Source organism: Procambarus clarkii, chromosome 58 (assembly GCF_040958095.1).
Source record: "Procambarus clarkii isolate CNS0578487 chromosome 58, FALCON_Pclarkii_2.0, whole genome shotgun sequence".
Lineage (NCBI taxonomy): Eukaryota > Metazoa > Arthropoda > Malacostraca > Decapoda > Cambaridae > Procambarus > Procambarus clarkii.
The window spans coordinates 10,955,268-11,027,356 of NC_091207.1; the positions used below are offsets into that span (position 1 = coordinate 10,955,268).

General features: G+C 43.7%; 4 protein-coding genes across 10 annotated transcripts in view; 3 read left to right on the plus strand and 1 right to left on the minus strand.

Annotated features, from left to right (window-relative positions):
- LOC123767972 (transmembrane protein 254) overlaps nt 1-2,415 on the plus strand; it is a 14,855-nt gene extending 12,440 nt beyond the window's left edge. For both annotated transcript variants that reach the window (XM_045758196.2, XM_069306559.1), the window contains exons 3-4: nt 568-671; nt 2,097-2,415. In XM_045758196.2, coding sequence (XP_045614152.1) covers nt 568-671; nt 2,097-2,319 — 327 coding nt within the window. In that variant the 3' untranslated portion in view covers nt 2,320-2,415. The remainder of the gene's footprint in view (nt 1-567; nt 672-2,096) is intronic.
- A 5,431-nt stretch (nt 2,416-7,846) lies between these two features.
- Nucleotides 7,847-42,035, plus strand: LOC123767973 (transmembrane protein 254). Of its 2 annotated transcripts, none has more exons than XM_045758198.2 (4): nt 7,847-8,007; nt 32,416-32,521; nt 37,063-37,166; nt 41,757-42,035. In XM_045758198.2, the coding sequence occupies exons 2-4, from the start codon at nt 32,429-32,431 to the stop codon at nt 41,968-41,970; spliced, it is 411 nt and encodes a 136-aa protein (XP_045614154.1). In that variant the 5' UTR covers nt 7,847-8,007; nt 32,416-32,428; the 3' UTR covers nt 41,971-42,035. The 2 variants fall into 2 exon arrangements, with proteins under 2 accessions (XP_045614154.1, XP_045614153.1); XM_045758197.2 differs by lacking the exon at nt 7,847-8,007 and adding an exon at nt 16,897-17,554.
- Nucleotides 42,036-55,939: 13,904 nt separating this feature from the next.
- On the minus strand, nt 55,940-64,930 carry LOC123767974 (acyl-coenzyme A thioesterase 13). Of its 5 annotated transcripts, none has more exons than XM_069306555.1 (4): nt 64,779-64,930; nt 62,101-62,362; nt 58,442-58,626; nt 55,940-56,291 (listed from the first exon to the last, which is right to left on the minus strand). In XM_069306555.1, exons 2-4 carry the CDS (start codon nt 62,188-62,190, stop codon nt 56,138-56,140), a joined length of 429 nt encoding a protein of 142 aa, XP_069162656.1. In that variant the 5' UTR covers nt 62,191-62,362; nt 64,779-64,930; the 3' UTR covers nt 55,940-56,137. The 5 variants fall into 5 exon arrangements, with proteins under 5 accessions (XP_069162656.1, XP_069162658.1, XP_069162659.1 ...); XM_069306557.1 differs by having other exon boundaries at nt 62,101-62,300; nt 64,779-64,913; XM_069306558.1 differs by lacking the exon at nt 64,779-64,930 and adding an exon at nt 63,758-63,885 and having other exon boundaries at nt 62,101-62,300.
- A 5,774-nt stretch (nt 64,931-70,704) lies between these two features.
- On the plus strand, nt 70,705-71,304 carry LOC138353518 (collagen alpha-1(VII) chain-like). The gene has a single exon (XM_069306503.1). It carries the CDS (start codon nt 70,705-70,707, stop codon nt 71,302-71,304), a length of 600 nt encoding a protein of 199 aa, XP_069162604.1.
- Nucleotides 71,305-72,089: the final 785 nt, after the last annotated feature.

Consider the following 72,089-nt stretch of genomic DNA (forward strand, 5'->3'; position numbering starts at 1 on the left):
AGGAGTTGTGGGGGAGATTTTGGGCCGGGCAGTCATGTTGTGGGTCTGCTGCTGCTACCTGTTGGTGGTCAGTGGAGGTACTTGGGTGACCCAACGGATAGTTAGCGAAAGCATCCATTGACAGTCATTTGGGACGCTGTGGACAATTTGGAAGGGCTTAGAGTTCATATAAATAGATCTTATGGTGGTCATTGTAGGCTGGAATGTTCTCTAGATTTTCCTAGCATTAGTGTGACCTGACATTAATGTGACATTAATGGTATCCTGCAGGATACCTGAAAAGTTGTTGATGCTAGGTCCAGAATGTTGACCTGCTTCACTATTCATGCCCGTGCTCTATGGACTCGCTGGTTGCTTGCTTACGGACAACCAAGTGATCTAAAAATAACTTTTCATATTTTCTCATTCTTAATTGTGCTCTCTGCTGAATGTGAAGGATCTGTTCCACCAGGTATAAAGGAAATTTGCCACTTGTTCTTTAAAGAACCATTCAGGTTAATTTTAACAATATAACTACTAGTCAGTTAAAAATGTGTTCTAACAGTAAACTTTTCATGTTTTTAACAGATAACATATTTCAAGCCAGAGTTTTTTGCCACAAATGACTTCGGACCCCTCTCCGAGTATGCCCACTTAGTTGGCACACAGTACAAGTTTTATCTAAAGTTGGGGTAAGTGTAAATAATGTTGAAATGTTGTTACACATTTTCTTTACCACTGCCACAACCACACGAGCCACCACCACCATGAATCATCACTATAACCACCACATGAACCACTACCACAACCACCACATGAACCACCACCATAACCATGGTGGTGGTTATGGTAATGATACTATGGTAATAATACATATTGATACTCTTAAAGATGCTAGTGCTCTCTAGAGTGGAATACTGTTGCACAATGACAGCCCCTTTCAAAGCTGGAAAAATTGCTGACCTGGAGAGCGTGCAGGGATCCTTTACTGCTAGAATCCACTCAGTAAAACATCTAAACTATTGGGACCGACTAAAGAGCCTGAATCTGTATTCTCTAGAGCGCAAGCGGGAGAGATACATAATAATTTACACGTGGAAAATAGTAGAGGGGCTGGTCCGAAACCTGTACACAGAAATAACATCACACGAGACCAGGAGGCATGGCAGGATGTACAGAATACCCCATTGAAAAGCAGAGGTGCAACAGGTACTCCGAGAGAGAACTCTATCAACATCAGAGGCCCGAGACTGTTCAACACGCTTCCACTACACATAAGGGGCATAACTGGCCCACCCTTCAGTGTTCAAGAGAGAACTATCAACATCAGAGGCCCAAGACTGTTCAACACGCTTCCACTACACATAAGGGGCATAACTGGCCGACCCTTCAGTGTTCAAGAGAGATTTTGATAAACACCTCCAAGGATACCTGATCAACCAGGCTGTGATTCATACATCGGGCTGCGAGCAGCCATGTCCAACAGTCTGGTTGACCAGTCCAAGAGGCCTAGTCAGGGACTGGGCCATGGAGATGTTGAGCCTTGATATCAATGAAAGGTTACCATAACCACCACTATACAGTACATCTGTACTTTATTCAGAGTAGACAAAATCCAAAATGGCTGCTGGCAAGAGGGGAAAAAAATAACATGGTGGATTTTGGTGGCCTTAATGAGGACAGTACAGTATTAGTACGAGTGGTTTGTATAACAAGAAGGCAAACTTGGTGTGCAAATACCGAAACCATGCCAGGGTTAGTCCCGACTTGGTTTCAGTGGAAGCATTGGGACACCTAGAGGATTCAGCTGAATCCCTGGTTGGATTACTTTTAGTATTTCATGACCTAGTAATTATCAAAGTGTAATTACAGGATACGAGAGCTATACTCTTGGTGTCCTGTCTTGCCAGCACTTTGTCATATAAAACACATGAGACAAACAGACCACAGATAACCTTGTCTTATATTTATTCCATTCCTGTATGCTAGAAGTCTTTAAATCCGCTTCCATATCTTCAGTTCACTGTATAGTTCTTTGTCATATTTTCCAATTGTAATGCCTTAATTATTAATACAATTAATGTAAGGATTTTATTAAATTATTATTATTTCATCAGATTATTGGTTGTTTTGGCTGTGCACATCCTTGAGACACTGTGTGCAGTGTACAAGTGCCAGAAGCTGAGGCTCACAATAAGTGTTACCATTGCCTGGGCTCTGCAAACCCTTTGCTTGGGAATATGTTCGCTGCGGTATCTCCTCTGGCTGCAGAGACCGAGTCCAGCTCCAACACCCAAAACGCCTAAACAAACAAAAGCGAAGGCAAAGAAGCAGAAGTAATTTATAATTTTTTAGAAGTTGACAACTTTTTTTACTGCCTCTTTGTACTCATCTTAAACATTTTGTCAAATAAAAATAAAACTTGACCAAAGTGAATTAGTGATTTTTGTATCCTGTTTTTATTTTGGTAGTGACTTGAACCTTTAATATGACACTATGGTGTCAGGTTTTAGTATTCACAATAATATTAACCCTGTGCTATCCTTTAATATCATAAAATGTAAATTCGTATGCAGGCGATGAGTCACAATAACGTGGTTAAAGTAAGTTGACCAGACACACACTAGGAGGTGAAGGGACGACGACGTAACGTCGTCATCCCTTCACCTAGTGTGTGGTCTGGTCAAAATGTAAATTATTCTTTGAGCTGATCTGGCAAATGGCACAGGGGCTTACCTACAATTTAATTCCAAATAAAAATTGTTGCACCCAAAAGCTTGTACAGTACGTGTATTAGCTGCCATAAACTGTAAATAACATTGGCAAGTGGTATTTTGGCAATGGTAATTATACATAGTAGACAACCCACACATCTGAAAATAAAAACTATATTTTGGTCTGTCCTGGAACATTATAAAGTCATGTAATGTATCACATGACTTGATAAGGATCCAGGATTAACCAAAACGTTTCTTCATTTTCAGATGTGTGGGTTGGGTATCAGTTCTTTAGCCACATTGACTCGCTGCCTGCATACATTAATTATATCAAAATTTGATAGAAAATACCATTTATTCTTGTATCCAGTAGAATGCTATACTGTCAAACATTTTTTACTGGATTTGAAATCGGGCATAGCCAGATTTTAGACAAGTCATTTACATAGAGGTTGTTTGATAATTGTATGATTATTATTCCAGCAAAAACATTATGGGTTTGTATTTACAGACATCACACTGGCTGTCACTTGGAAATCTTTTGAAACCTTTGTGTGTAACAATTTGAATACAAGGGGTCAGATTTAAGATAAGCTGAAAAAAAGCAAATGCTTTATATCTACAAATCAGTACTTAGTAGTACAGTTGGGGTTTGTGTTCTGGTAGTACATTTGGGGTTGCTCTGGATCCCGGTAGTACCATTGAGTTCATTCTCGACTTGCAGTCAGGAACCCTGAGCGGTATCGAAATGGCTGAGCACATTTTCCATCGCCTAATGCCTTTGTTCACCTAGCAGTAAATAAGTACCCAGTAGTTTGGTTGTTCTGGTGTATCCTGGAAAGTCAATACTGCAGTTAAACTTTGAGGGGGATCTAGATACAAGTATGATGTATATAGTCTGACAATGAATTATTATTAATTATAATCCTTTTTTGTTTTGGGTAACTTTTTTTGTGTTAATTATGAGTTCCATTACCTTAATAGGGCAGTGTGAGGATAACTCATGATTGATGGACTGCGTTCATTAATTGAAGGTATGTATTATTTCATATGATTTATGGAAAAAGTCTATCCATATTATGAATATGGGTATTGAAGCATAAATCTTTGAATATACCAGTATTTTAAAACGTATTGAATGAGGATTTAGATCACTGCTGCAGGGTAGAAACCCTAACAAAAATGATCTTGACTGCCACCAAATGGCAGCCCAGATCACAAGGGGTCTTGGCCACCCAGTCAATTCACTTTGGGGCTGGTCATGCCGTATATCCAGTTCCACAAAAAAGAAATGGGTTGGGTGGGAGGAGCTACAGGGGTAGACCAGAAAAATCTGTTCATTGCATCAATTAGAGATTGCTGCCTGAGCTGGCCACCTGGCTAGCTTAGTTCCATTACCCTATCAAATCTTTGTGGCTCGTAAGTGCCGAACAGAGACCAGAAGCAGAATCGGGTACACTCATTTATAATGATGATCAAGTATTTGCTATCCGAAGCCAATGTTGGTACACTCATTAGAGGCAAAGGGAGTCTGGGGATACATCAATTTATTCCAAGTGTGAAAAAAAACTTAAAGGGTGCATAGCAAAACAAGACATTGAAACAATATTACTCCACTGCATGGAGTAATATTTGCAACCTTGTTAATTATATGTGCCCTCATTAGCCTGCAGTTACCCATATTAGTTACTGCCCTCATCAGGGGTCAGCCGAGGGCTCCAACTAGTCAACCACCTCAGCCGTGTCTGGTATAACTTAACCACCAGTCCCATATGGTGACAGATTTCCAAAATTATCCAGCACCGTTTGAACTTTAGAAATATCTTTGCCCTGAAACAAAATATATGATCGGAGTCATCCCATTCGAGTATCTCTCAGATGCTATCTTATTCATTAGTATATTAAACAGGGTGGGACTCAACACTCCTCCCTGAGGTGTGCCGAGTTCAAAAGATCTCACACCTGCTACCACACCTGAGCCTTCCTTTCGTTTAGTTAGTTTAGTTCATTTATTATGCACCCCATACCCATCTTGTGGGCGGTAGTGGAAAGGGTTACAGAGGCACATAATGGGCTCAGGGGCCTTCCTTTCGTGGAGATAATTCCCTATCCAGCGTAATAATCTTCCTTTAACACCAAGACCAGCGAGTTCATATAAGATAACCTCTTTGTTGGCTTTATCAAAAGCTCCTTGTAAATCAATAAAAATTCTTTAGTAATCATTATCATTAGCTAGACATGGAATAATACAGTCAGAGGTACTTTTCCCTCTGAGGGACCCGAACAAATTACTAGACAGCTGATCACCTATTATATATAAAAGACTTTAAAATTACCCTCTCCATCACTTTACCATCACTCTGCCCGAAACGCTTTGCGTAATAGTGGCTTTAGGCATTGTATGTACTAGCTCTATCTATAAAGCCAACAAACTTTGTAAATCTCTTTATGTATGTACCTTACCTAAATAAAGATTATTATTATTATTATTATTTACAAAATCACGAGGTTAGGGACACAGGGTTGTGCTCTCCATTGGCTTTAGAGATAATCATAGATATTTTCCATTTACTAGGAATACGCCCTGTTTATAACTAATATTAAAATGGTCTAACATTGAACATTTCTTCATAATGGCAAGTTCATTAAGTATTTCATAAGTTGCTCCATCCTCCCCAGGGGCGGTAGATTTCCCAATTTTAATCGCCGTTATTAGTTCATCTCTGGTAATACCTGTGCAAGTGACATCACCATTGTTACCTGCTGTAACTATAAAGTACTTTCTTAGATCTTTCCAAGAATCTAATGACACTCGTTATAGCTGGCAATGAATTAAGTTTGGCAGCTTTCACCCATTTATCTACGAGACCGTTGACCCAGCGGGTCAGAATGTGCAACAAAATTATGCATTTTATCCCCTTACTTTATTTACGTCTTGCCAGATTTCCTTCAAGTTTCTGTTACTCCCAACTTTCTCTGCAAACTCCTGCAAATACTTGCTCCTAATTTCCTTTCTCTTAAATAAATAAATAAATAAATAAATGTTTATTGAGGTAAGGTACATACATACAAGATATTTTTACAAAGATTGGTGGACTTATAGATAGAGCTAGTACATACAATGCCTAAAGCCACTATTACGCAAAGCGTTTCGGGCATGAAAAACTTAAATGACTAAAGCTTAATACTAATTGAGCATAAAGAGTAAAATGAAAACAAGAAATGAAAACATAGCTGAAAAAGCAGCACAAATACAATTCTGTCCCACACAGCCTAGCAACTGGCAGTAGAGCATTCTTCCCTTCCTCAGTCCTGCCATTCCTATTCCAGTCCAGGCGAGCTCTCCTCATTGTTTAGGTTCACCCCCTTAGCATCTTGTCCTTGAGGTTATCTTGAGGTGATTTCGGGGCCTGCGTCCCCGCGGCCCGGTCCTCGACCAGGCCTCGTTTTATTTTGTTACACATCCCCAGGAAGCAGCCCGTAACAGCTGTCTAACTTCCATGTACCTATTTACTGCTAGGTGAACAGGGCCATCAGAGTTTTAGAAACTCTGCCCATTTGTTTCCCGCCTTCGCCGGGATAGAACCCGGAACCTTAGGACTATGAATCCCAAACACTGTCCACTCAGCCGCCAGGCCCCTACCTGTTTATAATTTTTTTCTGGGTGGATGTTTTTTTATAGTGGATGTTGTTCTGTTCAACATAGCATTAAATACATCTACTGCCTTAATTAGGTCTACATAAAATTATTCTGCCGAAACTGGCCCATAAACCAAAACCAATTCTATTTGCTGACGACACAACCTTCATTTACTCCAGTCCTGACCCCCTTGCTCTAAATGTCACAGTGAATACTGAACTAAATAAAGTCCATCTTTGGCTAACTGCCAACAAACTCACCCTCAATATTGACAAAACGTTCTATATTTTGTTTGGCAATAAATCCTCAAATCAAATAAATCTCAGGATTAATAATACTCAAATTTGTAACAAAGTAGATGGCAAATTCCTTGGCGTTCTCATTGACCACAAGCTGAATTTCCAGGGACACATTCTAAATATATCAAAAAAAGTCTCAAAAACTGTTGGCATTCTTTCTAAGATCAGATATTATGTACCTCGCCTTGCCTTGGTGCACTTACTCTCTCATCTATCCATATCTCAACTATGGTATTTGTGCTTGGGGTTCTACTACCCAAAATCATTTACGTCCTCTAATTACTCAACACAAAGCTGCTATTAGGACAATATCTAACTCTAGCCCCCAGACATCACTCGGTACCCTTACTCAAATCTCTGAATATGTTAGATATTAAGTCACTGCATATTCTCTCATGTGCATTTTATATATATAAAACGCTGAACTGTAATGCCAATCCTGACCTTAAAAGCTTCCTAGAAGGTTGTAACAGAACCCATGGGCACCACACCAGAAACAAATACCTATTTGATATTCCAAGAGTACGACTTAATCAAACTAGAAATGCTCTACAAATCAAGGAACCCAGAATGTGGAATGGCCTTCCCAATTATGTTAAAGGCTGCACCTCTCTCAACCAGTTTAAGATAAAAACGAAGTACCACCTAATTAACTCAATGTAACCTACCTTACCCCTAAATGTCAACCCATGTCTACTATTTTAAACAATGCTGTTTGTTGACCATATTGTATTTTTGTTTTTTTTCTGCCATGTTCCCCCTTCCCCCTTTTTCATTTCTTTCTTATTTTTTCTCAACACAATTTATTCATTAATCTCAATTAGTATTAAGTTTTAGTCTTAGTGTTTTTCCTGCCCGAAACGCTTTGCGTAATAGTGGCTTTAGGTATTGTATGTACTAGCTCTATCTATAAATCCATCAACTTTTGTATTTCACCTTGTATGTATGTACATTACCTGAATAAATAGTTGTATTTGTATTTGTATTTGTAAGTATGATCCCAAGACTTTATATGACCAACAAGACCCCTTAATTCTCCCTCACTAAACTCTAACTTTTTCCTCTGAAGGCAGGCATTCTTTTTATCTAGTTTAAGCTGTATTCGTAATGTAAAATGATCACTTAGTACTTCATCCACAGTAAGACAATTCCCCTTTATGTCCCCCTAATATTTATCAAAGAAGCATAATCTAATCTCCCTCCTCGCAGATAAGTAGGAGAGGGTTCACCCAGCAGTTGAGCATCTTCATGCTCCTGTAAAAACTGGTACCTCTGCAACCATTACTATTTGCTTTACCCCTTGATCCTAAAGCTGGATGTCTGGCATTAAAATCCCCTACCACAAGTCTATCTTCAGATAAGAAGGAATCAGGCAAGTATCTTAAATCAAAAGAGTTATCAGAGATGTATAGATTAATGAAATTTAACTCTGTCTTGTAATTTTACCCGCAAACTAATAATTTCAATACCTCTATTTCTCTGAGGGATTCCAGTTATCGCATCAGGTATGGCACTTTTGACATATCATGAGACTCCTCTAATTCCTCCACCAGCATATAAGTGAAAACCTTTATAGTCATTTAAAATTCAATTTTGCCCCGAGGGGCGAGTTTATCGGGCAGCGCCACTCATCCTGTGAGTGGACATACCGCCATAGCAGCATGTACAACACTCCCCAATAGGAAGAAAACCCGCTGGGTAGTTCACCCTGTTTAGCCTCAGAATGCTACCATCCCTATCCCAAGTTCTGGAGTGCTACTATGTCAATATTCTCTCTACGAGTATAATAATAGTGTACATCCACCGAACGTTAATGGGTTAAATTTTAACCCATTAACGTTCCAAGATAGTATCCTCACTCTACTTTCTTTCACGATGACTATAATAAAATTACCTTTGCCCTGTCCGTCACATTCTATGAGATACAAGATCAGCTTAGACACTTTCTCCAAACACTAACACTTTTGCTTTCTCCTCACTTGCACAACTACTAACATCAAAGGTGATATTATTCATATCTATTTTTTGTATATGTGTATCCCGTTTTACTTTAACTTTTGTTTCAACAATTGTCACTACATTAGGTTGAACACTGCCAACACTACGAGTAAGTTCATTTTCCTGACTATCTTATCATCTGTCGCTCTTCCTGACTTTCTTCTACGCCCGTTTCACTCCTCATTTCACGTCCTGTTTCACCACCATCTTCACCCCGTCTACCCTCTACTCTCCATTGCTAATTGTTCTAATGCTTCAATCCTCTTGTCTAGCTTTTTGAGCTATTCCAAGATTTGAGTACCAACCTCCGAGTTCACTATATTGTCCTGAACCTTATTCCGACAACGGTTCATTTTTTCAGTTGCATTGCCTACTGTCACTAGGCTCGCCTTAATTGTCGCCGTTCCTGTTCCCCAAACGTTGGTCATGGGGGCTGTCGTTGGCTTTCCTTTGTTTCCTCCTTGTTCCTGCTGCACAACCTTGCCTTCCTTCGAAGCTACATCTATCCTGCTTGTAGGACCCGGCCTGGAGTCTCTCATATGAGGCTTCATGGGACATAAAGAGGAATCAGCATTGTGGCTGCCTCGACAATTACAACAAGATGGTAACAATTTTTCACCTTTTTCAATTTTGACTACACTGTCGCTTCTTACCACAGTACCGACATCCAGGGTTCAACTAACATTTCCAACAGATGTTGGACATTATCCAACATTTCCAACATTTCCACACAGGTGGAAACTTAGTACCCACATGAGCCACAGAAACGTTAGAAAGAATTTTTTCAGTGTCAGAGTAGTTAATAAATGGAATGCATTAGGCAGTGATGTTATGGAGGCTGGCTCCATACACAGTTTCAAATGTAGATATGATAGAGCCCAGCAGGCTCAGGAATCTGTACACCAGTTAATTGACGGCCGAGAGGCGGGACCAAAGAGCCAGAGCTCAAGCCCCGCAAGCACAATTACGTGAGTACACACACACACACACACACACACACACACACACACACACACACACACACACACACACAGTCCCCTCACCCCCAGGACTTCTTCCTGCCCCAAGCAGGCCTGAGGAAGACCTAAGCCCTCCGTCCCCCACTCCACCTCCCCCTGAACCCCTGGAAACTACCTCAAAGGAGGATGAGCCTACCCAAGTAACAATGACCATAGAACAACCTCCTACACTTGTGGGGAGTGAGGGTGAAATTGGAAATAAGAAAGTGAGTTTCAAGGTAATGTACTCAAACATTGATGGGATTACCAATAAAGCAAGTGAACTGGCAGAAAGTGCACAAGAAGAAAACCCTGATGTAATAGGACTCACAGAAACAAAATTGTCATGAGTCATAACAGATGCTGTGTTTCCAAAGGACTACTATATAGTAAGGAAAGAGAGGGAAGGGAGAGGAGGTTAGGAGTGGCCCTGCTGATAAGGAAGGACTGGAGTTTTGATGAGATGAAAATTCCGGACTGTGACGAGTTCAGAGATTACATAACAGGAACTATACCAATGGGTGAACCTAAGATAATAGTGGCACTCATTTACAACCCTCCCCTAAATGACAGAAGACCTAGACAGGAGTTTGATAGGAACAACATGGCAACCATTAATATAATAGAGAGAGCAGCTTCAGTTGCCTGCAGGAATGGCTCCAGACTCTTAATTAATCATGGGCGAATTCAACCATGGAAAGATAGACTGGGAGAATGGGGACCCACATGGAGGTGCAGATACGTGGAGAGCTAAACTCTTGGAAGTGGCAACAAGGAACTTTCTGAGCCAGCATGTCAAGAAACCCACAAGAGTGAGAGGCAATGATGAACCAGCTAGACTCGACTTGATATTCACCCTGAATGACTCAGAAATAAGGGAAGCCCCCATAGGAATGAGTGACCACAGTGTACTGACCTTTGAGTACTTGGTGGAGGTAGGGATACCCTATCCAAGGATGGGATCGAAGGGAAAAAGACTAAATTACCGAAGAGGAAAATATGACAAGATGAGAAACTTCCTCAGGGGAATACCATGGGAAACAGAACGCGGAGACAAGAATGTGCAGGTCATGATGGATATTGTCACCCAGAAGTGCCAGGAAGCTGCAGACAGGTTTATCCCCGTCCAAAAGGAGAAAAACGAAAAACAACAGAAAAACCCATGGTTCAACCAGGAATGTAAGGTAGCGAAGCAACTGAGTAAAAGAACATGGAGAAACTACAGAACTAACAGAACACCGGAGAGCAGGGAGAGATACCAGAGGGCCAGAAATGAGTACCTCAGAGTGAGTAGGGAAGCAGAGAGACAGTTTGAAAATAACATCGCGAGTAAAGCCAAGACCCAACCAAAGCTGCTCCACAGCCACATCAGGAGGAAAACAGCAGTGAAGGAACAAGTGATGAAGCTGCGAAAAGGAGAGAACAGATGCAGAACAGAATTTTATTTTTTGCTGTTTTTCTGCCATGTTCCCCCCTTTTTTATATATATATTTTCTCAACACATTTTATACTTTAATCTCAATTAGTATTAAGTTTTAGTCTTTAGTTTTTTCCTGCCTGAAACGCTTTGCGTAATAGTGGCTTTAGGCCTTGTATGTACTAACTCTATCTATAAATTCACCAATATTTGTATCACACCTTTTATGTATACACTTTACCTGAATAAACATTTGAATTTGAATTTGAATTTGAATACACAGAGAATGACAAGGAGGTATGTGAAGAACTCAACAAGAGATTCCAGGAGGTCTTCACAATAGAACAAGGAGAAGCCCCTGCACTAAATGAGGAGGAGGCAAACCAAGCAACCTTGGAGGAATTTGACCTCACCAGTGATGAGGTCAAAAGGTGTCTGCTGGAGCTGGATGTGACAAAGGCTGTTGGGCCTGACAGAATCTCACCATGCATACTAAAGGAAGGTGCAAAAACACTAAGTGTGCCACTCTCTATGGTGTATAACAGGTCACTGGAAACAGAAGACTTACCAGAAAGTTGGAAGACAGCTAACGTAGTCCCAATATACAAGAAGGGTGACAAGCAAGAGGCACTGAACTACAGGCCAGTTTCCCTAACTTGTATACCATGCAAGGTGGTGGAGAAGATCGTGAGGAAAAGGCTCGTAGAGCATCTGGAGGGAAATAGCTTTGTAACGCACCACCAACATGGGTTCAGGGATGGTAAATCGTGCCTCACAGGTTTAATAGAATTCTATGACCCGGCAACAAAAATTAGGCAGGAAAGAGAAGGGTGGGCCGACTGCATTTTCCTGGACTGCCAAAAAGCCTTTGACACAGTACCCCATAAAAGGTTGTTAAAAAAGTTGGAGCAACAGGCAGGAATAAAAGGGAAGGTGCTCCAGTGGATAAGGGAGTACCTAAGCAACAGGAAATAGCGATTAACGGTGAGGGGGAGACATCAGAGTGGCGAGATGTCACCAGCGGAGTCCCACAGGGCTCAGTACCTGGACCCATCCTGTTTCTAGTATATGTAAACGATCTTCCGGAGGGTATAGACTCGTTCCTCTCAATGTTTGCTGATGATGCAAAAATTATAAGAAGAATCAAGACGGATGAAGATAGACAGAGACATGATGACCTGGATAAACTGGAGGAATGGTCTAAAAAATGGCTGCTAAAGTTCAACTCAGGAAAGTGTAAGGTAATGAAATTAGGCGAAGGGAGCAGGAGGCTGAACACAAGGTACCATCTGGTAGGTGAAATCCTGCAAGAGTCAAATAGAGAGAAAGATCTGGGGGTTGATATCACACCGAACCTGTCCTCAGAGGCCCACATCAAAAGGATATCATCAGCGGCATATGCTAGACTGACCAACATAAGAACTGCCTTTAGAAACTTGTGTAAGGAATCTTTCAGAACCCTGTATACCACTTATGTCAGACCAATCCTGGAGTATGCAGCTCCAGCCTGGAGTCCATACCTAGTTAAACACAAGACAAAGTTAGATAAGATTCAGCGGTATGCCACCAGGCTCGTGCCGGAACTGAGAGGATTGAGCTACGAGGAAAGGTTAAAGGAGCTGAACCTCACATCCCTAGAAAACAGAAGACTAAGGGGAGTTAGTTAGTTTAGTTCATTTATTATGCACCCCATACCCATCTTGTGGGCGGTAGTGGAAAGGGTTACAGAGGCACATAATGGGCTCAGGGACTGAACCCCACAATTCATTTAGCTTAGCAAGTTACAATCATGATGAGCTAGTTACAAAATTCAATATAAGTCGTCACATCAACAATGGGTTCGAGATGGACCACAAGTATAATTTCTAAATTAAGCAACTGACATATGTGGAGAGCTAGTGTAAGGGGAGACATGATAACCACCTTCAACTCTTCAGCACGGGTGGGACACGAACAAGGGAACACAGGTGGAAACTTAGTACCCACATGAGCCACAGAGACGTTAGAAAGAATTTTTCAGTGTCAGAGTAGTTAATAAATGGAATGCATTAGGAAGTGATGTGGTGGAGGCTGACTCCATACACAGTTTCAAGTGTAGATATGATAGAGCCCAGTAGGCTCAGGAACCTGTACACCAGTTGATTGACAGTTGAGAGGCGGGACCAATGAGACAAAGCTCAACCCCCACAAGCACAATTAGGTGAGTACACACACACACACACACACACACACACACACACACACACACACACACACACACACACACACACACACATACAGGGGCCTCGTAGCCTGGTGGATAGCGCGCAGGACTCGTAATTCTGTGGCGCGGGTTCGATTCCCGCACGAGGCAGAAACAAATGGGCAAAGTTTCTTTCACCCTAAGTGCCCCTGTTACCTAGCAGTAAATAGGTACCTGGGAGTTAGTCAGCTGTCACGGGCTGCTTCCTGGGGGGGTGTGTGTGTGAGTGGTGTGGGGGAAAAAAAAAAGTAGTTAGTAAACAGTTGATTGACAGTTGAGAGGCGGGCCGAAAGAGCAAAGCTCAACCCCCGCAAAAACACAACTAGTAAACACACACACACACACACACACACACACACACACACACACACACACACACACACACACACACACACACACACACACACACACACACACACACACATACACACACACACATACACACATACACACATACACACACATACACATACACACACACACACAGTACCACATAAGAGGCTGGTACATAAGCTGGAGAGACAGGCAGGTGTAGCTGGTAAGGTGCTCCAGTGGATAAGGGAGTATCTAAGCAATAGGAAGCAGAGAGTTACGGTGAGGGGTGAGACCTCTGATTGGCGTGAAGTCACCAGTGGAGTCCCACAGGGCTCTGTACTCGGTCCTATCTTGTTTCTGATATATGTAAATGATCTCCCGGAGGGTATAGATTCATTTCTCTCAATGTTTGCGGACGATGCCAAAATTATGAGAAGGATTAAGGCAGAAGAGGACTGTTTGAGGCTTCAAGAAGACCTAGACAAGCTGAAGGAATGGTCGAACAAATGGTTGTTAGAGTTCAACCCAACCAAATGTAATGTAATGAAGATAGGTGTAGGGAGCAGGAGGCCAGATACAAGGTATCATCTGGTAGAGGAAATTCTTCAGGAGTCAGAGAAAGAAAAAGACTTGGGAGTTGATATCACGCCAGACCTGTCTCCTGCAGCACATATCAAGAGGATAACATCAGCGGCATATGCCAGGCTGGCCAACATACGAACGTCATTCAGAAACGTGTGTAAAAAATCATTCAGAACTTTGTATACGACATATGTCAGGCCAATCCTGAAGTTTGCAGCCCCAGCATGGAGTCCATATCTAGTCAAGGATAAGACTAAATTGGAAAAGGTTCAAAGGTTTGCCACCAGACTAGTACCCGAGCTGAGATGTATGAGCTACGAGGAGAGACTAAGGGAATTAAACCTCACTTCGCTGGAAGACAGAAGAGTTAGGGGGGGACATGATCACCACATTCAAGATTCTGAAGGGAATTGATAGGGTAGATAAAGACAGGCTATTTAACACAAGGGGCACACGTACAAGGGGACACAGGTGGAAACTGAGCGCCCAAATGAGCCACAGAGATATTAGAAAGAGCTTTTTTAGTGTCAGAGTGGTTGACAAATGGAATGCATTAGGAAGTGATGTGGTGGAGGCTGACTGCATACACAGTTTCAAGTGTAGGTATGATAGAGCCCAATAGGCTCAGGAATCTGTACACCTGTTGATTGACGGTTGAGAGGCGGGATCAAAGAGCCAGAGCTCAACCCCCGCAAACACAACTAGGTGAGTACACACACACTGGCTGGCTTAATAGAATTCTACGACCAGGTGACAAAGATTAAGCAAGAATGAGAAGGATGGGCGGACTGCATTTTTTTGGACTGTCGGAAAGCCTTTGACACAGTACCCCATAAAAGGTTGATGCATAAGCTGGAGAAACAGGCAGGAGTAACTGGTAGGGCGCTCCAGTGGATAAGGGAGTATCTAAGCAATAGGAAGCAGAGAGTTACAGTGAGGGGTGAGACCTCAGAATGGCGTGAAGTCACCAGTCGAGTCCCACAGGGCTCTGTGCTTGGACCTATCCTGTTTCTGATATACGTAAATGATCTCCCAGAGGGTATAGACTCATTCCTCTCAATGTTTGCTGACGACGCCAAAAATATGAGAAGGATTAAGACAGAGGAGGACAGCTTGAGGCTTCAAGAAGACCTGGACAAGCTGCAGGAATGGTCGAACAAATGGCTGTTAGAGTTTAACCCAAGCAAATGTAATGTAATGAAGATAGGGGTAGTAAGCAGGAGACCAGATACAAGGTATCATTTGGGAGATGAAATACTTCAAGGGTCAGAGAGAGAGAAAGACATGGGGGTTTATATCACGCCAGACCTATCCCCTGAAGCTCATATCAAGAGGATAACATCAGTAGCATATGCCAGGTTGGCTAACATAAGAACGGCCTTTAGAAACTTGTGTAAGGAATCTTTCAGAACATTATATACCACATATGTCAGACCAATCCTGGAGTATGCGGCTCCAGCATGGAGTCCATATCTAGTCAAGCATAAGACTAAACTGGAAAAGGTTCAAACGTTTGCCACCAGACTAGTACCCGAGTTGAGAGGTATGAGCTACGAGGAGAGACTACGGGAATTAAACCTCACTTCGTTGGAAGACAGAAGAGTTAGGGGGGACATGATCACCACATTCAAGATTCTCAAGGGAATCGACAGGGTTGATAAAGACAGGCTATTTAACACAAGGGGCACACGCACTAGTGGACACAGGTGGAAACTGAGTGCCCAAATGAGCCACAGAGATATTAGAAAGAACTTTTTTAGTGTCAGAGTTGTTGACAAATGGAATGCATTAGGAAGTAATGTGGTGGAGGCTGACTCCATACACAGTTTCAAGTGTAGATATGATAGAGCCCAATAGGCTCAGGAACCTGTACACCTGTTGATTGACGGTTGAGAGGCGGGACCAAAGAGCCAGAGCTCAACCCCCGCAAGCACAACTAGGTGAGTACATCTAGGTGAGTACACATACACACACACACACACACACACACACACACACATATATATATATATATATATATATATATATATATATATATATATATATATATATATATATATATATATATATGTATATATATATATATATATATATATATATATATATATATATATATATATATATATATATTATATATACATATATAAATATTAAGTGAATGAATCTCAGAGGGGTAGGATCTGTCCAATTATTCAAAGCTTCTACGTAAATGAAGAAATATGATATATTTACTCACTATAATGTTGGTGCTGACTGTAGAACATCAAAAGCATATTTTTAATCTGAAATAATGTAATTTTATAACGAAACTAAGTAGCAGGTGACGCCATAGGAAGTCTACGATCCAAGCGACACTGTTGTGGAGCGACTTATCCAGAATATATTGTTGCCTGGAGAGTGTTTGGTGGCATAACAGCCTTCTGTACCTACCTAATCTAACTAACGTACTCAAACATAACGTAACTGAACCTATCCTATCCAAATCTAATTTAATATATAACCTCTAGGCAACAATATCTTGGATAAGTCGCTCCATAACATTGTCGCTTGGATCGTAGACTTCCTATGGCGTCACCTGCCACTTAGTTTCGTTATGTAATTATATTATTTCAGGAGTAAAAATATGTTTTTTTTCATGTTCTAAATTCAGCACCAACATTATAATGAGTAAATATACCGTAGTTCTTCATTACATATGTAATGTTGGGGTAACTTTGGGTTAGTAGAGGGAGCGGCCCGGCGGTGATCAGTCACGCTCCTTTTGGTCGACGCCGCTATCACTGTCTCACGCCACCTCCACACACACTGTACCTGGTGACACTACCCCAGGGACACACTCTGCCAGGAGGCTCACTACCCCAGGGAGACACACTCTACCAGGAGGCTCACTACCCCAGGGAGACACACTCTACCAGGAGAGACTCCTCCAGGAGGCTCACTACCCCAGGAGAGAGACTCCCCCAGCCAGGGAGAGACCCCCAGGAGAGAGACACTCCCCCAGCCAGGGAGAGACCCCCAGCCAGGGAGAGACCCCCAGGAGAGAGACACTCCCCCAGCCAGGGAGAGACCCCCAGGAGAGAGAGACTCCCCCAGCCAGGGAGACACCCCCAGGCGAGACACTTCCCCAGGAGAGAGACACTTCCCCAGGAGAGACACTTCCCCAGGAGAGAGACACTTCCCCAGGAGACACTCCCCCAGGAGACACTCCCCCAGGAGACACTCCCCCAGGGAGAGACCCCCAGAAGGCACACTTCCCCAGGAGAGGGACCCCAGTAGCACCAGGAGACGCCCCTAAGGGTGGACCGGGCCCCAGGACCTTGGCCCCACAAGAGTCTCGCCTCACCTGACCTCAGTATCGTGGTGTTATGTGAGTATTATCCACGGCTCATGGCCCTACACCTCACTATTCCTCTAGTGTAAAGGGAGGCGTTGTATCGAGGTCACCCCCCCCCCCCCCATGTTTCCCTCAGCTAAGCTTGGTTCTCTTGATCCCTGATCTGTTGGCTCGACAAGCCGCTGGCTTCCTGTTCTCGTCGAGGCCACTAGTGTTAGTGGCTCGCAGGTAAACTCGGGTAATTCATAGAGGCACTGTCCAGCAAACTTTTAATTTTTAAATAATGTATAATGTATAAATTTATACATGTATACTAATGTATAATTTATACATGTATACTAATGTATAATTTATACATGTATACTAATGTATAATTTATACATGTATACTAATGTATAATTTATACATGTATACTAATGTATAATTTATACATGTATACTAATGTATAATTTATACATGTATACTAATGTATAATTTATACATTTAATGTTTGAATTTATAATGTATAAATTTATATATATATATATTAAATAATTTTAAAATAATTTGAATTTGAATTTTATTTTTAATTCAGCAATTTATAAATAAAATGTAATAATTCATTGTGTTGGAGGACAGGCAGCCACTTTATACATAGAGAACGTGTTAATAATTATAATAAGTGTACCGAAGGTGTTTACATAGGCTACAGGAAGCTTCGTGCTCGAGACCAGTTACTAATGGCTTGTGTAACGATGGTAACGTGACCGAGTCTAAACAAAGTGACCCGTAACACAGTGGTCCGTGCTGGTGGTTCATTACCATGAGGTCCTTGGCTTGATTCCTGCAGCAGGTTGGAGACGATTGGGCTCGCTTCCTTTCACCTCATGCTGCTGTTCATCTAGCAGTAAATAGATACCAGTGAGTTAGGCAACTGTTGTGGGTTGGGAAAGGTTCATGGAGAACCTAGATAAGCCTAAATAACTTCCTGTGCCTGACAATTGGAAATACAGTACTGTACTGTTTTAACAATTAGAATGCAAGTTACTGTATGCAGTATCCGAAAATGTCCCCCAAAGAAACTTAATGGCATTACATCTCTTTCTCAGATTATATTAAAAACTATTTTTAAGGACCTGCCGGAAACACTATGAGTGCTAGTGGCTTTACAAGAATGTAAGAACTCTTGTGTATATATATATATATAAAAAACTAGGTTACCAATGTAAAATATTTCTTTGTATATTTTATGAATAAATGATTATTATTTTTTTTTTTTTTTGAGATATATACAAGAGTTGTTACATTCTTGTACAGCCACTAGTACGTGTAGCGTTTTGGGCAGGTCCCTTGAATACGATCCCCGCCGCGAAGAATCGTTTTTACAACCAAGTACACATTTTACTGTTGTGTTAAACAGAGGCTACAGTTAAGGATTTGCGCCCAGTAAATCCTCCCCGGTCAGTATTTAATTATTGAGTACAGGCATACCTCAGTTTAAGAGTTTAATTGGTTCCTGGAGACGCCTCGTATTCCGAAGCTAATTTCCCCATAAGAAATAAAGGGAAATGAATTAATCCGTTCCTGACTACCCCAAAAACCCCACATCAAACTAAATTTTTATACCTAATTCATCTAAATAAACCTACAAAACTATGTTCAAGTTATTACTTACCTTGCTGTTGAATGCTGTAGGTGTATGGAAGATGGTGAGGAGGGGGGAGGAGGAGAGGAGTTACTGTTTGGAAGGGGAGTCCCCTTCCATTATCACATGAGGCAGTGAGGACCTTTCTGGTGTGCTCTCCCTGGGACGTTTTATCTGAGTGCCACTAGGTCCTGGTTGAGGCTCACTGCTCGATTTCCTCACCACAAATCTGTCCATGGAAGCTTGCTTTTCCCTTCTTCGCAAGCTCTCTCTGTAGTAAGGCATCACATTGTCATTGAAAAGATTAAGGCAACGGCCTACTACAGCTTTCTCTGGGTGAGTGTTTTCAACAATTGTTTGAATCTCTTCCCACATCTGACACACCTTCTTAATTACTGCAGAAGGGACATTCGCTACTGCCTCCTCCACTTTAGAATCATCCGCTGCTGCGTTGTCTTGCTGTTCCTGTTGAAGGGCTAGGAGTTCTTCGGTGGTCAGTTCTTCGTTGTGTTCTTCCACCAACTCCTCCACATCATCACCATCCAATTCCAAGCCCATTTGCTGGCCTAGACTAACAATTTCCTCAACAATAGGCGCATCATTTAGAGGCTCAAACCCCTCAAAGTCTAGTTCTCTCACACATTCAGGCCACAATTTTCTCCAGCCAGAGATCAGGGTTCTTTGAGTCACTTCTTGCCAGGCTTTGTCAACGAGTTTTAAAGCACTACAAATGTTAAAATGCTGTTTCCAGAACTCTTTGAGGATGAGTTTTGTGGCTTCAGTCACTTCAAAACATTTCCGGAAAAGTGCCCTTTCATAAAGTTTCTTAAAATTCGCTATGATTTTCTGGTCCATAGGCTGAATTAGAGGAGTGGTGTTAGGAGGAAGGAATTTAACTGTGAGGAATTTATTGTATCTGGGCAACAAATCATCTTCCAAGCCTGGAGGATGAGCAGGAGCATTGTCGAGGAGAAGCACGGCTTTGAGTGGCAAATGTTTCTCCTGCAGATATTTTTCTATGGCAGGGCACACCACTTCATTCACCCACTCCGAAAAAATAAGCCTAGTCACTCATGCTTTTTTATTAGCCTTCCACATCACACACAAATGGGTTTTCTGCACTTTATATTGTTTGAAAACCCTTGGATTTTCAGAATGATACACTAGCAAGGGTTTAATTTTCAAATCGCCACTCGCATTTGAACACAGCACAAGCGTAAACCTATCTTTCATAGGCTTGTGTCCGGGCAAGGATTTTTCCTCCTTGGTAATGTATGTCCTCTTAGGCATTCTTTTCCAAAACAGTCCTGTTTCGTCACAATTAAACACTTGTTGCAGTAGGTATCCCTCAGCCTCTGCAAACTCTTTAAATTCCTCAATAAATCGTCCAGCGGCTGGTTTGTCTGAGCTGGCTGCCTCCCCATGCCTTGTAACACTATGGATACCACTTCTCCTTCTAAATTTTTCAAACCAGCCCCTGCTTGCCTTAAACTCTTTCGTATCTGCATCACTCGTTGCAGGGGGTATTCTTTAGGTCTTCGTGCAATACCCTGGCTTTCTCACAAATAATGGCCTCCGAAACACTATCACCCCTCAACTCCTTGTCGTGTATCCAAATTAATAACAACTTTTCCACTTCTTCAAGTATTTGTGGTCTTTGTTTCGTTATTGTTCTGACTCCTTTTGGCACTTTAGCACCCATAATCTCATTTTTCTTCTTAAGTATAGTGCATATTGTTGATGTGGCTTTGTTGTACTGTCTACAAAGTTCAACAACACGTGTACCGTTCTCATGCTTCCGAATGATCTCTTGTTTCTCCTCTACTGTCATCCTCACATGGGCTTTCTGGCCTTTATCCTTACCACTGGCTTTCTTGGGACCCATGGTGAGATATATAATAACAAATTGTACAGTCAAATCACCAAAAATCCAACAAAACACTGAAAATCCGCTAGAAGAATTGATGTGGGGTAGTCACTGGGCACGAGACAATGGTAAACTGAGGGGCGGAGGGGTGGAGGGGCGACGATCGCCGAACCACCACGCGCTGGGTCAGCCTGTACGCGTATCAACAAACTCGCGTCCCGAGGCAACCCTCGCGTTCCGAGACATATTTTACGAGGAAATCCTGCTCGTATTCCGAAAAACTCGCATACAGGGACACTCGCATTCCGAGGTACCACTGTATTGTTATAATTCTTATTATGTGCTTTGTAGCAGTTCCAGTACCACTCGCTGGATGGGTATAACGGGGTGCATAAATGAAACAGTCTTGCTAACTAGAGCACTAGAATCTAAAATCTGGACTGGGATAAAATTATGACATCACACGCCTTGTGCATTCCATATATATATTTTGCCCAAAACGCTGTGCGTATTAGTGGCTTTAGGTATTGTATGTACTAGCTCTATCTATAAATCCAAATCTATCTATAAATTTGTAACTCTGCATCTACGTATGTACTTTTATCTGAATAAACATTTTGAATTTTGAATATGAAGCACAATATTTTCTCTTTGGGTTGGGTTAGTCTAGGTTTACCATTTCTCATCCTACTTGTCATCATTAGGGCAAATGGGGGGACCTTTGACAAGCCACTGGCTTCCTGTCCTCATCGAAACCACTAGTATTTGTGGCCCTCAGGTAAATGTCAACCTGTGTTTTGTTGTTGCAATATTGTAAACATTACTTATTAGTTACAATACCTCAAATTTGCTGAGGTATATTTGAATTAATTTGTTACTAAATACAGTACTACTGTTCCTATATATCATAAAGAATTGTATGTTTTTTCTTACTCTCATCTACTTTAAAAAGTTGTAACTTTATATGTACAGTACTGTTAAAGCAGCAGCTGTTTTTCATAAATGTTCCTTGTTTGTCATATCTCAACTTAATTTTAAGCATTCCCTAATAACTTCTGTTCATTTTCATCTACTTCTTTTCATGTTATGCTCTCCCTAAAAGCTGTATGTCATTTGAAAATTGTCCTGAACAACTTTTATGTTAGCCTGTTTGTTGTTAGTATTGTCCACCTCATCAAACCTTTAAACAACCTAACTCTCTTTATCTTAAGTTATGCCCGAAATGCACACTGTGTATGTCACTTTCTGCAATGTCTTACATATGATATCTTTCCCTAAATAAAGTGTTAATTATTACTAATATTATTTTTATTAGAATAGTGATGATGATGATGTAGGGCATTGAAAGTATGCTTAGGTCTTAGACCCTACTCCAGTGGTGATCATTCAAAACCAATTTTTTTTTCCATTTTGGAGAGCTCTTGCATGCAAGTAGGTGTAGCTAAGTTAGGTTTTGTTTGGATGGAATAAATTGGGTAATGTTTAGTTAGGGAAGTTCTATATTTGATGATTGACTAGGTTTGATTCCTTGGAAATTGTTGCAGTACAACCACTTGTAATATCCTTGAAGGAATTTTCTTAATTTAGAAGCAAAATGTGGATACAGTGCAAGAGTTGAAGGGGGGACACTAAAGCCCCGAAATCATCTCAAGATAATCTCAAGATAACAGTATTGTCATTAACAATAAAGCAATGTTTGTCATTTCTTGCAATGAAATGACACTCGGTACCACTTTCTCCGATTCTCTTCAACAATATGAAGGTATTCCCCAAGGTAGTGTTCCGAGCACTAATAGTTTCCTGGTTGCCCTCAATGGTCTACCATTCTCTCTTGGCATTTTCTCGGCCCTATATGTTGACGATCTCACCCTCTGCTGTCAAGGGTGATGACTTCCCTTTCCTCCAACGATAGCTTTAACTTGTGATCGACGCCATGTCATCTTGGGCCGCCAATCATGGCTTCAAGTTCTCTACAACTAAGACTTGTGCTATGGCTTTTACTTGGAAGTAGGTCATTCTTTGTCCCTCTTTGTAGTGTAGTCCTGTAGTCCTCGTTGTATGGTAGTCCTCTTCTGTACAAATATTCTGCTAAACTTTTGGGGTTAATATTTGACAATTGTTTGTCTTGGTCAGCCCATATCTCTTTCCTCTGAGTTGAATGTTCTAACGCCCTTATCTGACTTAGTCTCCTGGGGAGCTGATAAGATGCACATTCCTCTATTTGCATTCCTCTCTTGTGCTGTCTAAACTCGATTAAGGCTGCCTTGCTCACTCGTCTACCTCTCCTTCGGCTCTTCGACTTAATCCTCTACAGTACACCATACTGAGTTCTGCCTTAAAATCGTTCCCCCCTGCCCAGAGCCTGTATGTTGAAACCGCCGTCCTGTCTTGATAGGATCGTTATGAATGTTACTACCTTTCCTGCCTTGCAAAATCCCTGCAACATCCTCACTCTTGCTTATGCTGTACTTTGACTGTGGGTCCTGTTCCCCTACTTTACCCTACATTTTCTGTAGGGATGTCTCGCTTGCACTTGCAAGTTTCCCTCTCAGTTCATGTTAGCAATATTACTCTTCATGTCATTCCATCCTTTTCGCTTGGAGGGTCCCACTTGCATAGTTTTGTAAGACTTTGACCCACATTGTAAATGCTTTTACCCATCCTATGGTTCTGAAATGACTTGATAATTACTCACAAGGTGATTTTAATATTAACCACTGCCAGCATGATAACCCTGGGGAGAGCCGGTCGGCCGAGCGAACAGCACACTGGACTTGTGATCCTGTGGTCCCGGGTTCAATCCTGGGCACCGGCGAGAAACAATGGGCAGAGTTTCTTTTACCCTATGCCCCTGTTACCTAGCAGTAAAATATGTACCTGGGTGTTAGCCAGCTGTCACGGGCTGCTTCCTGGGGGTGGAGGCCTGGTCGAGGACCGGGCCACGGGGACACTAAAGCCCCGAAATCATCTCAAGATAACCTCAAGATAACCCTCAAGTTGCTAGTTACCCAACTCTATGAACTCCTGCATGTTTATACCCATGATCACCAAACCACCCAGAATTATTGAAATGACTGCCCCCTACTCTTGACCACATCTGGACAAACATAACCTCTCCACTAACCTATCTTGAGGTTATCTTGAGATGATTTCGGGGCTTTAGTGTCCCCGCGGCCCGGTCCTCGACCAGGCCTCCACCCCCAGGAAGCAGCCCGTGACAGCTGGCTAACACCCAGGTACCTATTTTACTGCTAGGTAACAGGGGCATAGGGTGAAAGAAACTCTGCCCATTGTTTCTCGCCGGCGCCTGGGATCGAACCCAGGATCACAAGTCCAGTGTGCTGTCCGCTCGGCCGACCGGCTCCCCTAGGGAATAATCACTGATGGGACTACAGATCATTACCTGACATTTCTAACTGGCATTACTAGTCCATAAGCAACTTTGTTGTTTCTGCTGCTGCAGCTGCTGTGGCCGTGTTTAATATTCCTGGTCCACTCCTCTTTCTCGTTTGTATTAATGACCTTGAAAAATGCTACTCAGCACTTGCAGCCAATTCTATTTGCTGACAACATAGCCTTCATTTTCTCCAGTTCTGATTCTTATTCTAAATGAGAGTGAATACAGTGGAACCTCTATTAACGAGTTTAATCCGTTCTGGCACCGAGCTCGTATCCTGGAAAACTCGTCTTTGGAAACAAATTTCCCCATTTAAAATAAAGGAAATAAATTTAATCCGTTCCACTCCCAAAAACATCCATACTTGTATGACTTTTTTTATGTAAATATAATATTGCACATGTAAATATAAATGTTTTGTTGTAGTGTTTTAATATTTACTTTACCTTATGAAGAGTAGTTGCTGGCTTGAGGGAGACGATGGGGAGGTGGGAAGGATGAGAGGGGTTATGGTGTGGAAGGAGAATCCACCTCTGAGTCAGGCGGACTCTGTCTTCTTGGGAATTTCACCCAAATTTCATTTCAAATGTCACACAAGGATGCGTTAGACCAGCACCAAATAAAAAACTACGTTGATTACACTCGTTGTGTCAACAATATAATAGTCTTACCACGAAGATACAATACAATGCCGTTTTCTCAAATAGGCAATGTGGTTATTAAAGAAAACGGAAATTTCATGGCAAACATTTATACAATCCCCAAGTCGATCGGATAAGAATTGGATATTATAGAAATATTTGCTCAAATGACGCTTGAGCGCGGTGTTTGGGTGCATTCAAGAGAAAAAAAGTGTGTTACGTTCAAGCGACATATACCTGCGAAAGTGATAACACTTTCATAAAGTGTTATCACAAAGTGATAAATTAATTAAACATTTTCACACACCGGGTTGTCACTGCTTTATCAGGGCAGCTTTTCCAAGAATGCGTTCACCTTTTCAAACATTCCAAACACTTCCCTGATCTCAGTGGAAGAGGCAGCATCCTCCCTTACCTCCTCATTCCCTTACTAATGGTGTAAATTGTTGATGAGGACCTGCCATACTTCCTTGTGAGATCAATCACACAGACACCACACTCATGCTTTGCTACAATTTCCTTCTTTAAATCCACAGTAATTGTGTCTTTCTTCCTCTTGACAACACTATCTTTAGCAAGCAGCTTCTTTGGAGACATCGTGTGTTACAAATTGTAGTCGCAAAACCACTAAAAACCCAAAGAAAAGCTCAAATAAATCCATAGGGATGCTTGTCGTGTGAAATACAACAACAACACTGGCGTCAGAGGCGTCCGAGAATTTGCGAGAACCCGCGAGACGCTAGGAAGCGCCATGGGGTTTCACTCGTTAATAGAGGCGAGCTCGTCAATAGAGACAAATTTGCTGCGAGTAGCTTGCTCGTTACTGGAAAAACTCATTAATAGAGCCACTCGTTAATAGAGGTTCCACTGTACTGAACTAAAGTCCATTAGTGGCTAACTGCCAACAAACTTGCCTTAAAAATTGATAAAACATTTTATATATATTGTTTGGTAACAAGTCCACCAATCAAATTAACCTAAAAATTAACAATACCCAAATTATGAACAGAATAGATGTAAAATTCCTTGGTGTTTACATTGATAACAAGCTATATTTCCAGTGTCATATACTTAATATGACAGAAACAGTTTCTAACATCTTTGGCATTCTCTAAAATCAGATACAGAATATAGTATATACCTTGCTCTGCCCGGATAACACTCATTAGCTCATCTATCCATATCTCACCTATGGTATCTGTGGCTGGGGGTTCTACAACAACCCAAAATTATTCTCAACCTTTAATTACTAAAAATAAATTGGCAATTAAAACAATAACAAGTGGAAGTCCCAAACAGTACAAACAGGGTTCTGCTCCCTTACTGAAATCTTTGTCTATGTTAAATATTAATTCACTGCACATCCTCTTCAGTGTTTTCTGTATCAATAAAACTCTGAACGGCAGAGCTAATCCTGACCTTAAGCACTTTCTAGAGGGCTGTAATTGAACCCATGCTATTCTGGTAGCACTCTATACTAGAAACAAATATATTTCTGTAGGAAGCCCCTCCGGCTCCCTGGAGCTATCGGACTGATACATGCAATATTAGTCTGGGGCATCAGTCAATTGGAGTTCAGCCTACCGGAAACCACGAGCCAGAACCTGACCCCCTCCGAGAGGTACGAGGAGCAATGGCCTATAGAAGTGCACATATGATTTGGAGCATTCTATGTCTGCCATCGACTGGGACAGGCACCCAGAAAGGTAAGCGCCTCAAAACATACCCCTATCCTGGTTAAAACTACTACTGAAAAACAAACAAGTGGACAGAATTTCCTAAATGAAAAAAAAAGCAAACGAGCATGACGTCACAAATGCCACACCACTTGTCTGCGCAGCTCCCCGGAAGGAGGAGCCCCAGGCCCCAGTTCTCGGCTGATGTGTTTGAGGCTCGGTCATGTGGCTCCAGCTCCTGATTCTCTGTGTTGTGCTGCGCTTGAGTCCAGTACTGCTCTTACTGTGGCGTGCGAGCTGGGAGTAATATTCACAGGTACTCGGGCTGCATGTGCTTCTTTTTCCTGAGTACCCTATAAGTACCGCCCTTGGGGCTTGGGGTTATCTTCTACAAGTCACCTTGGGGTCTACCTCTGTTGATCTTTTGCTGCTTAGTAATTGACTGCCCTAGGAGTGTTGTGGGGGTTTCCTCCTCCCTTATTTACCTTGGGGTAAGTGGTAGTTTTGCACTGGTAGGGGCATCGGGTGCTACGCAGCTAGTTATCACCTACTTTAGTGGCCGGCTCTGTTCCTCCTGGGTACGTTGTCCTCTTGTGGGGGGTTTTCTTTTCATTTTTGTTTCTGCCTGGTGGGGGTCTGCTTTTGTTCCCCTGCCCTCCCCCTATTATTTTAGGGTCTTGACCTCCTATGTTTGCTGGTACCCCCTGCTTGGCCTTGTGAATGGACACGTCCCGGGGGTTCAATTTTTAACAGTTTGCTTGGTAGACTTGGGCGCTGGTTAGCAGTACCTGCGTGGGGTTATCCTTAGCGATAACAGTCTCAGGGCCCTAAGAAACCCCGAGGGGGGTCCAATGGATGCGACCCCCTGGGTCCCTTCTCACCTTGCGCGAGTTTGAGGGTTGCTCTGTTCTTTTGTCTCAGGGCGACGCTTATTGTTTTTGCCTCCATCATGCTGCCTTTTGGGTTGGTGACACCTTTGACCCGGAGTCCTGCGAACATTGTTGCTTGTTTTTGACCCAATTCATCCAATCAACTGATGACATTATCCGGGTGCAGGCAGCTCAGGCATTGCATGCTAGATTTAGGTTGCTGCAATGTGCTAGGTTGATTGCTACCCCCGGATGCCCCGAGGCTGCCCCGCTTTGCTTATAGGGACCTGGCTTGGGGGTGTTGGTCGCTTCAGCCTAGGTTCAGTCTGCACCCCGCCTTCTTCCCCTGCTGTGGTTCCTTCTGGTCTCCCGCCCCCCCCCCCCCTTGCTTCCAGCTCCGAAGCGTCTGAGGGCTTCGGGGTTTGGGCGGGGTTTAGAGGATTCTGTGACTCGGGCAGTTTTGGGGGTTGCCCCTTCCGGGGTGGCGATGGAGGCTTCCGTGTCGGTTCCTCCAACTGTGGCAACTGGGTCTGAATAGTGGGGCTCCTTTCCTTTTTGCTTTTTCGGCTGCCCTGTTTTTTTCTGGTGGGGCTGGGGCTTTGGAGGAGGACTCATCCCGGGGCCTGATGTGGAGGTTCCCAGGATTGAGGAGGGGCTGACTTGGGGCTTTGGGCCCCGTTGGACCCTGCCTGGGTTTTCAAGCCCTCAGAGTAGGGTTTTCTGTTACAAGGAGTGGTTTTCCTTTCCCTCCTCTGTGGACGAGTTGGATTTGGGTTCAGCCCTTCCCCGGGTTCGGTTCCGTGTCCCTTTGGGTCCTTTGGTTCCGTCTTTCCAGAGGTTTTTGGCTTCCCGCGTCTTGCCAACTGAGGTGCTGGTGGCCATTGTGGCTTACCTCCTGCGCGACCCAGATTTTGCTTCTATAATGTATCCGTTATCCTTCAGGTGTGGGATCTTCGTCTCCATACTGGGTTCATTATGAGGTTCCGGAGTCGTCCTGGTTTGCGGACTGCCCGGTGTTGTCGTTGGATACTTGGAATACTTTGTCGTACCTGCATGCTTGAGTGGCACGAGGCATTGACGGTGGTCCAGGTTTACCTGGGAGGCGATTTCGAGCACCTCAATGCGTGTTTGTTCACCCACTGCCCTTCTGCGGGATGTTGGTGTGATTCAGCTTCATGTGCATGTTCCCTCCCTGTCGGCTTCGCTTGTGGCTGAGGATTTGTGCACTCGTGGCTTGCTGGCTTCGGTCTTGCACTTCCTTTTTCCTCCTGGAGCTGTCTTTGGATTGGCTTGCAGAGGATGTAGAGGTGATTGGGGCCGTTCCTGGGTCTGGTGCCTTAGTCTCGGCGGCTCGTGCATTGACTGCGCTGCTGAAGCTATTTGGGCTGATCCTGCAGGATGCAGTGTCGCGATTTTCCGCTGCGCATCTCGTGTGTCGGCACGTTGTGCCTGCTTCCTCATTGGAATCTGCTTGGGTCCTGGCTCCTAGAGTCTTCGCCTTTTTGTCCTTTGCTGTTTGCCGAGTCTGCGGTTGGGCAGTTTCTGCTGGTGGCCTCGGCTAGTTGTCAGATGTCGAACTTGTTGGTCCTTCCGGGGTCCCGGAGGGGTTCCTCCCAGAATGGTCGTGCCAGGGCTCAGGGTTCCGTTCGTCGTGGTAGGCCACTGGTGCCAGTTTCGGAGCCTGCGCCTCCCTCTGAACCGTCTGCATCTGGTCGGCGCGGTGATGACTCTATACGCAGGTTGGGTTCTCATAAGGGTTGTTGGCCCTTTCACTGTTTGTCCCATTGACGGGGCAATGTGTAGGGGGATGCTCGCACTGTTCGCTCACGCTTGGTCTCACGATTTGTGGGCTTTTCGGATAATTTCTGACGGCCTGTGGTAGTGTTGGGTGGCCCCTCCTCCTTCAGGGGGGGTTAGGGGCTGGCGGGGCAGGCCTCTTCTGCGCTGTCAGGTCATCTCGGAGTGGGTGCACTTGGGAGTGGTCGAAACGACGACATCTCTCGGGTGGGTTTCCTGCCTGTTCTCAGTTCCGAAACGGGACTGTGCGAATGTGCGGTTCATTCTGGACTTGCCCCGTCTGAACTCCTGGGTTTCTTGCCCCTCTTTTCTGATGACTACTCTGTCCCAGGTCCGGCCACTTGGATGGTGTCCCTGGACCTCAAGAACGTGTATTGGCATGTCCAGATTCATCCGGGGTTCAGGGACTGGCTCGGTTTTATAGTGGGACATGTCAGTTACCGCTTTTGTTGTCTCCCATTGGGTTGACTCTGGCTACTCGCATGTTCACACGCCTTACCGAGGTCGTGGTGGCCCATCTGCATCTTTTAGGTTTTCGGGTGTTGGCCTACATCGACAACTGGCTGGTATGGGCTCACAGTCAGTCTGCATGTCTGCTCACCAGGGATTTGGTTCTTTCACAGCTTGCTGGGTTCAGGTTCCTGGTGAACTGGAGGAAGCCCCATCTGGTCCCCTCCCAGGTTCAGACCTGTCAGGGTCTTGTGTGGGACTCTCAAACCGCTTCCTTGTCTCTCCCTCCGGAGTCTCTGCTTTGGTTGCAGTCCCGCATGTGCTTGTCTCTGGGGGGCCCCCAGGTCACCCGGTGGTTGCTCGAGGGTTTGTGTGGGAGCCTGAACTTTGTGGTGATGGTCTACCCGCCAGGTCAGGTTTGGGTTCGTCGGCATTTCTGGTTCCTTTAGGGACGTCCCTTCTGCCTCTCGTGATCGCTAGGTTCGGCCTATGGGGGCTTTGCGTCGGTTGCTGCATTGCCGGCTTTCTCTAGGGGCTTTCTGGGGGTTCTGTGCCTTGGCGTCTACCCGAGCCCTCGCTCGATGTGTTCACGAACGCGTTGTCTCTTGGCTGGGGCTTTGTGACTGGTGCTCACCAGGCCGGCCAGGGATGGTGGGGTTGGTCCTTCCGTCATGCTCACAGCGCGGTGCGGGTGTTCGCGGATGTGTGGATGTCGCTCTGGAGGATTCGTGTCGCTTGCGGATTGACGAGCTGGTTTCATTCGGACAGCCTGAACCGAGAAGGTTCCCTGCAATCCTTGGCTCTTTGGGACTGATTGTTTTGGGTGACTCGTCTGCTGAGTTCTCAGGGTTTTGGCTCTCCTGGCGGTTCATGTTCAGGGGGTGTCCAAGGTCCTGGCTCGCTTGGAGACTTACCAGGGGAGAGTTGTCTTTCAAGCACCTTGGTGGCTGGCCCAGTCTTGGTTTCCAGCGCTGCTTGCTTGGTGTCCAAACCAGAGGGGCTTCCCGTGGCTCTGCCTCTTTCTGCAAATCAGTCTAGCCCGGTACATGTCTTCGCTTCTGGGGGTTTTTGTCTTGGAGTTTTTTGCCCCTTGTATGAGCACAGGTGACTTCGTTGTTGGTCTCTCACCTGTATGCTTCGTCTTGGCAGCAGTATGAAGTTCCTAGCAGTCCTTCCAGTTCCTATCACTGCATAGGTATACTTCAGTCTCTGATAGGGTTGCCTTGTCCTTCCTTTCGTGGTTGTTCCAAGACTGTCCTCTTATGCCGGATACTGTCATCTCGTATTGTGCGGCGCTGGCGGAGCCGTTCCAGCTTGCGTTTGGTATTGATGTTACTTCTTCCCCGTTCCGTCAGTTTGTTGTGGCCCCTTCGTTTCAGGGTTGTTTTCCAGGTCCCTTTCCCCTCCCCCTGTTGGTGTTGGCCTCTGAGGGTCGGTTCGAGGAGCTTCAGGCTCTCCTCTGGTGCAGGAGTTTTTCTGCTCATTTGGTCCTGTTGGTAGTTTTGTTCATTTGCAACAGTCTCCTTTTTTTCTGCCGATGAATGGGTCTGCCACTTTCTGGAGGAGTCCTTGGGTTCTTGATGCTAGGTTGGTCGGGCCAGGGGTGTATCATGTGTTGTGTTCGGTTGTGGCTCTCTGCTGTTCTCTGCGCGTCTTGGCCTCTGTGGCCGTGGGGGGTGCTTTGGATTGCCTGGGTTCCCTTCCTTCCTGTTCCGGGTTTTGGGATTCCCGGTCATCTGTAGGGTCCTTCGGTTTTCCAGTTGTCTTGTTTTGAGTTAGGGCGTGTGGCGTCCGCTTCTCGGGTCCTTTCCTCTTTTTCTTATCTTTGGTGAGGTAACCCGGGAAGCCAACAGGGCTTCCCCCAGAAAACCAGCGTTGAATGTAATGAAACGCCATTTTCTGGGTGAGACCCGGAGGCTCCCCGGCATTCCTCCCTCCCTAGGTGTTTTCGGCTGTGTTTCCGCATATTTTTGACATCCAGCCTAAGAACTGCCGGTTGGATCGCTCGCACGGGATCTTGGGCTCCTCCCTTCCCCCTCTCGGGTAGGGGGGGCATGGGTTGTGCAGATGGTGGCACCATGACCTGATGACGTCATGCTAGTTTGCTAGTTTTCATTTGGGGAGTTCTGTCCACTCGTTTGGCTTTTGGTAGCAATATTTTCTACAGAATTGGGGTTTGTTTTGGGGCTCCTACTTTTCTGGGTGCCAGACCCAGTCAATGGTAGACACAGAATGCTTCCAACCACGCGGGGGTTTCTATAGGCCATTGCTCCTCGTGTCTCTCTGAGGGGGGGGCCAGATTCTGGCTTGTGGTCCCCGGTAGGTAAGAACTCCATGCACTTTGACTAATGCCAGAAAGCTAATACAGTTACATATCAGCCTGGATAGTTCTAGGGAGCCTCCGGGTCTCACCCAGAAAATGGCATTTCATTACATTCAATGCTGGTTTTTCTGGTTAAGAATACAATATAAATTTCTACTTTCATCATTGCAAATGGAGGTTCACGTAATTTTTTTTACTTAAATTCAAATTGTAATTATTTTAAATATTTGTTATTTTGTTAATTTTGCAGCATCTGAGGAAACATGGGGAAATACCAGAAGCTCCCAGACAACTACTTTAAGTTTGTCAACCCAGTTCTTATGTCCCTGATTGGTGTGGTGGTATACTTGATGGTGGTAAGTGATCAACTACTTATGTCTTGTAAGCAGGTCTTGAATTGTTTTGGAAAAAGTGCTCGTATCATAGGGTTGTGCTTCTTAGGATGCCAAGTTTGTATCTCATTATTTGCTCTTCCTTTGACTGTAGACAGACAATTCTTCTAGTAATTATCATTTACCTCCAGTAATATTATAGACAATTAACTGTTATTAACCACTGCACTGCGCAGTGCGCCTTGTGGCGCTAGATCAAGGGTGCACAAAGCACCATGTGGCATTTTTAGGTATGGGGAACAAATCAAAACTCCCTGAGGGTACGCGGGGCTCGCATCCTGTGTCTCAGGACTCCTGTAAACAGATGCTATTTTTATTTTTTTTTAAATCATGGGCAACATTCCTGGGTGTGAGAGCCTCAGTACTGAGTGAGCAACCAAGGCTGGCGCACGCAGCATGAGCTAACAGCACTGCTGTTCGGCTTGTGACCACAGCATTGCCTAAAAATGTTAAACTATATATTTAACTGTTATTATTTAGTGATGAAAGTGTTGCAAAAGAGCCTGTGATAAAGACTGTACAATGCTCAGATATCAGTAAACACAATGGTGTTCAAGATGTTCACAGCGCTAGCCACAGCACACTGCCATTGTTTTGTCCATCTAAGAATCTTCAAATGACTTCTCATGTTCCTTTACAAAATAAACTTGTGGAAAATTATTCATTTACAGGATTTAGTGACCAGGATTCTGATAATATCAATAATAAAATAATATTGTGGTGAGAATTAGCGATGTGCGTAGTATGGTGGGAGGAGTAATCTTGATGATGGAGAGAGGGAGAGGTGGCGTCGTCTGCTGACTGTGTGGCAACCTGTTATTGTCTAGACTCGCCATATCACCTTAGTGGTTCGGTATGGTGAACACAGTATGGTATGGTATGGTGATTTCAAATCCAGGGATCCCATCACAATGGTTGTACTCTTCAAGTCACTTGTGTTGTCCCATCTTGAGTACTGCTCAGTACTTGACTTCCCCCTTCAGAGCAGGAGAGATTGCTGAAATAGAGGGAATACAGAGAACATATACGGCACGTATAGACGCAATAAAGCACCTAAATTATTGGGATCGTCTCAAAGCCCTCCAAATGTACTCACTAGAAAGAAGACGAGAGAGATACCAAATAATATACACCTGGAAGATACTAGAGGGCCAAGTACCAAATCTACACAGTAAAATAACAACGTACTGGAGTGAACGATATGGAAGAAAATGCAGAATAGAACCAGTGAAGAGCAGAGGTGCCATAGGCACAATCAGTGAACACTGTATAAACATCAGAGGTCCGTGGTTGTTCAACGTCCTCCCAGCAAGCATAAGAAATATTGCCGGAACAACCGTGGACATCTTCAAGAGGAAACTAGATTTATTCCTCCAAGGAGTGCCGGACCAACCGGGCTGTGGTGGGTATGTGGACCTGCGAGCCGCTCCAAGCAACAGCCTAGTGGACCAAACTCTCACGTCAAGCCTGGCCTCAGGCCGGGCTTGGGGAGTAGAAGAACTCCCAGAACCCCATCAACCAGGTAACCAGGTATCAACCAGGTACAGAATCCTGGTCATTTTTACCACAGTCACGGGGTCTCCTGTAATACTCTCATCGCTAAATAATACCAGTTACATATATATTTTGACATTTTTAGGTCATAAGAGCTACGAGGAGAGGTTAGAGGCATTAAATATGCCAAAACTAGAAGGCAGAAGAAAAAGAGGTGATATGATCACTAGTACATACAAAATAGTAACAGGAATTGATATAATGATAGGGAAGATTTCCTGAGACCTGGAACTTTAAGAACAAGTGGTCATAGATTTAAACTAGCTAAACACAGATGCCAAAGAAATATAAGAAAATTCACTTTCGCAAACAGAGTGGTAGACGGTTGGAACAAGTTAGGTGAGAAAGTGGTGGAGGCCAAGACCGTCAGTAGTTTCAAAGCGTTATATGACAAAGAGTGCTGGAAAGACGGGACACCACGAGCGTAACTCTCATCCTGTAACTACACTTAGGAAATTACACATAGGTAATTACACACACAGTGTACACATGTACTTGTGTACACACACACATACACGTGAAAAGAAAATAAGCTGAACAGCAGTGCTGTTAGCTCATGCTGTGTGCGCCAGCCTTGGTTGCTCACTCAGTACTGAGGCTCTCACACCCGGGAATGTTGCCCACGATTTAAACAAAAAATGGCGTCTGTTTACAAGAGACCTGAGGAAGCTGATGTGAACCCTGTGTAGCTGCGGGACATTTAAATCATGTGCAGGACCCTCAATTGCCTAAGTATGATGAGTGCATTGTGGTGTAGGTTACTCCCATTGCCTATGTGAGTATTGTGCAGCTTAAGGGTTAAAATATGACATTCCCACTGTGTGGCGAAAATAAAGTCTTTGCAAAAAATTATTTTCTCTTATTTTTTAATAAAAATATAGAAAGGGAGTACCACCTCTGGCTGGAAGAAGGGGACCCTCCAATACAGTTTCTTTGTGCTTTTCTCCTACTACTCGCCTTCCTTTTGTCTTTTGTTGTGCTTTATTAGATATTTAAAGGTTACAAGATATATATAAGGTAGATATAGATATAAGATATACAAGATATAAGGTTACATTGGTTATTACAATAAGATTTAAAGGTTATGGCTTTCTTGGAGCTCCATCACTTCCGGACAGGAACCGAGGACGCAGCAGGTATTTCCCCCTCTGGATTGCTACACAGAGGCGCTGAAACAGGAAACTGGCAGCCCTTGTGTCTTTGGTGATGTCGATGAGCCTGAACCCAATTCTTTGAAGAATCCCAAGGCACTCCTACCCCAGGGGACATGCATCTCAGACGCTATGGAAACAAAGGTGTATTGACCTTCCAGTCGGCTGTACATGATTGATTTTGCTGTTTCCCTGAGGTTGGCCGCTCCACCTGTTTGATCAACACCAAAGCGTATGTTGGTGTCAGCCATTGTGGATACACACATGTTGTCCCCACACAAGCTGTCTGCCCCCTCTTCCAGGAGTGTATTGTGATGCCATCTGGGTGAAATGTGGGGTCATCCGGGTTTTGGCCTCCTAGGATGTAAGGTTCTCTTTCCACTGGGCACTAAGCCGAGACAAGGTTCCTCTTGATGATGTCATTGACCTCGTTGTGCCCTTGGATTTTCTGCAGTGCAACCCATGCAGTCTGTATTGGTCTGCTACCACCCTGTTGCAAATACAGCACACTTGTATTCAGTGTGAATTGAGGCACCAAGGCGGAGGGCCACTGCTACACGGAGGGATTCTGGATCTAGACGTGTGCCAATTGCCGACATGGGTACTGCCAGAAGAAAGTCTCCTGCATGGGGGCACACACTGCTCTGAGATGGGCTTTCTCTTTGTCTGATGTTGTAGCGCTGAGCATGGCATCAACTATTTTTTCCACTAGTGGGTGATCCCAGCCAGATTGTTTGTTTTTTGTTGGATCTATGATGGATTCTGGTGCTGGATAGTCACAAGGCCTCTCGCCTTGTGACTATCCCGCCTGAATTCTAGGCAATGATTTACAGTTTTTTTAGGATTTTTGATTATTTGAACACAAAAGTTGTTGTTATATATCTTGCCATGGGTCCCAAGAAAGCCAGTGGTAAGGTTCAAGGCAAGAAAACACATGTGAGAATGACCGTAGAAGAAAAACAAGAGATCAGTCGTAAACATGAAAATGGTTCACGTGTTGTTGAACTAGCTAGACAGTATAACAAATCTTAATGGGAGGAGGAGGAAGAGGCAGTAGAGGATGTCCCTTCCTCATTAATTAAGAAAATATGTGCAGTATGGGAAGAACTGCAAAGTTTTGCAGAAAAGAATCACCCAGATAAAGCTTTATCAGGTCGTTGCATTGATCTTATTAATGACAATGTGATGTCTCACTACAGACAAGTGTTACAAAGAAGGGAAAAACAATCTTCAAGAAAAAAATGAGAAAATCATGCAGTGAGCCAGAAGCAGGTCCTAGTGGTATGCAGGCAAAACGTAGGAGAGAGTGTACCCCAGATAAATCATCACTGCCTGATGTTATAATGGAAGGGGACTTCCCTTCCAAACAGTAACACCTCTCCTCCTCCTCCCCTCCTCACCGTCTTCCATACGCCAACATCAGTCATCAGTAAAGGCATGTAATAACTTGTACATACTTTTGTAGTGAAGATTTGGGAGAATTAGGTATAAAGCTTACTTTGAAGTTAATTTTTGGGGGAGTCAGGAATGGATTAATTCATTTCCCATTATTTCTTATAGGGAAATTCGCTTCGGTTTATGAATTTTCGGGTTACGAACCGTCTCCAGGAACGGATTAAATTCGTAAACCGAGGTACCCCTGTACTCTGAATTTGGATTAGGCTACTGTATAATATAACAATAAATCCTGATGCCAATATTTTGATGCACCCTATACTGGGTACAGTATATTTGCATGATGAGAGCATTACACAATTTTTAAATTCGTGTAAGGTAACAGTATTGAACTTTGTTTAACAGATGGCCTGGCTGGATCCTGATAGCATTTCCCCAACATTCTTTGGCCGCCTTGCAGAGTTTGCTATGTGGCTAGGAACAGAAAACAACGTTCTTATGAGACAACTGTAAGTAAAACTTGGCTTGTCTTTAGGAAATGCTGACCCTTCATTTTAGATCAGTTTTGAACTTAGTGGGAATCACTACTTACAAAGCATATGTTGATATAATACTGTATTTACTTTATTTGCAGTCAAGTGTTCTGACTTACAAGTAACTGCAGGCAATTTTTTATTCTTGAAATAGCTAGTTGTTTCTGTATGTTAGTAATGATTACTTAAATTACAGTGTAGGTGGTAAGTGGGCAGATTAGTGCTCTCGTATTTTTCATTTTGCTATGTAAACAAGTCTCGGTTGGCAATAAAAAGTATCCAACATATAGCATTAGCTACCAAACTGTGCTAGAGCACTGATCAAATAATAATATTGCATTGTACTCGCCTAGTTGTGCTTGCAGAGGTTGAGCTCTGGCTCTTTGGTCCCGCCTCGTGTGTGTGTGTTAGGAAGAGGCATCACTTTTTGAAACTGGAGGTGACCTTGAGCCAATGCCACAGAGGGACACTTGCCAGTTATATACTCTACAGTACTGTACAGATTTAAAATAAATTAAATGTGAATACAGCATTGCTTAGTCTCAGTAGACCAGTTTAGTGAGTGAACTTGTAGATAAGACTAATAAGTCAATATTGATAGATAATAAGTAACCATGAATTTTGTTTACTATGAAAAGTAACCATTTAGCTTAAAATGGCTAGTAAAAAGTCTAGTACAATTAAATAAATCCTGCCCTATAAATCTGTTCATATTGTTTTTGGAAAGCGTAACGATCTATTCAGAAAAAGGACTTGCAATAGGTGTAGTATACTGTACATGGACCTCTCTACAGCTGTTGATAGGGTGCCACAGGCACTTGACTGGCAAGATAATTACAAGCACATGGAATAAATGGTAAAGTGCTAGAATGGGTAAAGCAATAAAGCAACAAAGCAAAGGATCATCTAAAATGGAAGTGAATCTGACTGGAGGGATATGGTGAGTGGGGGGGGGGGGGGTTATGACAAAGTTCTATCTTAGGAGGTTATCTTGAGATGATTTCGGGGCTTTAGTGTCCCCGCGGCCTGGTGTGTGTCGACCAGGAAGCAACCCGTGACAGCTGACTAACACCCAGGTACCTATTTTACTGCTAGGTAACAGGGGCATATGGTGAAATAAACTGCCCATTGTTTCTCGCCGGCGCCTGGGATCGAACCCAGGACCACAGGATCACAAGTCCAGCGTGCTGTCCACTCGGCTGACCGGCTCCCTTTAGGACCAACAATTGTTTTCATGTACTGTATATCAGTGGCATAAATGAGAATATTACAAACTATATCATCAAATTTGCAGATGACACTAAGATCTGTGGTAAAGTAGGAAGTGAAAATGGTATTGAGGCCTTACATATAGATCTGCCTGAACTCTACTAATGGCCACAAGTTGGATACATGCTGCTTAATTAATGAGAAATATAAAGCCTTGCATTTAGGGCATAACAATGCACACCACGGCTATAAGATCAACAACACTACCATGCTGCAAATTGGTGAAAAAAAAAATAACCTAAAGGTCAGAATCCACCAGTCATACTAAAGTTGCATACAAGTGGGAGCTGCAGTGAAAAAAGCTAAACAATCCTTAGGAATAGTCAAATCAATCTTTGACTTCCAGAAAAAGAAAGTGGTTATTGAGCTGTACAAGTCACTAGTGTGCCCCCATCTGGACTACTCTATCTAAGCATGGAGACCTCATCTTAAAAAAGACATACTGTATCTGCTTTGGAGTAAGTTTAGCATGATAAACAAAAATCATCCTAGGACTAAGTCGATTCTTATATGAGGAACGGTTGAGGGGCCACAGGACTAACAACACTGTAAACCAGACATGACAGGGCTGATCTCCAGACTTTTAAAATACTGTACTGAACAATTTTAATACTATTAATACAGACCAGTTTTTAAAAGGTCAGATGTAACACAAAGGGCTTGTTGAGCTTGAAGCTCAACAAGCCACAATGTGGGACAGTAAACATGAGAGGCTGTTTCACTTCCAGGGTTATAAACTCGTACAGCCATCATCCCGTCGAGACCAAATAAGCCAACACATTACCCCAATTCCAAATTCATGTGGAAAAAAATCATCGGGAACAATTGGGCACCTTTGACAGTCTGCCAGCCTCTTGTCTCCATCAAATGAGAGAAGAATTGTACAAGAATGTAACAACTCTTGTATATATCTCAAAAAAAAATACATTAGAGGGCTACATCTAAATACACTCTATCAACATCAGAGGCCCCAGACTGTTCAACACGCTTCCACTACACATAAGGGGCATAACTGGCTGACCCCTCAGTGTTCAAGAGAGAACTGGATAAGCACCTCCAAAGGATACCTGATCCAACCAGGCTGTGATTCATACGTCAGGCTGCAAGCAGCCGCATCAAACAGCCTTGTTGACCAGTCCAGCAACGAGGAGGCCTGGTCGACGACCGGGCCGCGGGGACGCTAAGCCCCGGAAAAACTGCAAGGTAACTCCAAGGAGGGCAACCATGGTGGCTCTCAGGTAAATAATATTGCACAGTCTCATTAGACAGCAGGCTCCCTCTGGCTAGAGCCGCTTGTGGGACATTTGGGGCTTGACTCTATTTATTTAATTATTAAAGTAATGAAAATAATTACGAAGGACCACCCGCTTTTATAGTAAAGAGGGAAACTAATAAAATGTGATCATTAGAAATTCCTAGAAGAACCAGTAACTATGGATAAATACTAGAAAATATAATCACTTGAATAATTAATGGGCTGCATATATAATTTAATTGAATCAAAGCCTCAAACACCTACATTGGGGGGTTATTGGTAGAACTTCATATATGTCTAGGAACTAATGCGGTTCGTACACCAGTTCATTGTGTAATAACCTAATCTTAAGACCAATTAGAGAATCAATAGAGAATTTGTCACCAACAAGAATATAGATTATGAATATCAGAAATTAATGATTATAATAAACACGTGTTAAATCCAGTGCACAGTGATCAATAGTGATAATCCAGTACAGATAATTTGAATAATTAAAATACGGAAAAAGGTCTTAGCTTGAAGACGTTTTCCAAGACATCAGTCATGAATCATCCTCGGAATCTCCGGAATTCTTCATGGAACACTGGGAGATGAATAACACGGGTAAAGTAACAGCTCGGGGAATTCCTCACACGCAAGCTGTAAATTAAGATATATTACGTAGCAACATATTAGGCTGCTAAATATTTATATTCAAGAAATTGGGAATGGAGAGTAATAAATATACTAACATGTGTTTTATTTATGTCGCTCGGCGTGACGACAAGCTACCCTGCTGTATACAATCTCTAATGATGCATCAAAAGGGAATACGTGTACTTAGCTAATAGGGCACTGTATAAGTTGAAGCTTGCCGAAACTCGCGTCCCAGGCTCTAGCGTCGCAATGGCGAACACGTGGTGGCTAGCTTGGCCTAGATGTCGACGCGCTTCTCTGGCCTGTCACGATGGATTACGCAGAACAAATTGACAAGTTCTGGGCTGAATGTCAGGTTAATTCTTGCTGACGATTCACCACAATGTATCCTATGACACTGACACCAAACGAGTTGCTCAATTCCGCAACAAGTCTTCACACCGCACTTTGGCGACTTTCCTCTCACACCGACGCCTCCACACGCTCTCCGATTAATGGCGTCTCTCCCTGCCCCGCTCCGCGTCCCGCATTCGCTATACAAATTATTTACTACGAATAATATTATTTCTCGCAGTTGCTGCTAAAATGCTTGGATAATGACGGGTTTATAATTCTAGGGAGCTAAATATTATTATTTGCTCGTTTTACGATGTTAAACGAGCAATGGAGGATGATTTTAATTCTCTCCATGACATTCACGCGTGACATTAAATTTATTACCAGATAACAGTTTTAACTAGAAACTCTCGATTTGACATTATTTGGGAGTCAGGTTATCGGTAAATAATTATCGCACAGATTACTGTTGTTTTTAGAGAATCAAACTCAATTCTCCAACACACTGGATATAAATGTGCTCATTTTGGTAGAATCTGACGCAATACTGGTGTTTGGTTACGTAAGAATTCTAGCATTATTGTACAGATACAATTATTAGTTCATGTGAACTCTACTGTTGGTTAATTTTAGTTACTACAGTAGTTAGTAGATTTTAGTAATAATTAATAATAATACAACAGTGTTGTATTATGTTGGAAATTTCCAACACAGCTGTCCTATTGGTGACTTTTCTGTGGGGAGCCCCTTGAGGACCCAAAGGACCCAAAATAAAAAACAGAACAGTATGTAAATTTTGCACGCCGCTACCATTTTTTAGCATGACAATTTTTAGCCTTAGTTTGCTGTAGGCTAGTTTCATCTGAGTATTCCTAAAGGCTTAAATTTATATGACAAACAGTCCTTATCCACACTGTGAATGTGGAGGTGTAGTCAGTTTGTCAATTTGAGGTTATGATATGACATCTGGCAATATGATATAAACTCCTGTATGTACAGTATTTAGTAGCGGTAATAAATGTGAAATTATTAAAATATTTTATATATTCTTATTTTTTTTTTTCCAGAGTGCTCTCTCTTGCTGCTATCCACATTACCGAGGCAATCGTAGCTGTGTACTTGTGCCAGAAACTGAGGCTCACCTCTACTGTGACTATTGCATGGAGCTTGCAAACCCTCTTTTTTGGAATATTTTCCTTGTGGTATCTTATTTGGCCTCAAAGGGAAATAAGGGATGTAACTAAATCTTCAACGAAAGCTAAAGCAAAAAAAGACAAATGAAGATTTGTAATTATTTTGTATAACATTTACTGTAAAATTGTATAATAAATTAAATGGAAACTCAGTATTGCAAAATTTGTTTAACCCCTGCACTGCGCAAAGCGCCTTTAGGCGCTCTGAGAGTGGTGCTATTTTTTTTTTAATTAGGATATATTTTAATGTTTTTTAATGTTTTCATTACTCTTTGTGTTTTTAAATGAAAATAGTTGAGTTTGGAAACATTTTGACATTAAATTTACCTGAATATTTATGAAAACAACAAGAATATGTCCTTGACAATTGCCCCAATAAGTTTTTGCTGAAACCAGGTGCGCAGTACAAGGGTTAAACACATTACTGCTGAGTCTGCACTAATTCTGGTCTTGAGAAAATCCTTGCTGCATCGCACAACTGTCTGGTGCATGTGGTGTTATGCATCCAGGCTGGAGAGGTATTCAAGTCGAGATATTGTGCAAATGATGTGGACTAGATAATCGTCACTCCAACTTTCTTAAACATTTGATACAATAATGCATTTAGAATGCTTTGATAATCCGAAGGGCAGTTGAGACACTTGTGAAGATTCTCTTCTGACCTACCTTGAGGTTACCTTGAGGTGCTTCCGGGGCTTAGCGTCCTCGCGGCCCGGTCGTCGACCAGGCCTCCTGGTTGCCGGACTGATCAACCAGGCTGTTGGACGCGGCTGCTCGCAGCCTGACGTACGAGTCACAGCCTGGTTGATCAGGTATCCTTTGGAGGTGCTTATCCAGTTCTCTCTTGAACACTGTGAGGGGTCGGCCAGTTATGCCCCTTATGTGTAGTGGAAGCGTGTTGAACAGTCTCGGACCTCTGATGTTGATAGTTCTCTCTGAGTACCAGTTGCACCTCTGTTTTTCAACGGGGGTATTCTGCACATCCTGCCATGTCTTCTGGTCTCATGTGATGTTATTTCTGTGTGCAGGTTTGGGACCAGCCCCTCTAATATTTTCCACGTGTAAATTATTATGTACCTCTCCCGCCTGCGCTCAAGGGAGTACAGTTTTAGGCTCTTTAGTCGGTCCCAATAGTTTAGATGTTTTACTGAGTGGATTCTAGCAGTAAAGGATCTCTGCACGCTCTCCAGGTCAGTAATTTCTCCAGCTTTGAAAGGTGCTGTCATTGTGCAGCAGTACTCCACTCTAGAGAGCACAAGCGTTTTGAAAAGTATCATCATCGGTATAGCATCTCTAGTGTGAAAAGTTCTTGTTATCCAACCTGTCATTTTTCTTGCACTTGTGACGGCTACTTTATTGTGTTCTTTAAAGGTAAGGTCTTCCGACATGAGTACACCCAGATCCTTTACATTGCCTTTTCGTTCTATGTTATGATTTGCCTGAGTTTTGTACGTGGTTTCCGTTTTTATATTTTCATTTTTTCCATAGCGCATGAGCTGGAACTTATCTTCGTTAAACGCCATACAGTATCCACTCAATTTAACGGCCTCTTTTATACCGATCTGCCGGTATTAACGACCGGTTTGGGAGCCCAGTATCTAGAGCCTGCTATACCGGTCTGCGGTCGATATTACCGACAGTCAGTATTGGGTTTGTTGTGGCATCAGCGTCCCCTCACATGGCGACCAGGCCGCCACCGACCTGGATCGTCCAGAGTCATATATTACATCTTAATTTTCTTTTAAAATGATTCACTTTAATGAAGAAAATTGTAAATTATTATTAATAAAATATTTTGAAACAGTTTTTATTAAGCAAAAGTCTTTGTTTTCTTATTAAATACCTTTTATAGTATGTATAGGCACTAGGTATTTTTTTTCCCAAGGACCTAGTATGTACTCCGCCGGGCCATGTGTTCCCATTGTTTACTGTGAACTCGCGCGGCTAGCTTCAATTGTGAAGGATATTACTGTACTGTAATTGTGATCTTTTTAATTTACAAAATGCCAAAAGTTACCCAAAGGAAGCGCCTGACGGTTGCACAGAAGCTGGAGTTAATTAAGAAACTTGATAAAGGATATTCTCATGCACGAGCAGCAGCAGAGTTTAACATCGGGAAAAGTACAGTAAGTGACATCAAGAAACAGAAGGATACTCTATTAAAATATGTGAGCACAACAGAGTGTGCTACTTCTGGTGCTGCATGTTCGAGAAAAACAGTAAAGTCTGGTCAGTATCCACAATTGGATGCTGCAGTGTATAAGTGGTTTATTCAGCACCGCACAATTGGCATGGCAATAAGATTTGAAGAGCTTAAAGTTGCAGCAAGTAAACTTGCCATTCAATTAGGTATAAAAGATTTCAGTGCAAGTGATGGGTATGTTGGAAGATTTAAGGCTCGGCATAACATTTCAAACACCAAAAAAATTTCTGGTGAGGCGTCAAGTGCTGATCCCACTAATGTTGATTCATTCAAGGCTAAATTAAACGAGTACATTGTCAGTAATAATTTAAGCAAATATCAAGTATATAATGCTGACGAGACTGGGTTTATGTGGCGAGCTGTACCAAGTACATCCTTAACCAGTAGGATGCAGGAAAATATTCCTGGACGAAAGATAAGCAAGGAACGGCTCTCAGTCTTGCTCTGTGCTAATGCTGATGCCTCTCACAGGACAAAATGTGCCGTGGTAGGCAAGTCTAAAAATCCTCGAGCCTTAAAAAATATAATGCAGGCATTACCTGTAATATATTACAATTCTAAGAAATCATGGTTTAATCAAATAATATTTATGGACTGGTTTGAAAACCACTTTTGCAAAGAAGTCAGAGAATTCCAGATCAACAAATGTGGAATAAAGGCCAGTGAGGTTAAGGCATTGTTGCTGCTAGATAATGCCCCTGCTCATCCCATTAGCAAGTTAATTTCAAGGGATGGCAGAATAAAATGCATGGCACTTCCACCAAACACAACATCCTTGATCCAGCCCATGGACCAAGGTGTTATCCTTGCTGCTAAACGTATGTACCAAACAGCAATGCTTGAAGATGTTTTAGTTGTTTTACCTAGCGAGGAAGATGAATTGACAGGAAAGGATACAAGGGCTCAAAGAACACTAGAAAATCTAAAAAAGTACACAATCAGGGAAGCAATATTCCACTGGGCTAGGCTTTGGAATAAAGTGAAAGAAACCACACTAACAAATTCATGGAAGAAACTGTTAACAGAGAGGCCTAGATGTGAAGCAGCAGTATCTGATAGTGAATTCGAAGGTTTTGAAAATGAAGCCAATGATTTTGAAGGGTTTGAAGAAACGATCCGAACAATGTTGCTCCAAGCTGGTCAGGGTGTACAAGTGAATGATATCAATGAATGGTTAGAAAATGATTACGATCCTGGTTATGAATTGTTAACTGAAGAACAGATTGCGCAAAGTGTTCTCGGAAATGACTCTGATGACTCTGATGATGACTCGGACGATGTTGGTGAGGCTCTGCCTAGAGGTGTCGGATATCAGAAAAGATTGGAACAAGTTGAGGAACTCATTGAATATTCAATAAAAAGTAAACATGAGGTTATTGGAAATTTTTATGTACACCTTACAGCCTTAAAGCAATGTCTCAGAACGTTAGCCAGAGAAAATCAGATTCAGACAAAAATAGATAAATTCATGATTTCAACGGTTCGTGAAAAATCTTCGTCGACAAGCGATGCTGCACCCGTCGATGCTGAATTACCATCGACAAGTCATGGAGCATCCGCCAGCAATGAATGCTCTACAAGCCATGCTGCACCCGCCGATGCTGAATTCCCATCGACAAGTCGTGGAACATCCGCCAGCAACGAATGCTCTACAAGCCATGTTGCACCCGCCGATGCTGAATTCCCACCAAGTCGTGACAAGTCATCCACTAACGATATAAAATATGATTGAAAGGCATATAAATTAGTGTAAAAAGTGTTGATAGAGTACAGTATTGTAAGTGTTAATGATTAATTAAGGCTAGACAAAAAGATACTGTACAGTGTAAATATACAGTAGAAATAATTGTCAATAGTGAAGTAGAATTAGAACTCATGTGAATTAGTAGTAAGGCTAGCTGTTGTGTGAAGTGAGTGCCTGAAAATAATTGTACATATAAAACAAGCGCTGCAGAGGATGACGTAATCAAAACAGCTTCGTAATCTTCAGCTTCATTAAAAGTAAGTCAATTTACCAATTTTATTATAGTATTACAAGATATTAATTGTTTTTTTTCAACAAAAGCTACATATTAGTCTCTGCAAATGTATATTCTATCGTCAGCAGAGAAAAGGTGAGCTCAAAATATTTGGTCTTGGCTAGCTCTCAGTGACAAGGCTCGATCGCCATTGTTATGGCATGGCCGCCACAGCCTGTGTCGTAACATTAAAAATACATTACAGTACCTGCACTGTTCAGGGTAAATCAAAACACATCTCTAAAATTTTATTAAGACAATATTAACTCACTGATTGATACATGAAATATTTTTCAATACAAAGGAATGAATCAATTTTTTCCCACCCATCTGGACTTGATCAGAGCGTGTTCACACATCATCCATGCAGCAGCCAGCAACTGGCTTAATCGTCGGCCGTGCACTAAATTGGAATGCAATTACACAATGAACTTTATTTAATTTTAGTTATACAGTATAAAATATATCCTACCTGAATGTTACTTGAAAAATTACCCGACCCGACTTAACGTCGGAAATAACGGAGCTCCGTAAATAACGACTTGGGCTCAGCCCCATATAGGCTGTTAAATTGAGTGGATACTGTATTATTTTCTGTAGCCCATAGAAAGACCTGATCTACATCTGACTGGAGGTTCGCCGTGTCCTCTATGTTGCCTACTCTCATGAAGATCCTAGTGTCATCTGCAAAGGATGATACAGTGCTATATGTTGTGTTCTTGTCTATGTCCGAAATGAGGATGAGAAAAAGTACTGGAGCAAGCACAGTACCCTGGGGGACTGAGCTCTTCACGGTTGATTATGACTCTGGCAGTAGTGAGGCAAAAACATTGTCCTGTGGTAATTCTATTAGTGTGTTTTCCATACAGAAAGATCCATATATTCTCTCTCTTTCATCCTGGGAGTTGAATCTTCCTTGGAGCTGCGACTCTAGAAAGGAAGCACTATTCTTTCAAGGCCATGGCAGTAACGTGGTTCAGTGCTAAATCAATCTGCTGATCTAGCTGGATCAAGCTCGGCCATTGAGGGGTCAACACTCCTATGGTTCCTGCTGTTCCATCAGAATCCCTGATGGTATCTTGCATAAAATATCCCTAGAGCTCTTTCTCAATGCCATGGTAGGTGGGCACATGGGAACAGTGAAGTCCTTAATTTTGTTAAGTTTCGTGCTTCTCCATCAACACCCTCCGGTACTGGTGGTGGGCAACAAGGCCCAAGACCCAGCTTTTCTGGATGTTCCATTGCTTCTGGTGGTCCAGTTGCTGCTACAGTGGAGGTCCCTGACATTTGCTCCCACATGCACTATATTACAGTACTAAAAACACCTGTATCAGCCATATGAACGTGCTTCATACCCTTGACTCCCTCTCCTACTCATTTATTAATATTGTTCCATTGTTGAATCCTGACTAAGAATCCTCCTTAGAAGAAGCTTAAACAAACATTGGAATTATTTATTTTATTTAAAAGAAGTGAATGCTGCTGTTCACCCAGTAATTTGTTATGCTTAATGGAAGCATTGAAGATCTTCTCCACAGTGTTAATACCCAAGGTTCTGCCTCGCATGGTACTGGTCTGGAATAAAGGACGCTCTCCTCCTCCTCCTCTCTTCTACTGCGACTATGCCACTGTCACCAGCTGGTGGCTGGGAGATCTTGGTTTTCCAATGATTATGAAAGTGTAGTTACAGGATGAGAGTTACACTCGTGGTGTTCCATTTTCCTAGTACTGTACGCTTTAAAACTGACAATTTTGGCCTCCATCACCTCGACTGTTTCCAACCATCTATGCCACTCTAATGTTTTTATGTTTTTTGGCAGCTTCATTTCTTAGTTTGAATCTATGATCTTGAATTTCTTGAAGTTCTTGAATTTCCAGTTTTCAAAAATTATTCTTGAGTTTTCTAGTTTTGGTATGTTTAATGCCTCTAATCTCATTGTAGTTTTGGTATGTTTAATGCCTCTAATCTCATTGTAGCTCTTGTTTTTCACTTCTGGAAGTTATTTAGTTGGATGGCTTTGCACCTTTTCCCGTTTATTAATGTGCTTTTTGAGATATGGACACCATACAACCACTACATATTCCAACTTTGGTTTCATACGAGATTGATTCTGTTTCGTCCTGGGCTGCCAATCATTACTTCGAGTTCTCTACAACCAAGACTTTTCAATGACTTTTACTCGGAAAAAAGTCGTTGTTTGTCCCCTATCGTCACTGGCAGTCCCCTTCTGTATAAAGGTTCTGCTAATCTTTTGGAGGTTGATCTTTGACACTTGATTATGTTGTGGTGGTCACCCTATATCTCCCACCTCCGAGTTAAATGCTCCAAAATCTTTACTTGTCTGATACTTCCTGGGGGAGCTGATACACAATTCTCTACTTCGCACGGATTCCTCAATCCGTGCTGGTTGGCAGAGTCGTTGCTCTTCTGTTACTGGTAACAAACTGTGTGCTCTTAAGGCTCTTAAGTGTGCATTGAATTTTGTAACAAGATTATCAAGACTGAAACTTGTTTTACAAAATGAATTTTGGGGTTCAGTCCCAGAGCCCATTGAGTGTGTGTGTGTACTCACCTATTTATACTCGCCTATTTGTGCTTGCGGGGGTTGAGCTTTGGCTCTTTGGTCCCGTCTCTCAACTGTCAATCAACTGGTGTACAGATTCCTGAGCCTACTGGGCTCTATCAAATCTACATTTGAAACTGTGTATGGAGTCAGCCTCCACCACATCACTGCCTAATGCATTCCATCCGTTAACTACTCTGACACTGAAAAAGTTCCTTCTAACGTCTCTGTGGCTCATGTGGGTACTCAGTTTCTACCTGTGTCCCCTTGTTCACGTCCCACCAGTGTTGAATAGTTTATCATTGTTTACCCGGTCGATTCCCCTGTGTATGTGTGTAATTACCTAAGTGTAGTTACAGGATGAGAGCTACACTCAAGGTGTCCCGTCTTCCCAACACTCATATAATGCTTTGTCATATAACGCTTTGAAACTACTGATGGTCTTGGCCTGCACCACCTTCTCCCCTAACTTGTTCCAACGGTCTACCACTCTGTTTGCGAAAGTAAATTTTCTTATATTTCTTCGGCATCTGTGTTTAGCTAGTTTAAGAACAAGAGGTCATAGATTTAAAGTTCCAGGTGTCAGGAAATCTTCCCTATCGATTTTATCAATTCCTGTTACTATTTTGTACGTAGTGATCATATCACCTCTTTTTCTTCTGTCTACTTGTTTTGGCATATTTAATGCTTCTAACCTCTCCTCATAGCTCTTGTCTTTCAGTTCTAGGAGCCACTTAGTAGCATGTCTTTGCACCTTTTCCAGTTTGTTGATGTGCTTCCTAAGATATGGGCACCACACAACCGCTGCATATTCTAGCTTTGGCCTAACAAAAGTCGTGAACAATTTCTTTAGTATATTGCCATCCATGTATTTAAAAGCAATTCTGAAGTTAGAAAGCGTGGCATAGGCTCCTCACACAACGTTCTCTATGTGGTCCTCGGGTGATAGATTTCTATCTAGAACCCCCCCTAGATTTCTTTCTTTAAAGATTTCTCACAATATATATAAGTTGCGTGGGGTCTATGGTCTCCTATTCCATAACATGGCATTCATTAACATTAAATTCCATTTGCCAAGTTGTGCTCCATATACTTATTTTGTCCAGGTCATCTTGAAGGGCATGACAATCATCTAAGTTTCTTATCCTTCCTATTATCTTAGCATCATCAGCAAACATGTTCATATAATTTTGTACACCAACTGGTAGATCATTTATGTAGACAATAAACATCACTGGTGCAAGAACTGAACCCTGTGGTACCCCACTTGTGACATTTCTCCAGTCCGATACAATGCCTCTGATTACTGCCCTCATTTTTCTATCAGTCAAGAAATTTTTCATCCATGATAGAAGCTTACCTGTCACCCCTCCAATATTTTCCAGTTTCCAGAACAACCTCTTATGTGGAACTCTGTTAAAAGCCTTTTTTAGGTCCAGATAGATGCAGTCAACCCAACCATCTCTTTCCTGTAAAATCTCTGTGGCTCGATCATAAAAACTGAGTAATTCGATACACAGGATTTTCCAGATCGAAAACCATAGTCTGTCTGATATTATATCATTTCTCTCCAGGTGTTCTACCCATTTAGTTTTCATTAGTTTTTCCAATACTTTTACTATTACACTTGTCAATGATACAGGTCTATAATTGAGGGGGTCTTCCTGCTGCCACTTTTGTAGATTGGAACTATGTTAACCTTTTTCCACACATCAGCTACAACTCCTGTACACAGGGATGCCTGAAAGATCAGGCATCTTTCATCATCAGTGTGTGTGTAGCCCCTTCCACAGGATGAGTGCAGGCTGCATAAGAGCTAAAAAAAAAAAAAATTATGGTTAGTCTGTTCCCTTGGCCTTCTTCCTACCACTGTAACTGGCGGTAGGAAACAGCTCTGGCAAGGTTACGTATTGGCCATACATGTTTAACCAGTGGGCACTTAATGGTGTTCTGCCCCGCTCCTTATTTTCCATACGTGAGTTTACCTGAGGGCCACCAACATTAGTGACCTTGACGAGGACACTGCTGTAATGGAATATTAATTTGGTAGTGGTGGCATGGGTTATGTCCCATATGCATGGTCTAGCATTTGTCAATATTAAAAAACATTTGCCAGTCATCTGACCATTTGTGGAACTCTTGTAGATCTCTGTGTAGGGCTCCAATATCATTATTATTTCTCACTTTTCCATATTGTATATCTTTGTGTCATCTGCAAATTTGCTGATGTGGTTTGTAATATTCTCATCTATGTCATTGATGTAAATAACAAAAACGATTGGCCCCAAAATGGACACTTGATGTACCCCACTTAACACATTTCACCAGTCAGATTCGGACCCTATTTAGCACGACCCTTTGTTTTTGTCAATGTTTTATCCATTCTAGTATTAATTCCATGAGACTCTAATTTCCTTGCCAGTCTTTCATGCAGAACCTTATCAAAGGTTTTAGGAGAATCAAGGTATACTACATCTACCAGAAGGCCCTTGTCTGTATAACCGGTTATAGTTTTGAAAAATGTGAGCAGGTGTGTAAGGGGGAACCTATTTTTGACAAACTGTCAAAAATACGAACACTTGTGTCGATTTCACAGGTGTTCACTGAAAGATGGTGAATGATTTGCTTCCTTATGATTCTCTCCTTTAGCGTGCATATGTGATGTCAAGCTGATTGGATGGTAATTTTCTGCTGAGCTCTTTATGCCTTTTATGAAAATAGGGGTAACATTTGCACATTTCCAATCTAAGGGTTTATTTCGTGGTCCAGAGATTTTGTCAAAATTGAATATCAACAGTATGCATAGTTCTTCTACCAGTTACTTTATATCTATGGATTGGATTCCATCCACACCTGGGGCTTTTGAGTCTAATTTGTTGATGTTCTTCCTGATTGTTGCGTTATGGGTATATTCCTAAATTCATTCTCTTTACCTCAAAAAAATTGTGGGTGATGGGATGTTTTCTAATGTCCAAGGTTAAAACTGATGTAAAATATCAGTCTAGTGTTTATGCTGCCCATTTACTATCATTATAACTTGGTTGGACCCATAAAAGATGACTAACCAATAGTTTAATTTCCTATATAGACAATGATTTTGATCTTCCTTCATGTTTGGGAAAGTTTCCTTTCGTAGTTTCTTTTGGCTGATCTCATTTCTTGGGTGCCCCTTTTGTATATCTCATAATTATTGTTGTCCATTGTGGATTTGTACTTTCTCCAGACGTTTCACTTGGTTGTTAATGCTCGTTTTATGACCTGTCATCCAACTAGTTCCCTTTTGTATTGGGAATACTGCAGTGTCCCTCTTACGGTCATGCATATCCTTGTTGAATGTCCCGATCTTCAGGATGTGCATGTCTTGCTTCCTGACTGTCCCTCACGATCATTTGTCCCCGAATAGAACCCTTGGTGAATCAGATACTTTTGATAGCGTGCGCCTTATGCACTCCTGATTTTGTATTGGCATCCCTAGTGATATTTGGCATTTTTTAAATATCCCAAAACTTTGATGGTGTTAGTCTCCCCAGCTTGGTGCCTACTTTTGATAATTACATATAAACCATAAGCTAAAAGTAAGCTAAATAGCTTACATATATGGTGGGCTAGTTTCATAATTAATTTGCCTATTATGCACACCACCACTTCCCTTCCATCTATTGGACAGCAGTGGAAAAGTTATAAATCAGCACCAGGGCCAAACTGCAGATATTTGGTTAAAAGTTTTGGTAGTAGATTACTTCAAAAAAGTTTATTGACACATTCTGAGAACATTAGTTCTCTGCCAGTTGGCAAGATCTTTGCCAACTGGTACAGTGCTTCCCTTTTGCCAGTATCAAACTGTGCGTGCTTAAGGGTAGCCTGTCCTCTAGGCCTTCCTCCTATCACCTAACAAGTGGTGGAAAACAGCTCTAGCGAGGTTGAGGTTACGTATCGCCCATACAAGATTAACTCGCGGGCACATAATGGAGCAATGCCCTGCTCCTTATTGTCCGAATTGCATTATTCCTTTTATGCATCTCCCTGTTAAATGTCCCAATTTTCAGCACATTCGTGTCTTGTTTCCCGACTCTCTTCGTGGTGCCATATTTTAACAATTACATTCCCACCTGTCACTAGTCCCTCTATAGAGTCCTTGATGAATCTGTTGACTTTGGTATGGCTCGCTTTGTGCACATTTGCTCTCTTATTGGCATCCTTAGTAATAATTAGCTCCTTTTGAATTTCTTACAAATTTGATGGTGTGCTATGTTGTCTCCCTGGCTTGGTGCCTTCTTTTGATAATTACTTGACCATTTGTTACAGAGCTATCTCTAAACTTGCATATCTTTTCACATCCCATCACATGGTGTTGGAGAATGTGTGAATAATTCTGTTAGTGGCTTACATTTGGTCAGGTCTTTATTAGCAGGTAATGCAAATTCTCAAGAGATATTCTAGTATAGATTTCACTGTCTCATCCACAAGGTTTTGTTGAAGCTTGCAAGTGAGATATCTTTTCCTTCCAGGAAAAGGAAGGTGGGAACTGGACCTACCCGAAGGGTTACAGCCAAAATATGGCATGAGCGAGAATTAGGATGTTGCCGAGACCATGTGGGGTAGCGAAAAGCAGTAACAATTATGATAATCCTGTAGAAACATGACCTTAGTTTCAACATACAAGCTCTGGGTAGGGGACGAATGACAGACACCAGTGCTGAGGCGCAGTCCACTGTGGTCCAGAGCATGAAGACGACGAAAGGTCAAAGGAGAGGCAGAACAGCCATAATCAAGTTTAGACAGAACAAGAGAAGAGTACATAGAGAATTATGCATGCATCAGCTCCCCAATGAAACATTTTCTACTCTCTTCCCCCCCCACCCCGTCTCGTCCCAAATCCCTATCCTGACCCTTTCCAAGTGCTATACTGTATAGTCATAATGGCTTTGCACTTTCCCCTGTCCTGTACTTAACCTTCCCCAGGACGTACAGGACATGACTTAAGGTAAGGGCTTTAGAGCATTCGTCTCGAAGGTAAGGAATATGAGGTGCTCAAGACAAACGAGTGTCAAAAACCAACACCAAACGTTTAGCCAAATCTTTATACAACAGTGACAATGGGGGACGAAGAATGACTTGCGTCTGAGTAAAAGTCATAGCACAAATCTTGAACTTGAAGACCCTGAAGCCATGACTGGTGGCCCAGGATGACATGGCAATCGTGGAAAAAAGAGAGCCAAAGAGAGCCGTCTCCGTGATAGCAGAGAGCATCATGTCTACCTTTAAAGGAGTGACAAGAGGAATCTTTGAAGGAGTGGGAGATTGCCATGGAGGCCAAAAGAATATAACTCGGATAATATAGTCTATCTCCAGGTGGTGTCATCGGTCTTTTTGGCCTGGAAAAAGAATGGCAACCATGCAGCCCATCCTCTTACAAATGAAGTCTTTCGCTTTTATGCATTATGGCCATAAAATCGCCGTATTGGAATTTAAAACAAAATGGAAATTAATTTTCTGAATGAAATGGATCTAAAGCAGCAAGTTTTGGGTCCTCTGGTAGGTTAGGAGAGCAGCAAGTTCTCCTAAGGTTTCAAATTGTCATGTAAACCTTTAATTTAAAGTGTCTTCTCCTGAGAGACTAAGCCAGAGGACCCAAAACCAAAAAATGAAACAGTTCGTCACTTTCACGAGACGCTTTCATTTTCTAGTACTGTACTTTATGGCTATTTTCAGCCTTAGTGCACATATGAGCAAAAAGCAACATACTGTAATTAGTAAGAGAATAGGTTGAACCATGGAGGTCTTCATGAGAAAGGCATAACAAATGTAGATCTCCAAGTCCACTGAAACATCAGTCATGCTATGGCACTTGTGAAGGCCAAATCAAGAGTTAGCAATAGTGTTTTAAAAGCCACATTAATGGGTGTTGACCATACGTTTTGAAAAGCTTGCAAACGCAACTTGCCAGGGCAATGGAGCGAAAATCCTCAGGGTAGAACCCTTGAGATTCGGATGGGATTCCAAATAGGAAGAACCATCTCGTGCCAATCTTTAGGGACTGATGATGTCTCTCAAATATGATTATAAATATTCAGTAAATACAGTAATGAAAGGCATGCTAAAGGAGATGATGAAGCACTTCGTAATGAGTGTCGTCAGAGCCTGCTGCCGTAGAAACACACAAGGACAGAACAGTTCCGATAGAGATTATTATAGGGAAGCTGGAGGTGAGTGCGAAAGACAAAGGGAGGAGAATGAAGAAGGGGCTCGAGGTAAAAAAAAAAATATAGAAGGAAGATGAATACTGACACTAATGGCTGAAAAGGGGAAGGGAATTATCATGTAAAAGCATAAAGTCATTACGACTAATAGCACTTGGAAGGGGTCAGGATAAGGATTTGGGATGGGATGAGGGAAAGGAATGGTAACCAATCCCTTTGACGGTGGTCTGGGATTGAACATCGACCTGCATGAAGCGAGATTGTCGCTCTACCGTCCAGCTCAAGTGGTTGGGCTGAAAAGTGCAAGCCCAGTTCGTTCGTGACCAACACTGGATCCACAACAACAGTACCATGGAGATGGACAGGTGATATGTCTGGAACAAATTTATCAGAAATTGTGCAGATTTTCTTCCAGATGTGAATGAGAGGGGGTGTCAACTCATGGTGGAGAGACAGGACTTCCATTTGTTCAATTTAGCTGTACAGATGGCCCTATTGACCATCTCACTCACCTTTCAAAACAAAAGACTCGAAGTCTGTCAGTATCTTTTCCAGACTGCATGCTTACAGTGTACACCCTGAGCATAATCCGAATTCCACCAGGAAATGCACTTCCGCGATGTACTGTGCACCAGCCTCCACAGTCTCCTGTGCAGAGGAATAATGAGAGCGGACGACACGAAGACTGGGAGGAGGATGGACATCATCCTAATGGACAGTTATGGGGGAGGGCCAAAACACTGAGGGGAGGAAAGATGGGGTTCTAAAAGTTAAGGAGGGCAACGGGAGGGGGAAATAGGAGGGGGAAATACAGAATTAGTGCTAACCCAGTGGGGTAGGAGATGAGTGGGAAGGAAAGTCAGAAATGATGGTCAGTGATCCATGAGGGGACACTTGTGGCCACAGATCGGAGAGGAAGAAGACCTGGAAGTGGTCTTGTGTGTCACCCTCTTACCAGTGAGTGACACACAAGAGCGCCTCTCACCACCCACCACTTCAAGGCACCGCCTACTGAGGGGAAGTAACATGTATAATAAACTAAAATACATTAACATTTCTGAAAATTAAAAGCTTATCAACAAATACAATATATATATTTAGTGTCAAAGATGGGGCCTAAACAACTCAAATATATTGTACAATATTTACAAAATTAATGTCTACATAAATGTACAATTACACTGTACTGTATTTATAAAATATCTATTATGGGTTTTTCTCACAAAATGGCATATGCAGGAAAGTTAATACTGTACAGTATTAGTATAACTTATCCAACATATTTTGTGTGACTGCCCTTGGCAATAAGAGCACCAGATTCTTTATTTATGACGTCAACATTCAGGAATGCCAAATTTCTTCCAACTCGGAGAGTTTCTGCATTTATAATTATTTCTTCCCCAGTCTTAGCTGCACTTATATACCTGTAAAGAATAAAATGAATTAAAGCAACATTTTTCATAATTAGTCTAAATAGGTCTTCCTGGCTTAGAGCCTTTTTTATAATTAATCATTTTACATAATTAGATCATTTAACATTGTACACAGATCAACAAATATAAAATTCTTTATTATGGACATACAGTATTGGACTGCACATTAAAATATATGCCAGAAATATACACAAGGAGAGTCTACTGCTGTCAATACTGCCTAAATACAGTAAACCACAGGAATCTGGGCATCCACGGTCTGCTAATCTGGGAAATTTGAATACCAGTTTTGACAATACAACATGAAATCCAAATAATTTCAAGTTCGGATAATTCTCAAGAGTTCCCTCTTGGTAAGTCCTGTACACTTTTCCTATTGTTTATGGTGACCTTACTATACCTCTTGACATTTTCTGTTCAGAAGTTGCTTGTTCTAATAACTTTAAGCCTTAAACTGTTGCACATATCACATATTGTTGGGAGACAGCTGTGCACAGCATATGACAAATGTGTTCAACCCCAATTGTTCATAAGGTGTGTTAATGGTGTTCTTACATTTCCCTTCTTTACATTCATCATGCAGAACAAAATTTCCTGCATACACTCACTCTCTTGAATATCAGTCAAGACTCCCACCATGCCTGATGTTTATCTTTCCTTATCTGCCTTCCACCATGCCTGATGTTTATCTTTCCTTATCTGCCTTCCACCATGCCTGATGTTTATCTTTCCTTATCTGCCTTCCACCATGCCTGATGTTTATCTTTCCTTATCTGCCTTCCACCATGCCTGATGTTTATCTTTCCTTATCTGCCTTACAAGTGCAAGTGACCACTAACACTGGTGCACTCATGACTTTACTAGTGCTGGAAATGATGAAGAGGAATGTATGTCAAATATATCAAAAGATGAAATAAATGACTGACAACAAAAAGTAAATGAAAGAGAGCAATGGTGATGGTGGTGGTAGCAAAGCAATACCATCTGTACTGTCATTCTTTGTGCTGCAAAGTGGGACAAATCTGGTGCCACATCGTAAAGGTTCTCATGAAAACGGTGATTTTGTGGGTTTGAGTAATTATAATAATGGTAGAAGTTGTGGTGGTGGTGATAGTAGAATGACAGCTCGTGATATTGGTGCAAGCAGCAGCGTTTATGTTGGTACAAGTGCAGTGACACTGCGCACTGCAATTGGCTTGTTATGATGATAATAGTTCGTACTGTACCAGTATGAGGGTATCCAGGCAGTCCTTGCACACCCACACAACACAGCATGCATAGCATCTTCCCTGTAGAGAGCAGTGAACTCCTTGGAAGCAATCCAAATAAAAACAAATTACAAAACCTGAGAGCTAAAGGGGATGGAGGAAGGGAAAGAACTAAACACTGTAAAAGCTTATCATGAGGTATGGAAAGGGAAAGCCGTCAGCATGCTAACATTAGTCACAAGTCAATTACTTCTGCCCACCCAAAGTGAAAACTGTGAAGCAGGACTGCTCTCAGGTTTTGGGTGCTCTGCCTATTCTACTACTTTTCAGAGTCCTTGTCTTCTGCCTCCATGGGTCAGCCATCCCCCCCCCCCTTTTTTTGGGGGCAAAGTTAATTTTCCCTCAGGTCCTTGTGTGAGAATGCAGACAGGATCTACTCAGGAGCCAATACAGATATCAAGCACTAAATATAATAAAATTCCCCTCTGTGTGACCCCTCAGTAACTAACTACCCATCCTTACCTATTGCTTTTTTTCTTCATTATGGGAATCGGGTACGATCGTGGGCATCAAGTAACCCGACGGGCTGTGTATTGACACATCATTGTTTACCATTGATAACTAATATTTGCTAATTTCCTTCTCTAATCAAGATTCGTAGTTTGTTTTACTTCGCCTGTACTTTCCCAGCAGTTTTACTTTGTTTTTGGGCCATTATTATGCTCACCTCTACAAGCACACCAGATGCTGGTCCAGGTGTTTGGCAGGTTTGTGCACGGCCAGATACTCGGTAGTACAGTACTGTATTGTGGGTGGTATGTCGCCCAATGTCCTGAGCAGCTAGTATAGCCACCCAGAAAAGAGCATTTTATTTCATTCAACACTTAACTTCCAAAACTTGCTTATATTACAGTAAGTGAATATTAAACTTACGATACATTGATGTCCACTGAAACCCCAGGAAGAGCTTGTTCTGTGGTCATCAAAGCCATTGTTGATACAGCATCCACTAAAGTTGCTGTGAGACCTCCATGTAAAATTCCAGCTCGATTAGTATGTTCTTGTTCAACCTTCATTTCTGCTGTGCACTTTCCCATTCCGCCAGACACAATACGTAGCTACAAAAGATAACATATTTACTATCCAGGATAAGCAGATTCTACCAACATATATAAGATACAAAACACATGTAATAGATACATGTATTTTCATCGTATGATAGCCATCAAGAGGTATTAATGGACCAGCATACATCATGGTATGAATCAGTATGATTGGGCTTACCTCAGGGCAGGAACAGGTATCATTGATTGGGCTTGTCATTATGCAACAATATTCCACTCTAGAGAGCACTAGCGTCTTAAAAAGTATCATCATTGGAACAGCATCTCTAGTTTGACAAATTCTTGTTATCCAACCTGTCATTTTTGGATACCGAGTTGTTGGGCTGGAATACTTCAGGGCAGGAACAGGTATTGTTGGGCTAGCATACCTCACGGCATGCACATGGCAGGACTCGTGGTTGAAGGTGTCATCGACTCAACAGGCAGCACCGCAGACAGAATGACCAGGAAAGTGTAGCAGGGGGCAATTAACACCCTTCAAACTCTCACATAGCGAGTGCAGACTTGATGGAAATGAATTTAAGAACTCTAATAAAGAATGAGACCTACGGGTGGTTTTGGACGGTAAACTGTCACCAGAAGAACACAAAGATCTTTATGAGAGGAGCAGATGCATCACTTTCCAATTTCAGACTTACTTTTATTTATATGGATTGTGAAATACTAAAGAAACTGTTCATGACTTATGCGAGACCAAATTTGGAATATGCAGAAGTTGAACGGTACCAATAACTCAAGAAGCACATAAATAAACTGGGAAAACATGCAAAGGCATGCTACAAAATGGTTTCCGGAACTGAAGAACAAGAGTTACGAGGAGAGACTAGAGGCGTTAACCATGCCAAAACTAGAAGATGGAAAAAAAAAGCATTAAATGTAAAGCGTGGCAGGTGCTCCTCAACTCGAAGTCATGACAACTGGCTGCAACCCAAAGCCACACACGAACGAGCAGGACCAGGAATGTTGACCAAATAATGGGCAGCCAAAACCCTGTTCGACCTCCAAAATCCCGTGCCCGAATGTCAGCCCAAGACATGTTACCGAAGACAGCAGCCAAAGCAGCAAACTTACAAATGTCATGGGCACAGGTATAGACCACAGGCTGGCTAGACTTAATAACCCTGCGGACGACCTGGAAGACCTGAGCCCTGGACCAGGGAATGAGGGAAACCTGATCATCCCAAAGCATGTCTCCGGCCACCGAAGCAGAGGCGTGCAGGTAACGACGTAAAGCCGTAACCAGACGCAACACATGATGCACCCCCGGCCTGACCAACCAAGCATCAATAACCCAAGGGCCTGTCTGGAAAGCCGTCATATCTTTCTTCGCCAGAAAAGGGGACGGCTGCAATCGAATAAACCGACTACCAGGACCAAAGGAGCAGAAACCCCTGCACCGGAGGAGAGCAGGAAGCTCACCAAACAGACCCCCAGAAGCCAATGCCAACAGAAACAGAACCATAAACAATCTTGAACCGAAGGGACCACCACAAGCCGAGGAGAAGAGAAAAAAAGAGAGCACCCTGTCCGAGGACCAGGACAGCTCAGGTGGCGCATGAGCAGGCCGAAGGTGAAACAAAGCATGAGAGAGCCTGCGGAATGGGGTGGAAGTAACATTCACCCTGAACGCAAGCTGAAGCGGCTCCGTCAGCGTCACACAATACGAGGCGACAGTATTCAGCATCAAATGACGGTCCTGAAAAAGCAAAGAAATGACAAGACAACCCTATCAGAAATAGAAGACAACCTACAAAGAGACAGAAAATGGCAAAAAGATTACCAGGAAATGTTTTACTGTCACTGAGATGAAGCTCGCAGGTGGGACACCATCAACAAAGCCACCTGATCACCATACAAGTGGTGATGAACCCATGTCAAAAAGACCAGACACAAAGAGCGTCTGAACCGGCCATGAACCGGACCGGTCCGATCTGCTGAAAAAGGCGGAGCTGCGGAAAACGCCTTGGGTTCGGACACCGAGTGAGCCGTGCCTGAAACCAAGGGCCACTTGGACGACTCTTCTGCAGTAAGACTCCAAGCCAGAACCTGAAGCAATAGCTGGACTGGTTGAAAGAGGTACAGGTAACCCCACCTTGAACAGACCTGCTGAAAGGCGACTACCGAGACGGCTCCACAGTTGGGGAAGGGCACCACACACATATCGGGAGACGCCGAGACCACGCCGATGCAAACAGGTCCACCTCCAGGTAGACTACCTGGAGGTGGAGTTAAAATGAAGAGTTTAGTATCACTTTCCTATGCCAGTAGTCAACAAGAATATGAAGAGTTTAGTATCACTAAGTCCGGCAGAGCCAACTGAAGTAGTCTGCGTTGACAGTCCATTCGGTGGACAGGGGAATGAACCGCACAGAGAGAGCGCCAAACCTCGAGAATCCAACAGATGAGTCAAAGTGACCAGCCCCAAAGAGCCAAGAACTGAAGAGAGCCTCAGAAATTCACCCAATGAATCACCGGAGTTTAGTCCGAATGGGGCCAGGTCGTTGAACGCCGAGTGACCCAAGGCAACAGCCAAACTGCCACGAACTCCCACACTGTTCTGTGAGCTCGACGGAAGGACGGACCTCACTGCTCCTGTCCGGCCTGGTGAACACTGGTCACACAGCCCCACTGAGAGACGACACATCCATGAACACATTGAGTAGGCGCCAAGGCACTCAACTCAGAAAAAAACCGAAGAGGAAGCAGGCGATGCAGAAACTGACAAGGCCCACAGAGGCCAACCAGAACAGACGCCGAAGCCAAACCCGACCCGGTGAGTAAACTAGCACAGAGAAGTTCAGTCTCCCACAAAACTGCTCAAGCAACCGCCGAGTGACCCGGGAACCCCCCATTCCCTAGAAACAGCTGAAGGTGGAACTGCAGCCGCAGGAATGCCTCCGGAGGGGGAGACAAGGTAGCGGACCGAGAATGGGCACTCCCCCAACCAGGAAGACTCCGAGACCTCATATTGCCCCCAATACGAGACACTGAGCTTCACAAGAACTGAACTCAAACAAGGATGGATCCATCACAGAGGCAGAATCTGGGTCTCTCAGGAGGTACGCCAAAAGTGCCTCCCGAATCTCCTTAGGCGAGGCACAGAGACCTATTATAGCCATATTTGCATCACATATGTAAAACTGAGACAATAATTGTTTAAATCATCACATGATGATGACCACATTTCCCTAGTAACATTCATGACAATCAAATTTTTACCATGAAATAGTAGCAGGATTGTTTTCATGGGTCAAAGTAAACTCCATTACATCCACATAGACCTATTATATCCATATTTGCATTATACATGTAAAACTCAGACAATAATTTTGTAATTCTTCTTATGATGATAATGACATTACCCTGTGAATCAACAATTTACAATAACCTCTGTCTAAGGGTTAAAGTAAATCAACATAAAAATTTATATAAATGATGCAATAAGTTTTAACGAACATTGTAACATACTTTGGATAGATTTTTGTTAAAACCCGCTCCTTCTGCCACTGCAGTCAAAACTTGCTGAAGAAACTTCTTTGTTGCATTTGAGCTTGCCATATTGCGAGTTGGTATTCTTTGTTTCTAATACAGTATGCGGTCTAATATAGCAATGAGACTTCTTAAGCTTGGTTCTTTATTATTGTTGATAGGCTGTTTCTTCCTGCAATCTGCCAGACACCATTAGTTAACAAGTCCTCACATTCGACCAGTATCTTGCTGGGAAACCACACTGTAAATATGAAGAGTATAGTATCATTGTCCTACACCAGTAGTCAACAAGAATATGAAGAGTTTAGTATCATTGTCCTACACCAGTAGTCAACAAATATATGAAGAGTATAGTATCATTGTCCTACACCAGTAGTCAACATGAATATGAAGAGTTTAGTATCACTGTCCTACACCAGTAGTCAACATGAATATGAAGAGTTTAGTATCATTGTCCTACACCAGTAGTCAACATGAATATGAAGAGTTTAGTATCATTGTCCTACACCAGTAGTCAACATGAATATGAAGAGTTTAGTATCATTGTCCTACACCAGTAGTCAACATGAATATGAAGAGTTTAGTATCATTGTCCTACACCAGTAGTCAACAAGAATATGAAGAGTTTAGTATCATTGTCCTACACCAGTAGTCAACATGAATATGAAGAGTTTAGTATCACTGTCCTACACCAGTAGTCAAGAAGAAGGCTTTGGCATTTGATATAAATTAATACAGTAACTACTTTTAAGAATAAGAAAGTTTCTGATTTAAGAATTGTGAGGCATAATATATAATACTTATTAATGTACATGGAGGGATAGGTATAATGGGGAGAGGTGGCTAAAGGGTGGGTATATGGGGGAGGGGTGGCTTGTGGGTGGGTGTATGGGGGAGGGGGTGGCTATGAGAATAAGGAAAAGCAGTGGTGCAAGGACTGTACCTTGAGGTACTGAGCTTTTAACCGCACATGGACTATTTTTGTCTCAGTATCAACCATCACACCGGTGGTGTTTAGGGCCCTGAGCCTACACTGGTCATCGTCCTAAGAGTCCATGGGATGTTTGTTAGAAAGTCAGTGGAATCCATGAGCAGACATGGCCACCACAGCCCCAGGCCAGCGTGAGGAACACTGAAAGTTGCACAAGATGGTTGCCCAACACGAAGGCCTTGAGAGAGAGAGAGAGGAAACCCGCCAGGAGCACTTGGACTGGATGGAACAGAGCGACGGTCTCCCTTCCTGCAGGTCTGCCTTAAATCTCCGACCGTCCCATCACAAATCTTTATCCCGATTGATTGAGTGATGAAGATTAAGCCACCCAAGAGGTGCCACGGGCATGAATAGCCCGGTCGAGGGCTATTCATGGGAGCCGGTCGGCCGAACGGACAGCACACTGTACTTGTGATCCTGTGGTCCTGGGTTCGATCCCAGGCGCCGGCGAGAAACAATGGGCAAAGTTTCTTTCACCCTATGCCCCTGTTACCTAGCAGTAAAATAGGTACCTGGGTGTTAGTCAGCTGTCACGGGCTGCTTCCTGGGGGTGGAGGCCTGGTCGAAGACCGGGCCGCGGGGACACTAAAAGCCCCGAAATCATCTCAAGATAGCCCGTAAGTGGTGGCCCTTTTGAGCCATTACCAGTATCAAGAGCTGATGCTGGAGATCTGTGGAGGTGCGACTACACCCTGCGTGACGGGAGATGTCTCCCGTTTTTATCCCGACCTCTTCGTGGTGTTATATAGTCGTAATTGCTTAGCACTTTCCCTAAGTGCTAAGTGTTTCCAGGGACACATTCTAAATATATCAAAAAAAGTTTCAAAAACTGTGGGCATTCTTTCTAAGATCAGATATTATGTACCACGCCCTGCTCTGGTGACTCTCTATTACTCCCTTATCTATCCTTATCTCAACTATGGTATTTGTGCTTGGGGTTCTACTACCCAAAATCACTTACGTCCTCTAATTACCCAACACAAAGCCGCTATTAGAACAATATCCAACTCTGGCCCCAGACATCACTCGGTACCCCTACTCAAATCTCTTAATATGTTAGATATTAAGTCACTGCACATTCTCTCATGTGTATTATACATATATAAAACGCTAAACTATAATGCCAATCCTGATCTTAAAAGCTTCATAGAAGGTTGTAACAGAACCCATGAGCACCACACCAGAAATAAATACAGTTTTGATATTCCTAGAGTACGTCTTAATCAAACTAGAAATGCTCTGCAAATCAAGGGGCCCAGAATGTGGAATGACCTTCCCAACCATGTTAAAGACTGTACCTCTCTCAACCAGTTTAAGATAAAAACTAAACACTACCTAATAAATTCCCTGTAATCTACCTCACTCCTCTATTGTCAACCCATGTCTGTTATTTTCTTTTTTTTTTTCTTTTTTTTTAATAAACACTGTTTGTCAACCTATTGTATTTGTGCTGCTTTTTCAGTCATGTTCCCCCTTTTTTTTATCTTTATTTGTATTTGTTCTCAACATCTTTTATTCTTTATGCTCAATTAGTATTAAGTTCTAGTTATTAATGTTTTTCTTGCCCGAAACGCATTGCGTAATAGTGGCTTTAGGCATTGTATGTACTAGCTCTATCTATATATCAATCCATTAATGTAACATCACTTGTATGTATATACCTTACCTGAATAAACATCTGAATCTGAATCTGAATCTGAAAGTGTTGGCGGCCATGAGCACCGGAGAGCAACAGGAGGCAGGAGCGGGTGAGTGTTGTGACGGCGGCCCCGCGCGCTCTCCCTCCCACACTCCTCTCACGTTTTCTTTGGTTAGCAATATTTGTGTTAATGTCAATAATGATTAAAATGTTAATAATTATAATTATGATAATTATGAAGCTCCAAACCACACATCAGAAAACAGAGATACGACAGGCAAATATATAAAGTAAGAGAAGAAACTGACCAACTTATCATTATTCAAATTCAAATTTTTTATTCAGGAAAAATAGATGATTTGCAAATATAAAGTTGGATTTATAGATAGAGCTAGTCATATAATACCTAAAGCCATTAATATGCATAGCGTTTTGAGCAAGATCATTAACCAACCAATTGTATATTGACCAACTTGTTTAACTCCTATCTTCCATCTATAACCTTAAATAAAATTGTACAGTCAATACAGTCAGTACAGTACAAGTAAACAATCCTTGTAAATATTTATTGTATGTATGTACCTTACCTAAATAAAATTGTATTGTATTGTATTGTATTGTATTGTATTGTATTGTAACCTTCTGTTTAGTTAAAATTCCTTCTGCTGTTCTGTTGCATTTTCTGTTGTTCTATCCATCATGTAATTATTATAATTCTCCTTTTCTTTTTTTTCCTATTCAATTTATGCTTTTGATCTTAATTAGTATTAAGTTTTAGTCTAAGTCTTTCCTCTTACAACTTGCCTAAAATGCTGTACGTATTTCTGATCAGGGGGAGAAAGATACTGGCAGTATGGGGCTTTAAATTTATTGAAGATTAATTTCTGCAGAACATGTAAATATATAAAGTTTCAAATATATAAAGTAAGTAAATATATAAAGTTTATATTAAAATATATAAAGTTTATATTAAAATATATAAAGTAAATATATAAAGTAAGAATTAACAGTAACAATTCCAAGTCCGAGGACTAGATTTAACTTAAAAGGTACACCCGTAGTAAGTATGAGACCTTAGCCTATAGTGACATGGAAACTAATTCTGCAGAAACCTAAAGGTTAACTGGTACTAGAATTAAGGCCGAGTGCAAATGTGTAGTAATTATATAACACTAGGATATAACAGGCAGGACACAAAGAATAACTAATAAGTGAGAGACCACATAACACGTAATGTACCCGGCCAAGAGGCCGTAAAAGACCTAATGAATAAGGAGAAGGGGGGTGACTACAAGTAGGGCTTACTAGCACCTAGACTGGGCAAAGTATTAGCTGGGCAAAGTATTAGCTGCGGACAGCGGGACACTTGGGGACCGGCGCTGCACCCCCACCGCAGGCCAGCGGCCGGCCCCCCCCCCCCCCGAAGGGCGAGTGCCAGCTGGCCGCGTGAGGCACTCAAAGTGGCAGAGCAACAACGTCCCGTCTGACGTAGGACGTGAGAGCACTACTCTTCCACCTGCCGACTGCCATTATTTCTGATGTGGCGAGCCCGTCCCGAGACAGCTGGGTGGCGCTGCCGATACGGAAGGAATGCGGAGCGTAGTCATCTGGAGGCAGCCTAGCGCCGAGAGGGCAGTGCGTAGGATCCTGGAGAAAACTCGCCTGGTGACAGGAGCGCCTGCGGCGTGTTTGAATATGGGCCCCGGCCCAGGCCCCTGTAATTAAAGTATTTGGACAGAGCACGGACCGGGCGGTACTTGCTGGAAGGGTTCGCTCTCAGGGAGAGGGTGGGCGTGCGACCTGCGCTGTGCTTGTAGGTGTTGAAGACGATATCTATTCCTGCCGTCGTAAGTGATACCTGCTCAAGGTTGAGCGTGTGTCGTCCATGCTCCACGTAGACCGCCTCACCCGGGCGTAGGCAGGCGTGGAAAACCAGGGAGAAGAGCGCCCTGTAGCAAGACTTCTCATAGGCGGAGTTACATACGCCTCCCAGTGCCCGCAGCAGGCGATGCAGGGGGCTCCTCGTCACAGGGAGACGCCGTGCAGGGGCCCGCTGTGCGGAGTTACGTGCCCCTTGAGGAGTTGGGTGACCAGGAACTGCCGAGTTGGGTCCCTCCTACCGTGTAGCTTGCGGACGAAGGCGATGGCCACTAGATAGGCGTGCAGAGAGCGGTAAGCCAGGCCCCGCGAGGGCAGAGATTGCAGGAAGTTCACCAGAGTCGAAGGTGCAGCATCGAAGGGGCATTCTCCTCGCCGTCCTGCTGAGACGTAGGCGGCGTACTCCACCCACTTAGCCCTGTAAGTACGCCTCGCCGCTGGCTGCGGGGAGTTGAATAGGGTCCTCACAGTTGCAGGGCAGGAGGTGCGCGGGAACTGTTGTCGGCGTCTCGGCGAGGCCTGCTTCTCGCAGGAACAAGGGCGGCAGCGTCACTGCACTGTTGTCCGATGTCACTGCACCTCCTCCGTCGCGGTGACCTGAGCCCGAGGAGGGCCCACGTGCTTGCGCAATGAGGGCCTGCAGCGTCGTCCAATCTTCTGCTGAAAGGGTGGGAATTGTGTCACTGTGCCACCCGTTGCTTTGTCCGAATTGTCCAGCTGAGGTGTGCGCCCGGTGTCCGTGTCCGAGCCAGCCGAGGAGGGCTCTGTAGAGGCAAAGCGTGCGGGCTTGGTCCGCGCCCTGGCCGGCTGTGTCCGTGCTCCACTACGTTGCTGTCCTCGCGTTGACGCCGTCCGTGCCGTCTTCCGTGTTGCAGATGTTGGGTGGTCCGGCTTCTCGCCACTGTGGAAAGAGGGAACGTTAGTGACAGCCTGACTAACCTGGCGACAGGCAGGGGGGGAATAAACCCGGCTGCCGCGCCTGCTAGCATAACATACGACGCCCCAACTAACAGTAATTAAGACACGTTGCCGGGGATAAAAACAGAATCCTGCAGGCACGAAGGGGGGGGGGGGATGGTAAGACAAGCAGACGTAGGAGGAACCAAGGAGACGTTTCCCACAGGCGTGCCCGCACGGCTGGGGGGGGGGGGGGCGGAAAACAGTGGGCCGAAGAGAAGATAACGTCGCCGAGGCGCGCTGGACGGCACACAACCCGGTCTGAGAGGGACATAGGCCCTAAAGCGAGAGGCGATAACGTAGAATGGGATGGAAGAATGCGGAAGTAAGAGGGCGAGACCGAGTAAAGAGGGAACCAGGGGGGGGGGCAACCGATAAGCCGCGGCTCGCGCACCGCTGGCCATACCTAAACATACCTAGACAGGAAGGGGAGAAGCATAAAAGTAACCCAGCAAAAGAGACAAGCAGCTGTCAAAGCATAGCCTGCAGGAGGCGAATGACTGGGGAAGGCTGACGAACAGGCCCCAATAACTTAAAGCAAGGGCAAGAGGCCCGAAACACAGCAACGAGCCCGACGCGTCGGAATTTACCCAAACCATAAAGGCAAAGCTCAGTAAACACCCGAAGGAGACCAAGAAAATATCTAGGCAGCAGAAAGAAAGTTAACCAACCCAATGAAAACCCCCCAGAGAAGGGGGGGGGGAAGTAGTCTGAATAAACAAGCAAGAAGCAAGAGGCCCGCAACACCGATAGCGAGGCAAGCAGCAGACCTTACAGACGTAGTAGCAACAAGCGTAGTTGAACGACAGAGGAACCGGGGGAAGAACATAACTACACGAACAGAACAGGTCCAAACACAGGTCCGCTGAACAAACAGCGAGAGCTAGGCGTAAACGAGAATGAATGAAAGGAACCCAACAACTGCAGGGCCAGAAGCGTAAAGCTAGAGGCGAGTGCCCACAACTGCACCTCGCACATCCTGGCTGCCTTGAAAAACAACGGCGAAGGAAAGGGGACTACTAACTGTAGACACTGCCAAGGAAATAAACAAGAGATGGCAGAAACAAAATAACGTAAGGCAAATATAACATTTCGCCCTATAGTAAAATTGTTTATAACAAACATAAAGGATGCACGACACAAATGTAACCCATTAAGTAACAGGGATTAAATAGTGGTAGGCGAATGGGACATTTCGCCCTATAATAAATAGATAACAAATTTAATGACAAACATAAAATGATGCACAGCACAAATGTTACCAAATAAGTAAGATGATTAAATTGCGGTAGGCTAACTGGAACATTTCGCCCTAGAATAAATAAAACCATTTTTACATTAAGAAAACGGAGGAGAAGCATAACATAAATATAACCATATAAGTAACGTGAATAAACTGCAAGAACTAAGCATAAACTACTGTGACTACCGATGAAACCAGGCAAAAGTGCAGGGCCAGGAAACGGGAAGCTAAAAGGGGGGGCCCGCGAATACTGCAAATAGCACAGCCTGGCTGACTTTACTTAATGACGTAAGACAAGGAAAAGTGAGCACTGTAGCACAGCGAACGCAAAAATTGAACATGCGACATGCGCGAGGCAACGAATGAAGGAGTTAATTAAGTTAGGCTGTTGGCAAAAGGAATCCGTGGTGACCTGAAAGCAGAGGCATGTCAGTGCTGAAATGTAGAACATAATTATGAATAAGGGCAAGGCATGTCGCGAGATGTCTGCAAGTACAAAATAAGAAACCTTCCATATAAAGTGTGTGAAAAACTTAATTTACATTGTCTTAGAAAGGGAAAGAATGGGATATCATTAAATATACGACGTTTCCGACGACGCTTCGACGCCGCCATCTGCTGGAGGGTACCGTGCCCCAGGCAACATGGGGGCCGCCCCCCTGTCCAGGGCACTGCCCCTGGAACTGTACGCCGAGGACTTAACGAACACCGAGGGAGACGAGTCATCCTGGATTGCCGGCGGCAACGCCGAACCCAGGGCCTGTGGTACGTACCGTTAGACATAAACCTGCAGACGTCGTCGTGCTGATCTCGGGTCCGTGCTTACAACGCCAGCGTCCCCCTCCGACGTTGAAGAACAACCGACGACACAAGGCGGACGAACGCTGAACTTGCAACGTAGGCTACACCGGGCTACACCGGCCAGGCGGGAACGCCTGGGAACCAACCTGCCGGGCAACACCGGCAAGACGGAGGACGTGGAGTAACGGTCCTGGCTACCCCCCAGGCAAGCAGGACACGTGCCTGAGGGCCTGGACGACGGAAAGCTTGAAATAACACACCGGGCTACACCGGCCAGACGGACGTCTGGGGACTACATGCCGGACTTACACCGGGCAGACGGACGTCTGGGGACAACTTGTTCGGCGACAACTCCGGGGAAGACGTACCTGGGGACTCCGGGACTCCAAAGGGGCCTGGGACTAACACCCCGGGCAACACGGCCGGGCGAGACGTCCGAGGGCGACGTGCCTAAATGAGAACACACCACACACGCCAAGGACCCCGTGGGAACCAACCTGCCGGGCAACACCGGCCAGACGGAGGACATGGCGTAACGGTCCTGGCTACCCCCCAGGCAAGCAGGACACGTGCCTGAGGGCCTGGACGACGGAAAGCTTGAATTAACACACCACACACGCCAAGGACCCCGTGGCCTACCAACCACGCGCTGCCACACGGAATGCTCAGGGCCTAGACGAAAGGGAGGGGGGGGGGGCGCACACAGGCGCGCCCGTACGGGCGCAAGGCAGCCCGAGCCCCGACGTGGGGAAGCCGTGGCGCAAAGCCACGTGGATTAGCACCCAAATAAGGGAACAGGAAGGGCAGAACACAGCCCAGCCGTGCGCTCCACGGAGCGCCGTGCCACGTGGCAGCACGACCAGGCGTGTGCCCCGTAGCAGGCCCGGGCGAAGGGTCGGAACCTGGCCACGAACCGTCGCCAGCGGCGACGCGTGTCCGCACAGGGAGACCCGACCCCTGGGGACAGCCCAGGGAACCCGGCAGACCGGCAACAGGGAACACCCGAGGGAAAAACAGGAGAGTCGCAGAAGCACGCCCTGCCGGCCAGGCACGTGACGACCCGGCAAGGCATGCATGGGCCCCAAGGCGGGGCCCGCCATAGGGCCGCCCACGCCTGGCCACGTGTCGCCGCCGCCAAGAACATGCGCCCCGGGCGTAGGACCGAACCTGGCCACAAGCCGACGCCGACGGCGACACATGTCCTCGGACAAGGAGAAACCTGGCCCCCTGGGACAGCCCAGGGAACCCGGCGGGCTGGCAACAGGGAGCCCCGAAGGAAAGGCGGGAAGGACGCCGAAGCACGCCCAGACAACCAGACACGTGGTCGATGGCGGCGAGGCATGGGCCCCAAGGCAGAGCACGAAGGGCGAAGGGCCCTTCACGCCTGGCCACGTGGCGACGCCGGCAAGGGCACGCCTGGCCGCCGACGGGGCCCCGGGCAGGGCGCGCGCCTGGGAACGCCACGCTGCGGGGCCCCCTGGACACGACGGGCGCGGCTGGACGGTGCCCCACCTGAGAGGAGACCGAACGCAGGCCCCTAGGGACGCGGCCCGGCGCACGCCGACCCTAAGCCAGCCACGCGACCTCCACGGCACGGGGGCGCGAGACACGGGGTCAAGAAGGGCGCCCCACTCTCCCGAGAACCAGCAGCAGAGAGCCCAAAGGACTAACTAAGTCGGCACACACGTACCGCGAGGGGATGGCGCTTGGCACACGCCGCAGTGGGGAGGTCCTGACTAGAATTGAACAGAAAACCTCACCTTGGGGTTAAAAGTGTAGGGCAGGAGGCCCCTGCCGGATCGGTCTGGGGTGTCGAGGGCCCTGCATGATGTCCGTGAGAGAGAGGCCAGGTACCGAGGCAGCTGGCGTGATGTCCATCTCGTGCGAGTCGGGCGGCCGGGGAGTGGTTGCGAGGGCAGCGGCGTGAGGGCAGAGCCCCAATGTGCCCCCGTATTTATACGGCCCCAGACTGCCCGCGCAAATGTTTCTTTCTCCCCCATCAGAAACATCCCCGCTTTGCGAAGCAGTGGCCATTTTTCAATAAGGTGACACTCTAATACATAATGTTCTAAGGTGTGGGCGTACGGCATACTACATAATTTACACTCCTTATCTTTTTCACTGACATCAACACCGTATTGCCAGATATATTTATATCCTAATCGTAATCTCATGTAAATTGAATCCTTCCAAGCAGACTTTCCTTTACCATAAGTGAAGGACGAATTTGTATTTATTATTGAATAATTCTTAAGTGTATTACTACTGTCCACCATTGCCATTCTCTTTATCATTTCTTCACCCTCCTGAATCACCTTGAGTCTTGTTTTTATTTGTTTCAAGGTTAACTGACATACAACATCAACAAGAGTTTTTTCAGTGGCTCTCTTCGCTATGTCATCAACTACCTCATTCAACAGTATTCCCACATGTGAAGAGATCCACATGAATCTTACTTT

Bases quoted from the DNA above. Each gene is read 5' to 3' on its own strand.
- LOC123767973 (XM_045758198.2), top strand. From the start codon at position 32,429: ATGGGGAAATACCAGAAGCTCCCAGACAACTACTTTAAGTTTGTCAAC. The intron at 32,522-37,062 runs GTAAGTGATCAA...TTTGTTTAACAG, and splicing joins TGGTGGTATACTTGATGGTG to ATGGCCTGGCTGGATCCTGA. The intron at 37,167-41,756 runs GTAAGTAAAACT...TTTTTTTTCCAG, and splicing joins AACGTTCTTATGAGACAACT to AGTGCTCTCTCTTGCTGCTA.
- LOC123767974 (XM_069306555.1), bottom strand. From the start codon at position 62,190: ATGGCAAGCTCAAATGCAACAAAGAAGTTTCTTCAGCAAGTTTTGACT. The intron at 58,627-62,100 runs GTATGTTACAAT...TATCTTTTGTAG, and splicing joins TTAACAAAAATCTATCCAAA to CTACGTATTGTGTCTGGCGG. The intron at 56,292-58,441 runs GTAAGTTTAATA...TATTCTTTACAG, and splicing joins TCAGTGGACATCAATGTATC to GTATATAAGTGCAGCTAAGA.
- LOC138353518 (XM_069306503.1), top strand. From the start codon at position 70,705: ATGGGCCCCAAGGCGGGGCCCGCCATAGGGCCGCCCACGCCTGGCCAC.